The sequence below is a fragment of the Ananas comosus genome, linkage group 15 (genome assembly GCF_001540865.1).
Source record: "Ananas comosus cultivar F153 linkage group 15, ASM154086v1, whole genome shotgun sequence".
NCBI classification, from domain to species: Eukaryota; Viridiplantae; Streptophyta; class Magnoliopsida; order Poales; family Bromeliaceae; genus Ananas; species Ananas comosus.
This window is the reverse complement of record NC_033635.1, coordinates 9785559-9854980: the sequence shown is the minus strand read 5'-3', so window position 1 is coordinate 9854980 and position 69422 is coordinate 9785559. Positions and strand designations below refer to the sequence as shown.

At 35.1% G+C, this 69422-nt stretch overlaps 5 protein-coding genes across 5 annotated transcripts; 2 read left to right on the top strand and 3 right to left on the bottom strand.

Annotated features, from left to right (window-relative positions):
* LOC109721778 (3-ketoacyl-CoA synthase 6-like) lies at positions 14268–18640 on the top strand. Its single transcript, XM_020249558.1, has 3 exons — positions 14268–15133; positions 17062–17636; positions 18176–18640. Exons 1-3 carry the CDS (start codon positions 14417–14419, stop codon positions 18372–18374), a joined length of 1491 nt encoding a protein of 496 aa, XP_020105147.1. The 5' UTR covers positions 14268–14416; the 3' UTR covers positions 18375–18640.
* LOC109721779 (50S ribosomal protein L15, chloroplastic) lies at positions 22410–27187 on the bottom strand. The gene is made up of 4 exons (XM_020249559.1): positions 27021–27187; positions 26614–26950; positions 24316–24467; positions 22410–22960 (listed from the first exon to the last, which is right to left on the bottom strand). The coding sequence occupies exons 1-4, from the start codon at positions 27108–27110 to the stop codon at positions 22733–22735; spliced, it is 807 nt and encodes a 268-aa protein (XP_020105148.1). The 5' UTR covers positions 27111–27187; the 3' UTR covers positions 22410–22732.
* LOC109721777 lies at positions 28642–30648 on the top strand. The gene is made up of 2 exons (XM_020249557.1): positions 28642–29065; positions 29779–30648. The coding sequence occupies exons 1-2, from the start codon at positions 28839–28841 to the stop codon at positions 29960–29962; spliced, it is 411 nt and encodes a 136-aa protein (XP_020105146.1). The 5' UTR covers positions 28642–28838; the 3' UTR covers positions 29963–30648.
* LOC109721775 (sprT-like domain-containing protein Spartan) lies at positions 34869–40677 on the bottom strand. Its single transcript, XM_020249556.1, has 7 exons — positions 40363–40677; positions 38165–38323; positions 38000–38066; positions 37775–37840; positions 37496–37614; positions 36872–36951; positions 34869–35847 (listed from the first exon to the last, which is right to left on the bottom strand). The coding sequence occupies exons 1-7, from the start codon at positions 40554–40556 to the stop codon at positions 35108–35110; spliced, it is 1425 nt and encodes a 474-aa protein (XP_020105145.1). The 5' UTR covers positions 40557–40677; the 3' UTR covers positions 34869–35107.
* Positions 46594–63334, bottom strand: LOC109721417 (protein CASP). Its single transcript, XM_020249047.1, has 19 exons — positions 63075–63334; positions 60539–60649; positions 60272–60450; positions 59959–60108; positions 58647–58735; positions 58382–58491; positions 54883–54977; positions 54268–54320; positions 52734–52899; positions 52499–52591; positions 50990–51118; positions 50637–50756; positions 50205–50285; positions 49339–49446; positions 49113–49256; positions 48923–49024; positions 48743–48822; positions 47534–47626; positions 46594–46985 (listed from the first exon to the last, which is right to left on the bottom strand). The coding sequence occupies exons 1-19, from the start codon at positions 63157–63159 to the stop codon at positions 46919–46921; spliced, it is 2055 nt and encodes a 684-aa protein (XP_020104636.1). The 5' UTR covers positions 63160–63334; the 3' UTR covers positions 46594–46918.

The following is a 69422-nucleotide window of genomic DNA, read 5'->3' as shown; positions in this document are numbered from 1 at the left end:
AAAGGTATGATGGGGGGGGGGGGAGAGGTTGCACGTGGCATCATAGCCACAATTAGCACCAACTAAGTTCAATAATAATAATATATAAAAGAAAGGATACTACAGAGAGAGAGAGAAAGAGTTAAGCTAGAATACTATCGATAGCCAATGGGCTTCGTTGCTACCCATTTATTTTCGATAATAGAGTCTCCAAATCGTCGATCAGCACTGTTGAACATGATCTATACTACTTTAAGTGTTTAGAAATCAAATTTCAAATCTTTTCGACATCATTTGCTTAATAATCAAAGGGTTTAAAATTTTGTAATTTTAATGGTCGATATGAGACATTTTCTCGTTTAACGGCGTAAAGATATTCAAATCAATTGAATTTTTGTTGGAAAATTCTTTAAACTATTTAAAGATAAGATCTTACTCTTGATCTTTGATACATAGACTCCTATCCATTAATCTTTATAGACAGAAATATTCGATGTGTCTAGGCCGTTCTTTTTGTATCAACTCGGATTAGATTAAGATGAAACAATATCGAGAAATATGGGTGAAATTTGATTTGCTAATACACTTTAAGTTGGGTATAGAGTCCATGTTCAACTCTGGTGAACGATCGTCGATTGAGGCTCCGTATCATCGAGATAAATAATGGTGACACGGAGCCCCTTTGCTATCGATGTATTTCTCACTCAACGTCCTATATAGTTATAGTAAGTATATAGTATATTATATAGAGGAGGAGACGAGGACGAGAGGAGAGAGTGAACGAGGATCCGAGTGTGGCGAGACGGCGAATCTAACGAGATTCCCTGGGTAGCTGAGATCGCGAGAGAGAGAGAGGATCCGGGACGAGAGCAGCGGAGAGAGAGAGCGGCTTAGTCTTCCTATCTATCTCTAGTACGGGGGTCCGTACCTATAGTCCGTGTTTTATCTTAGGTTATTCAAACAATGATCCACACCGTTAAAAAGTGAGGTGTGATGTGTATAAGTTTTTTAGAATAAAATTTTATATTTTTACCATATCAGGTTTACTTTTATGAGTTCAGGCAATTTCAACAATTTATCAATTTTCAAATGGCTACTATGCTGAGTTTCGAGTTTAACGGTCGGTAGAAGAATATAAATTTCTTTCAAATTTTTGATAGAAACTAGCTTTAAATACGTAGTCATATTAGGTTAACAATTTTTTTACTGTGAATTCAAAAGTCCTATACTCAAATTTTAAAGATTATTCAATTGTCCTGACCGCTTCCTACTTTTGACATATTTTATCTAGTAAACCGGCTTTGTTGGTTTTTGTCGTGGGGTCCCATCATCGGGTGTCCTGAGGTTGTCGAAAGAAACTAAAATTTTATTTCTAATGAACTTCATATACGCCTAGATCATATTTACGTGTGGATCATTAAGTGAACATCCTTTAGATATGAAAGCGCAAGGACTTAGAGTACGAAGCTCGGTAATATATGATAGTATAGTAGCCTAATGTTTATATTAGTATATATATACTTATATATATATTAATATATAATATATATAGTATATATATCATTATATATATATAGTATATATAAAAAAGCTAGGTTGGATTACTATAATAGTAAAACGTCTTTTTGCTATCAAGTTTTTAACACTGCCGATGAAAAATATGGTAGGCGCATTGATGATATTAGTCAGTTAGAGTTGAGTGGTCCGCCCTAGGGTTGACGTGGTCGTTCACTAGGTTATAGGTATTTAATCCAATGGTGAGAAATAATGCAAAAGAGTTGCATCCAAAGCTAAAAATGGGTAGCAATAAGACGATTTTGCCTACTAAATAGAGCCCAGCTCAACTATATATATATACTATATTATATATAGGTATATGATATTATATATGAGTAGCCTGCTACCTTATACTCATATGAGTTATGAAGCCCCTTCGTATCATAATGGTTTTCGATGTCGGGCTTCTCCGACGGGATCAACGGAATCCACACCGTTAGTATATGATACTAGAGATATTTGAAACTTTTAGAAATAAATTTTGAAACTTTTCGAAACCATATAAGTCCAACAAGGCCGGATATAAATACACGGTCAAATCGAACCGACCGTCTAAAATGAATGCATCGGATCCTTCAATTAAGATTACGGGATTATTTTCGATTATCTAGGCAGATGGATGAATTTTCTATTAAAAATCAAGCTATTCGCATTTTTTACACGTTAACACTGGAGCAAGTATCAGCGATATCGGCCGTAAAATTATCAATTTTGTGAATATTTGATCGTAAGGTAAATATATCAAAAAATTATAAAATTTATGATTGTTCTAGACATTAAATGCTTCTAGGATAACGACTTTAAACAAGGGTGTGGATTTGGCGCATCGGAAGCTTTCTATTATCAAAGAAACATTATGTGTACGAAGCGATCGCTACTCATAATATGTAGTAGTCTGGAGCCTCAATAATATATATATATAATATATATATATATATATATATGTACTATATACATATATATATATATTATATATATATATATATATATAATTAATATAGTATATAATATATTCTCGATCTTTTGCAAGCCCCTTACTGTTGGCATTGACCCTATGCTGCGAACCATCCAACTTTATTATCTCTTATATGAATCCTCAATGTAAAATGATGACGTGGCAAGCTCACATTTTTTTAAATTTACGTTTCTTCTCCATTCTAAATGCTTAACCCTTCACCTCTCCACATTTAATTAAATGTATCATATTCCATCAATACGTTTCTTCTCCATTCTAAATACTCAATCTTTCACCTCTTCACATTTAATTAAATGCATTATATTCCACCAATTAGTGAGTTTTGTAACTCCAATCCACTCCCCTCCACCATTAATCCCCCCATCCATTTTTTTTTGCATGACATGTTATTTTTCATGCAAAAAAGAACATTATCATCTAATCTCTCACCCCACACTCATCTCCTTCTCTCTATCTCATTGTGTTAACAAAGATTATGAGGATGATGAAGAAGAAGAGCATGCGAAGAACGTTGTCTTCTTCAAGAAGTATCGTTCTGTAAAGTCCAGTCGCGGCCCATATAAGTGCTCGCCGGGCCGGTCTACGCCGGAGCCCTCACTCACCATGAACCGCCACCGCCTCGGCTGCCTCCTCGCGCGGCTCGCGCGCGCCCACAACTGGGCCGAGGGGAGCGGCGTCCTAGCCTCCTCTTTGCGGGGACGTTCCGTGGGAGCTCCTTCTCAAGAATCGCAGGAACTTTTTGGTAAATCAAATTGTTTAAGAATTAGAATTTCTGTGGTTGATGTGATGGCAAGGCTGTGTCGGTTTAGATATCGCAGTTTGGTGATGCAGATGAGGTGTTTGTTCATAGGTTACAATGGAAATCCAGAAGTGACTTGGCGCGGGAAGCAACTACCAGCTGAAGATTAAGAAGATGTATAAGATTTGGATGAGTAAAAGAAATGCTCCAAAAAAGTATTAGTTTTTTTAAGATTGATTTTTTTTATTTTATTTTCATCTTATGACCATTTTTTTCGAGTAGACACTGTTGTGAGCAAAATTCCTTTCGTATATTAAAAAGTATGATGTGGAGACTGGAGTCTGAGACCCCACCAAAAATTTTCTTAAGCCAGATACGTTAAGTTATTATTTATGTATTTCATATGCTTCTAGCTATAATTTTATTTTTTTAACAATTGAATTTAGTCATGCAAATTAACTGTGCTTAGCATAGTATAACTTCCTATAAGCTATAAATATAAATTTTATTAAAATTTTAAAACTTTGTTTCTATTATCTACCCGCTGCATCGCGCGGGTTTCTACACTAGTCCAATATAATTTGGAGTTAAAACATATTAATCATCAAAATAATATGTAGTTAACACCTATTTAATTTGCCACATGAGACACACGAAGAGTTGGATGAACCAACCCAAACTGTTTGTTTACCATAATTTAGTTATATATATCAGCGGTACCAAAACATAATAAATTGATGGTAGGTTTAATTAGCTGGGCTGTTGTAATTTGGTAATGTTTGATGTAGATAGTGTCACACTAATTTTAATTAATTAGTTGGAAATTAAACCCATTAAATCAGGAGGAAATATTGTTGCTTGGACCTGGTCCACCATGTCAGCCATGAACCAGCTTGTGGAATTTTTGAGATAGAGCCCTTAAAATGAAACTATGAACTATTTAATTAATGTAATCAATAATCTTTAACTGATCTATATATGAAAGCTCGAGCGGTTTTAAATCCTATTATCTTGGTGTCAATTAGTAGCAGAAAACAGCATTAAGGATTTACTTTCAAAAATTGCATGCAAGAATCGATATTTAAGTATTACATAGAAAAAAAGAGTAGATGAGGATCTGTGGGTCGAGGCATGTTAAGCACTGTTCTAGAAACAAGATTGTCACTTCACGTGTGAGGCTCCGGCAATCATTTCTAACGGTATAATGACCATGAGCTACTCCATCGATTGGCACGTCTCTAAGATAGTGTAATACGAACAAGCAAAGATGACGAGAGACAGCAAAATATAATAAAGCTCACAAGAAGAGTAAAGCCCAAAAACAATATTGTAAAGCAGATTAGAGCATTACAATAGAATTAGGTTATAGAGACATTTTTTTGAATATTTTTGTGTAAGTGTCTTATTTATACTAAATTTTTTTAAAAAAATCTACTAAGGCCTAAATATAAAGCTCAATTCAATCGAAAACAAAAAGTTTTTGTACTCAACCAACCCCACCAGCTCACTCGGCCTGATAACAAACAAAAAAGGAAGTAAAGAAAAATTGATCACCATCTTCCCTTCTCTCCTCCACTACCGTAGCCAACGAGGTAACGTTCCGGTTGCTGGAGTTTGGCCGCGAGGATCTTATAGGGATCGTAGAGGGATACGATCGCCATGTATCCTTCCACCATAGGTTGCTGAAGAAGTGAGTGCCGAACATCAACGCGGCCCAACATATACACTACAACAGAATTAGATTATAGGGACATATGTTTGGGACACTTTTGAGTAAGTGTCTCATTTATGCTAAAACTTAAAAACACATCTACTAATGCCTAAATATAAAGCCCAATCCAACAAAAAATAAAAGATTACTCTACTCAACCCACCACACCTAGTCCATTTGGCCCGATTACAAACAGAAAAGAAAAAAAAAAGAAAAATCAATTACCATCTTTTCTTCTCTCTTCACTCAATCCACTGAAATTCTAGACGAATAGCCTTTACTGTCGTCCTCCTCCGCCACCGCAGCCAACGAGATAGAATTTCGGCGGTTGCTAAATGCTTAAATAAGTGTTGGTAAATTAGCAGCATTCTTTTAGGTTATAGCGACACTCTTTAACTGTCACTATATACCTAGCGACCCCACATATAGCAACACTTTTTAAAAGTGTCGGTAATTTTAGCTAGCAGCACTTTTTTGACATGTACCTACATTTAAAAGTGTCGCTATAAACCGTTTTTGTTGTAGTGATAGCGACCCCACATATAGCATCACTTTTAAAAAGTATCGGTAATTTATTCGCTGCACTTTTTTTGACATAAGCCAATATTTTAAAATATCGCTATACATCATTTTTATTATAATGGAGATGCAAAGAGTAGAAAAGTAGGAGGATAAGATTATGGTGTACCATCCTGAACCCCCCTCTCATATATGGGCAAAGGTGCCTGCATAGGTGGCCAACAAGGACTGCTGCTGTAGGCAGCCAATAGGAGGCATGGGTCCAATGGCTATTTTGATGATCATTCTCAAGTAAGGTAAAAATGCAATAAAATAGATAATTAAGCTAAAACAAAAAAAAATAAAATAAAAGATAAAGTTGAAGTGTGGGTAAACTGAAATGGGTAGCCAAGACCGCGTGCGGCAATCTGTTTCGTGCTCGTCCGTGCATGTGAGTAGTGGATGACGCCTCTCTCTTTATCACCTAAGCAAGTGATTTGAAAAAGATGAAGAATATAAATAAAGTACTACCATAACTCATAATTTTTTTATTTAAAATTTAACTCATGTGTCATAAGTGATGCACCGTTGGAAGCGTTATTTGCTTTGATACTACTTATTGAAACTAGTATTTATGCTGATACCGATTATATAACTTAAAATTTAAAATAAAACAGAAGAGATATTGGAGGAGGAAGAAGATAACTAAACTAATACTTTATTAATAAAAAACAATTAATTACATTCTTGGTAATACTTATGCAACCATATCTACTGTGACTTATTCCTCTAATTAATCCATACCTAACTATATATAACCATCAAATCATAACAGATGATAAATTCAATTTTACTTTGAATAATCACATATCCTAACCATAATTAAATAAAAAATTTAAACTTCTCTATAACTATATTTTAATTAAGTTTGGATTATTATTTCCAACATGCACAAACTCCCAAACAAAGCCTATTTAATTTTGGAACACCCAAGAGGGTCCATAAGCCAAAATAAAGTTTTAAATTACATTTATATTAAATAAACACAAACAACTTTTGTATGAGTATTATTTCAATGGATGGCAGATATCTTGCAATCTATCCAGATAGTTTCGAATGGCAGAAAAAGAAAATTTAAACTACTTACCTTTTAATCTTTTGCAATGTCAATGAATGGCAATGAAATTCAATTTGGAACTATCTTTTCATGTCTAAATCACTATGCTAAAATAAAACATCATTCATGTTTAAATTTATCGGTCCATGATGCACAAGGTGCATGCAACAATTTCTCCTAAAGTGGAGAAGAACTCTTCTTTCATGTCCTTAGAAGGAGAATATTCTCCACATGTTGGTGTAAACATATGCTTCATACACCCCACAAACATTTGATTATAATTAGTTTCCTAAAACTAAAATTTAATCCGTCAAATAATCTACAATATCTAAATAGCATATGTATAAGAAATTATATATTTTAAAAAAACTGGAAGCTAGGCATAAAGTAATGTCAAAGATCTAATAGAGAAAGCATAATTATTTCTTTTATAAGAAATTGGTATCGAAATATCATTGATCATATTTAATTAATAAGTCAAATTCTAATTTTGAATCCTCTACCAATAAATTTTCTAGTGCATTTTATGCACGAAATGAGTAAAGAGAAACATAAAGAGCACTAAATATAATACATTAATAAATATATAATACATTAATAGGCATAATAAAATGATAGTACTAAAATTAAAAAATTATTTGAGAAAATAATAGATAAATAGCTGAGCAAAGAGAAATTGAGATAGAAAAAAGGGCAGGACACAAATTATACTTATTCATTAAACTCCTCCATGTAGGAGTGGAAACGAGCCGAGCTCGAGCGAGCTTACCTCGGCTCAAATTCAGCTTGAAATTAATTTCGGGCCTAAATTTAAGCTCAAGCTTGGATTGAAATTAATTCGAGCCGAGCTCGAGCGAGCCTAATTTCAAGTCGAGCGAGCTCGAGCCCTAAACAAGCCGCTTGAAATTCTCAACTTTATACGATCAATAGTTTAATTTGTATAGAACATTATCTATAATTTGATACAAAAATATGTCTAATAGTTCAAAGTACAAAATAATTATATGAAATATAGTATTATAATATGAAAAAAAAATAATTTATGAGTTGAATATCTAATTTTTTCAACATCACATGTCTTTTCTTCCGCCTTCAATCTCTATATTATTCATTTTTATTTATGCAGTCAAAAATAAGTAAATTATATAGATAAATATTGGATTAAACTATCCAATCATATATAACTAAAATTAAAATTTTATATGAATAATAATTTTTTACTTTAAAAATATTCTGTATATTTTCTCAAGCATACAATTAATAGCAAGGTAGGCAACGGCAGACATATGATGTTACTTGGTAACTTAAAGGGCTTTTTGAATTTTTGACCCTTTGATTAAAAATTGTATGGTCGGGATGATTGCGGTCTCCNTATGAAAATGATATATTTTAAATATCAGGAAATTAAAATAAGAAAGTGTAAAATCATATTTTTCCGCTGATCTCTTTTGGCTCTCATTTGTGGCCATCACATCACCACCGCTGTGTCATTAAATCTCCCGCTTCTTCTGGACCTCCTCTCTTCTTTTCCCTCTTAATTATAAAACAACAACTTTTCCCTCTCTCCCCCTACCAACCTGTCGCCGTGCGCGGTCCCGCACCTCCCAGTAAGAGTTTTCTTTTCTTCTTTTTCTTTTTGGGAAAACTTCAAAAAACCCTATTGTGGTTTCGTAGTTTCTGACTTGCCCTCTTGTGGTTTAAAATGTATCAAATTGTCCCCCTGTGGTTTCGTTTTTATCTTTTCGATAGATTTTTCATTAATATTTTATTAAATTATATACAAAAAACTTCAGATACCCATCTAGATTTATCAAATATTCACTTTAGTACCCTTTAATTTTAACTTTATCATTGATTTAAGAAAAAAAATAATAAAATTAATAAGAAAAAGAGAAAAAAGAAACACAGGGGGCAAATTGATACATTTTAAACCACAGGGGGGCAAAATGAGAAATTACGAAACCACAGGGGGGTTTTTGAAGTTTTTCCTTTCTTTTGTTGCATTTAGTGCCGTCGAAAAAAAAAGAAAAGAAAAAAAATTATAATAACTTCTACAAAATTTAGTATTTATAAGATTCATCCTATCTGCGGCAACGTGAGTATTGCGATAGCTAGGTTAAATTGAACAGATGAATTATTGATGGAAACTTTAATATTATATAATTATTATGATAGAAAAATAATAAAATACGGATGAATCATTCACCACATCTAATTTACTGTTCAAGTTAACCTGCGTCACCATCTATATTCGCATGGCGCTTACGTGGGCGAAAATAAGATCAATTTTATAAACATAAATTTTTATAGCATATTTATTAAAAAAAATAATTGAAATGAGTTGATGCGCCAAAAAAAAAAAAAAAAAAAAAAAAAAAACCATTTAAAAAGAAAGAAGGGGTCGGTTAGCCCGGATCCGGTTACCGCTCATCCATCCCAACTGTCCCAACTCCCAACGCCGAACTCCCGCCCAAAAGCTTCCCCTTTTTTTAATTTATACTTTATTCTCTCTCTCTCTCTCTCTCTCTCTCTCTCTCTCTCTAGTTTGTGCACGGAATTCTTCATGGCTGTTGGACAAACTCATCTATCACACACCTATACATCCGCAGATAGTACTTGTAATAATAATAATAATTATAATAATAATAATGTAAAAATGTATAAAATTTAGAGCAATACTGTTAGGAATCTGACTACTATACTATCGATAGTATCGAGCTCTTGATACTATCGAGTTTTCTGGCATTAAATCTACCCTTTGATCATTTCTATCCGTTAGATTATACTATTTAACCAACCACCCATTCAACTCTAGGGGACCACTATCATCTTAACCGTATATTTTTTTATCCAATGGCCAACAAGGGTTTCATACTATCGATAGTACAGTAGTATAATTCATACTATTGGTACGCTCCAAAATAGGATGCATATTTTATATCTGTTCCATTCAAGTGTCATTAATGCTTTACTTGTCACATCAGCCTTTTTTTAATTTTTTGAACGCTACGTTGGAAGTTGTAAGATCTACACTCCACTTTTGGGATTTACAACTAGAATTCATCTAAAATTTATTTGAACAATTGATTATTTTATTTTGGCTATTCAATCTTTCAAAATTTTAATTTTACTATTCAATTTTTTTTATTAATTTGATTTGAGTTAATCAATTATATTTTGACTTCAAAATTTAAGCTAATTATTTATTTTAATAAATTTATAATTGGAAGAGTTGCATAAAATACTAATTAAATCTGTACAGATAAATATATACAATTTATTTAAAATTATGGATTATTATAATTTGGCCATTCAATATTTCAAGATTTTAATTTTACTATCCAGCCTTTCAATTCATTTGATTTTTTGTCGGTCTACGATATGTTGAATTCAAATTTTGAATGTATTGTTTATTTTTACATATTTAGTTAGTATATTTCATGCCGTTCTTATAATTATAAATTTATTATAGTAACTAATTAGTTTAAATTGTAAATTGAAAGTGTCGTATATTATCTCAAATCAAACAAATTAAAAGGTTGGGTAGCTGATACAAAATGGTCCACAGTTCAATTTTTATACATTTTTACCTGCTAATAACAACAATAATAATAATAATAATAATAATAATAATAATCAATTGTCACTAGTGCAGATAATTAAAGACTTGATGGTTAGTATCCGAGCTTTCAAATTTGAAACCTAGATATTTCACATTTCAAACTAAACTGATTTCTTAAAAAAAACAACCAAAAAAAAAAAGAATGACGCAAACAACATGCCACCTTTCTCTCGAAAAAGATAATGGTAATAATAAAAATAATAAAGGTAAAAACGAATAGAACTTATTTAGTCTATTGACAATTTTAATTTAACTGTATGATCTTTCAAAATTTTAATTTTAGTATAGCCAACCTATTAATTTGTCGGATTTAAATTATTTGATGGCTCTCCCTTTATAAAATTTAAGTTAAGAATTTGTAGTTACATGAATTGCGAAAAATATGCTAATTAAACTTATAGAGATAAACGATGCATTAATATTTTGAAAGTTAAAGAATCGTTAACTCATTGAAATCAAGAAAATAAAAGTAAAAAGATATATAGTTAGAATAAAAAGATAGTTAGATTAATATTGAGATAAGTTTGTACATTTATACCAATAATAGATAAAGTGAAGCAGTTACTTTCACTTAGGTAGCAACTTGTATTTGTGGGCCATTTATTATTTTTCCGAGTCAAAGTAGATCCTTAGAGCGTTCACTTGATTTAATTTCCATGCTATTTTCTTGGTGGTCGATTGGTCCAGCTTTTGTTTCTATTCTCGAAAATAATTAATCATGTAGTGTTAGGGTACGTATGTGAAAAATATAAGGAGAAAAACCAAAAAGAAAAAGAAAACAAAAACGAAAATTGAGATTATGAATTTGATATGGTCTTTCTATCAAAAGAAAATATTGTTAAAAATATTATTCAGATAGTTTTGTTTAATTAAGAAAGATTTTGGGCATGCTCACAGTGAAATAATTTACTTTTATTTATTTTATATATATATATATATAGAGCGGGCTGCTCTATGCTCTCAGGAGACGGAGGCCTCCGTGCTCCTGAGCCGTTTTCGATGATGGAAGTTTTCGAATCGACGATCGAGCTCCCGTTAGACTTGATATAGCGCTTTGAAGTTTCTAGAAAATAATTTTGTGATTTTTCGATCTCATTTACCTAGTGATCGAACGGATTCATCCATAATTTTTAATGGTTGATATCTGTCGTTTTCAAGTTTAACGGTGTTAGAAGTATTCAAATCAGATAAAATTTTGATACAAAATTCTTTATACTATCTACACAAAGAATCAATATTTCTGATCGAAAATTTTAGTGCTATGTCACATTTTTTATAGAATTTTTGATTTTCAGCCGTTAAAATTATTGATTTTGGAATGCTTTTGATTGCTAGGGTTAAATATATCGAAAAATTGTAAAAATTATTTTCTAGAAACTTCAAATACGCTAGATCAAGTTTAACGAAGCCGATCGTCAATTCGGAAACTCCATCATCGAAAACGGCCCTGCTACATATATATATATATATATATATATATATATATATAGAGCAGGGTTGCTGTGCTCTCAGGAGCACAGAGCCCCATTTTCGATGATGGGACTCCCGAATCGACGATTGGCTCCGCTATACTTGATCTAGTATGTTTGAAGTATGTAGAAAATAAATTTTGTAATTTTTCGATATCGTTTACTTAGTGATAGAAAGGATTCAAAATCAACAGCTAAAAATAAAAATCTCATAAAAAGTGGTGATATAGTACTAAAATTTTCGATCAAAGATATTGAATTTGCTGTAGATAGTATAAAGAACTTTCTATCAGAATTTCATCTGATTTGGATACTTCTACGCTGTTAAACTTAAAACGGCAGATATCAACCATTAAAAATTGTTGATTTTGAATCTTTTCTATCACTAAGTAAACGATATCGAAAAATCGCAAAATTTATTTTCTACATATTTCAAATATATATGCTAGATAAAGTCTACCGGAGCCGATCATCGATTCGGGAGTCCCATCATTGAAAACGGCTCAGGAGCACGGAGGGCTCTGTGCTCCTGAGAGCACATTTATGGTGCTTAAATTTGATAATTGGTGATTTGATAATTGGTGAGAAATAGGCTTTGGATAAGTTATTTCAATGATTAAATAATCTTGTTAAGATTCTAATTAAGTTTTGATTCTGGTCATTGTTGAACTTGGTTACCTGCTTTATAATAGCTTATCTGACTCAACCAATTTGTTAAAATTAATAAAAGATTCTATAGTAGCATCTTAATTGGTTTAGTGGTTCAATCAATTCCATATTCTAGGAAAGACATAAAGGTGATGATAAACTTGGAATATAAGCTAGAAAAGTGATGATAGAGTTGAAAGGTAAGATATAAAAATATATATATTTTAAAATAGATTGTGTATAACGCAGTTAGCTAAGTGCTTGATGGTTGATACCCTGTACCTGAAGTTTTGAAGTCTAATTGCTTCATATTTCTTGCTAAGTTTATTTTTATAAGATAAACAAAACAGATAGCTCGCTTGCTATCTTTCTCTCTAATATATATATAATATTATATACTATATATATATATATATATTATATAATATAATATATATATATAATATATTATATATATGACTATATATATTTAAAAGTTCAAATTAAAAAATACATGCTTCTCTTAATAGTATATTATTGAAATAATATTATATATATTATATAATATATATATTATATATATATATATATATATTAATATATTATATAATAATATATATATTATATATATATATATATAAAATGTTAGCATGGCTTTTTGTCTTTAAAAAATCTATTTAAGATGAGGATAAAGGAAGTCTTGCATATGCATTTACCTATTTTAATTTAGTCTTCATAGATATTCTTATAAATAAATAAAAATACATAATTTTTTTTTATCCAGTCTGTTGCACGATAACACCATATACATTTTTTGTCCGAAACCTTCGTATTTTGCGCATACATATAGAGATCAGGAGAATTTCCAACGAGGCCTAAAGAAAAAGTTTCTGATTCTCTGTCACGTATTAATTTTACCTTTAGTTTAAAAATTAAAAAATTATTCGATATTTTTAATACTACAATTCAAAAAAATAAATTAAATTCTAGAAAAGAGAATCATGACTCTTGGACAAAAATAAAATTGATATATAATAGGATAAACTTCAAATACCATCCCTGTGGTTTCGCACTTTCTCACTTTAATGTCCTGTGGGTTAATGTCCTGTGGTTTCATTTTTATCTTTTCGTCAGCTTTTCGTTAAAATTTTGTTAAATTATATATACAAAAAATTTCAGATACTCCATATAAGTTTATTGAATATTCACTTTAGTATCCTTTAGTTTTAACTTTGTCATTAATTTAATAAAAAAAATTAGTTAAATTGATAATAAAAAAATAAAAATAAAACTACAGAGTACTAATTCGATACAGTTTAAAGGGAAAACTTCAAAAACCCCCCCTGTGGTTTCGTGCATTCTCACTTTGCTATCCTGTGGTTTAAAACGTATCAATTTGCCCCCCTGTGGTTTCGTTTTTATCTTTTTGTTATCAATTTTATTATTATATTTTTTTAAATCAGTGACAAAGTTAAAATTAAAGGATACTAAAGTGACTATTCGATAAATATAGATGGTTATCTGAAGTTTTTTGTATATAATTTAACGAAATATTAACGAAAAAGCTTTCGAAAAGATAAAAATGAAACCACAGGGGGGTAAATTGATACGTTTTAAACCACAGGGTAGCAAAGTGAGAATGCACGAAACCACAGGGGGGTTTTTGAAGTTTTCCCCAGTTTAAATAACAGAGTACTAAAGTGTGAAACCGGAGGAGTTGGTAGTTGAAGTTTTTGCGAGAGACTTCTCAAGGAGTTATAGTTGGGAAAAGTTGAGGGAGAATTTAATAAAGAGAGATCCAGAGAGAGGGAAAAAAGCAAAGACAGGGTCAGCATGCAGCAGCAGCAGCAGTAGCACATCCTGGTTGGAGAGGGTTGGCTCCCCTCATTTAAACTACCCATCTGCCCCTCATTCATTACATTACCCTCTCCCCCCCCCAACTCCCCCTTCTCCCTTTAAATTCTCCTCCCCCTCTCCTCCTCTCCCCCCCCCTCACTCATCAACCCCAAACACACATCTTGATCTTTCTTTTCATATTCCTTCTCAGAAAACGACGACGACGACGACGACGACGACGACGAGCAGATAAGATACATACATACATACGTAGAAGACGCGAAGATGCCGTCGGCGCCGCTCCCCGAGTTCCAAAGCTCGGTGAAGCTGAAGTACGTGAAGCTGGGGTACCAGTACCTGGTGAACCACTTCCTGACGTTGCTGCTGGTGCCGGTGATGGCGGCGGTGTCGGTGGAGCTCTTCCAGCGCGGGCCGGGCGAGCTGGCGGCCGTCTGGCGGTCCCTCCGGCTCGACCTGGTGCACCTCCTCTGCTCCGCCTTCGCCGTCGTCTTCGCGGCCGCCGTCTACTTCATGTCCCGCCCCCGCCCCGTCTTCCTCGTCGACTACGCCTGCTACAAGCCCCCGCCCAGCTGCCGCGTCCCCTTCGCCACCTTCATGGAGCACACCCGCCTGATCAGCGACGACCCGAAGAGCGTGCAGTTCCAGACGCGCATCCTGGAGCGGTCCGGCCTCGGCGAGGAGACCTGCCTGCCGCCGGCCAACCACTACATCCCGCCCAACCCCACCATGGAGGCGTCGCGGGCGGAGGCGCAGCTCGTCATCTTCTCCGCCATCGACGACCTGGTGAGGAAGACCGGGCTCAAGCCCAAGGACGTCGACATCCTCGTCGTCAACTGCAGCCTCTTCTCGCCCACGCCGTCACTCTCCGCCATGATCGTCAACAAGTACAAGCTGCGCAGCAACGTCCGCAGCTTCAACTTGTCCGGCATGGGCTGCAGCGCCGGCCTCATCTCCATCGACCTCGCCCGCGACCTACTGCAGGTCAGGTCCACACACATATAATGACATGAAATATTTATTTCTATTCGATAATAAAATATTCTAATTACTTATTATATATTTTTATTTTTAAATGTTTTAAGCTTTATTAATAAAATTACTCAATCGCTAATTTTTCTTTTAAAAAAAGAGAGAGAATTTTGAGTTGTGCTAGTTACAGAGGTTATATCGTGTCGATATTTTATTGGCCCAATAAAATATAAATTAAATTATTTTTGCAGTATATAATTTATTTATTGTAACAATAGTCATTTTTCACGGCTTGCTAATTAGTTAGCAAAATATGTATATATATTATTGGAACTAATAGTATTTACCAACTAAAATAATATTTATAATTGCAAAAGAATATAAATTTATAGTGGTGCTCTCTCTTTCTCAATCTTTAATTAATTATTGTAGTTATCAAGTACAGTAATTAATTAGTTCAGGGGCTTTTGTGAGATGTGTTAAAACTACCAACTTTGTACCCAAGAAAAATCTCATTTAAAATTTTGATCTCTCTCTTATTCAGAAAACGCATAGAAGTTTAAATAAAGTTTATGTTCTTAAAGATTTAGAAGTTTGTTTTAACTTTTTCAGTAGTCAAAGACAGAATTAAAGTTTCTACTCTTCAAACTCACAAACTTATCTTAGTTCAACACGGTACACCGAACTAAATTGGATTCTATATATCAAGTATAATCTCATGATTTTTTTTATATCTTTGTCAACCGCTTTGCTAAAGATAATTGCCAAAGTAGAAATAAGACAAATATATATAGAATTGAGTGTCATTAGTGTTTATGGGTTTTCGTCTCTTCAATTAAGAGATGTACGGCTAGAATGATAACAGTTCTATAGAATTGAGTGGGCAGCTAGTTGAAAAATATAATTTAACAGACGAAAATGGTAAAAAGGGTAGATCCAACATCAAAAAACTTACAAACACCAAGTGCTTTAAAAGCACTATAGCGGGACTCTCTCTCTCTTTCTATATATATATATATAACGAGAGAGAGAGAGAGAGAATGAGAGAGAGCAGGTCTATTGTGCTATTAGAAGCACAGTAACCGATGTGCTCATAAGTTCCTAATCATTCATCAATTTTAGGGTAAGAGAGAGAAGAGAAATTCAGAAAGGGTAGTTCCTAATCATTCATCAATTTTAGGGAGAGAGAGAGAGAAATTGACACATAATTTCTCTTCTCTCTCTTACCTTAATCACTCATCAAAATTAATGAATAGTTAGAAACTTAGAAGTACACCGGCTATTGTGTTCCTAATAGCACAGTAGCGTACTCTCTCCTGGCTTGCTATTAAAAGCACAAGGTACTTGGTAATTATAAGTTCTCTACAGTTAGATCTATCATTTCAATCATTTTCATCTATTAGATCATATTATTTAATTAACCACCCACTCAATTTTAGAGAATCACTATCATTCTGGCTGCACATCACTTAATCCAAAAGCCAAAAACTATAAGTACGAATGACTTGGTACTTTTAAGAGTATAGGAGCTCAATTTTAGATATATATATATATATATATATATATAGAGAGAGAGAGAGAGAGAGAGAGAGAGAGAGAGAATTAGTCTAGAATACTATTAATAGCACCAAATCATTTGTGCTATTAAATTTTCGGTCCTTGGATGAAGCGATGTACGGTTGTGATGATAGTAGTCCCCTAGAGTTAAGTGAATGGTTGGTTAAATAGTATGATCTAATAGATGAAAATGGTCAAAGGGGTAGATTCAATGGTAGAAAACTTGATAGCACTAAATGCTTAGTGTTTTCGATAGTCTTGTAGCCGAACTCTCTCTCTCTCTCTCTATATATATATATATAATGTTTGATTTAATTATAAGATTTTAAGTTTTGCATGGATATGATGTGTGTGGATGGACGGATGCATGCAAATGGGTGCAGGTGCACGCAGGATCGAACGCGCTGGTGGTGTCGACGGAGATCATCACGCCCAACTTCTACAAGGGCAGCCGGCGGGACATGCTGCTGCCGAACTGCCTGTTCCGGATGGGGGCGGCGGCCATCCTGCTGTCGAACCGGCGGCGCGACGCCCGGCGGGCCAAGTACCGGCTGGTGCACGTGGTGCGCACGCACAAGGGCGCCGACGACCGCGCCTACCGCTGCGTGTACGAGGAGGAGGACGACACGGGCCACTCGGGCATCTCGCTGTCCAAGGACCTGATGGCCATCGCCGGCGAGGCGCTCAAGTCGAACATCACCACCATCGGCCCGCTCGTGCTGCCCATGTCGGAGCAGTTGCTCTTCTTCTTCACGCTCGTCGGCCGCAAGCTCATCAACCCCAAGTGGAAGCCCTACATCCCCGACTTCAAGCAGGCCTTCGAGCACTTCTGCATCCACGCCGGCGGCCGCGCCGTCATCGACGAGCTCCAGAAGAACCTCCAGCTCTCCGCCGAGCACGTTGAGCCCTCCCGCATGACCCTCCACCGCTTCGGCAACACCAGCAGCAGCTCCCTCTGGTATCATATGACTTATAAACACACCGTACCATTCTTCTCTATCAGCTTAAGCTTTTCAAGAAAACTAACCGTTGTTTCGCATTAATTATTTAATATAGTATCAAATTAATCAGTGCGTGCATGGTCCTAAATTCGAGTCCTGTCAAACTCCTAGTATACCTACTTTGGAGAATAACGCTTGTTTCGCATTATTTAATATAGTATCAGAGCAGAAAAGATAACATTCTCTATCAATTTAAACTTTTATAAATTTTCAAGAATAAGACTTTGTTTCGCATTTTTAACAAAATCTGCATTACAAATGCAATGCAACAAACAAGCCACAACAAGTTAGATTTAACCTATTATTAATATTTTTTGTTCTTAAATATTTTTTTTAAATTCTTCACGTCTGGGCTCGAGACATGAACTTCAATTTCATTGGCAGAGATTGTACAAACTATAAAAATCTAGAATGAGTCTAATTTTACTAAGCTGCTATCCGTCGGAGGAGAACGGTGTTTTAATATTTTTATTTTCTTGTGTGTTCGAATGCGTAGGTACGAGCTCAACTACATCGAGTCGAAGGGGCGGATGCGGCGGGGGGACCGCATCTGGCAGATCGGGTTCGGGAGCGGGTTCAAGTGCAACAGCGCAGTCTGGAAGTGCATACGCACCGTCAAGACGCCAGTCGACGGGCCGTGGGCAGACTGCATCCACCGCTACCCCGTCGACATCCCGGAAGTCGTCAAGCTCTAGAAACATCCACCATGAAGAAGAGGAAGAAGAAGAAGAAGAAGAAGAGAAGACCACCACCACAAACCACAAAGCAATTTTCATTTCCTACGTACATTAATTAATGCTGCTGCATGTAATCTCCCTGCATGTTGATTAGATAAATGTGGAGTTTGTTTACACAAATTAAAGAAGAGTGGATATTACTGGGACATAGATCGAGCATTGTAATGTAATTTGATTTCAATGTGGAATATTAATTTGATATATACATCATGATGTTTAGAGAATTAAAGAATTAAAGAAACCAAATTGGTGTCATAATAAATGCTTTAAATAGTGGAGTTGGGGTTTCAAGCTCTCAATTAAGAGGGTGGATGAGGTAGTACACTGGAGAGGAGACTACAATTATGGTGTGGGGTTTTGTGTTAAATGTAATACATGTTGGGTAGTTGTTAGTTGAGAGAGAGAGAGAGAGAGAGAGAGAGAGAGAGAGAGAGAGAGAGAGGGGGGATTTGTATGCCATGCACTATTTAAGGTGGAGAGTCTTAATTTTTGCATGTGGGAATGTTAAGAGGATTTATGGGTCCTGATCAATCTTCTACTAGTGATATTAGTCATAAGACAATTAAATACGAGTTCGATAATATGTGTTGTGTTTTAATTGATACAGTTGGTAGATAGCATGATAGAGTAGGTCTAAACAGAAAAGGTATGCATGAATTTATAGTTTCGAAAAAGTTGTCGACGTCAGCATTTATTTAAGCATCTAAGTCACCACATGAATCATTCTAACTCCCACTCACAATTATGTAAGTAAAGATCGGCCTTTCGATTTCACTGGGCTAGGAGCAAAGTAAAAGTTCGTGCAACTCAGTAGATTTCTCGTCCTCACACGCAACTTTCGGTTTCCGATTAGTTTCTGAATCTCTATGAGGTTTGTATATGAATTTAGATTAGTTTCTGAATCTCTATGAGGTTTGTATATGAATTTAGGGCATGTTTGGTTTGAAAAAACTAAAAAGTTTGGTGCAAGTTAAGTGCACGGCGGATGAGTTAACTTTTTCTAAACTAAATTTACATGCAATTATTTTTCTTACTTGCAGAAATTTGACTTATTTCGAAACTAACATTGCACCATTTTGCATAAAAGATTACGTCAATTACCTCCACACTTTATTATTATCTCAAATAAATGCAGGAATTTGGGATCAATATATAATCGTTAAATTCAACTATAAATCATTGTAAAATTAAAATTTGCAGATAAAGCTATCTCTAAGTAATGCAATTCAATCATAAAAATTAAATAAATTGTTTAATAAACAAACAAGTTTGATAGTATTGGTAAAATTGAATAAAAGTTATCTTCTTTTTTTTTTTGAGTTGCAAATTAGATATTTGTTGAGATGCATAATTATGTGATATGCCAACTCCTTTAGTTAAGTCTTAAAACCGAAATTGCCAAATTTTAAATTTTTTGAGATTTATTTGAGATGATGACAAAGTATAGGATGATAATTCAATGCAATTTTAAATACGGGAGGATAATTGAGATTGGGGCTAAAGTACAAGAGGATTTTTTTTATATACTTTAGCAGTTTTTATCACTTTTTTTACAAAAAAAAAATAGTTGTCATGTAAGCATATAACTGACTTTCATGCTAATGATCTGAACAAAAACAAAGTCGCCTTACATCTATGTATCACGAACACTTTTATTAGTGTCATATGTATAACGTGAACACGTCATGACTGTGCGTTCGGCGCAGATTTATAATACATCCTATTAAAAAATATTTTTTTATTTTTTATTTTTACTTTTCTTATACATATATAATATAAGATAAGATAATAAATATTTTGAATTTTTGATAAATGCATATAAATTTTTTGGACAATATAAATAGATTGTACAGGTTAAAAAATTTCTTTTCTTAAAATATACGAAGTAATATGAGAATTTTATTACTTTTCATTTGTATGAAAAATATAACAATATTTTTACAAAATTAATATTTTATATATAATAAATATATTTATTATATTAATAATATTATAATTTATTAAGATGTTCATATCGTGTCTGTATTCTAATATTTTGAAAACTTTCGAATCGTCATATTCAAATCATATCATATTTCGTATTTTGTATCAGTGTCGGTGACGCCTACCCTCACACCAAATTACGAGATTGGTGAAACTACACTTTCATTGTTTTTCCCACTTACAGAAGCTGTGAAAGTCATGACTTACACGGAAATGGACTTTTCATTCCTTTTTGAGTTCTACCAAACCAAGCACGCTCTTAATTATTCACGTAAATAATTACTAGGGGTGGAGACGAGCCGGCTTGAGCGAGCTTACCTCAGCTCAAGCTTGATTTGAATCTAAATTTAAGCTCAAGTTCGCTCCGAAATTAATTCAAGCCGAGCTTGAGCGAACCTAACTTCGAGTCCAGCGAGCTCGAGTCCTAAACGAGCCGCTTAAAATTCTTACCATCATGCAATCTATAATTTAATTTTTATAAAATTTATCTAAAATTTAATATAAAAGATATCTAATAGTACAATATACAAAATAAATGCATGAAAGATAATATTTTGATATTAAACAAAAAATTAGGGAAGCTACTCTAAGAGCAAGTGAAAAAGATAGAGAGAGAGAGAGAGAGAATGATTAGAGTAAGGTTTTGCTCATTTGGTTTTGTAAGGCCAATAACCTAAATTCTATATAAATATAATTAAATACATAATATATAGGGATAATTTCATCAATATCCCTCTTGAAGACCATTATATCATAAACACCCCTCTGAAGTTGAAAATGCCATCAATACCCCTCTAAAGATCAAAACCACTAACGAATGCCCTTTAGTTAAAAAATTCATAAAAAATATCATCCATTATTTTTTTACATACTATTTTTGCTCCTAATATCAATTTAACAAAGTATAAAAATTTAACAAAGTATAGAAATTTTTTATTCGGCATATTCTCTTGGTTTATTCAAGAAATTTGTAGATTTGGACGGTAAAAAGTACGATTAAATATCTAGAATAAAATATTATATTCGGCATTCAATTTTTTTTTTTAGAATAAGACAAATCACTTTGTTGATGAAATATATTATCCTACCAAATCATGATTAGCAAGACCTTTCAAAAACTAAAAATCAAACTTTCCGCTTACAATTATACTAGAAAATTTTTATACTATCAAGAATACTATATTCTGCCTTCAATCCATTTTTTCCGAAATTAAATATATCACCTCGTACATAAAATATACTATCTTATCCAATTATGACTATAAAGACCTTTTAATAAACAAAAGTTAAACTATTTGCTTCCAATCTCATAAGAAAAATCTTAGGTCAAATAAGCTTATTTTTGACTAGCTAATTCCAATGTCCAAATAGGGCTTTAAAAGTATCTAATATTAAGACTACATCTGAACCATTTCTTATTAAATTAATATTGTGGCAAACACAGTGTGGGAGCTAGTACTAACTAAGATTTATCAGTTCTAGGATATTGTGAGTTGATACATACGATCGATGTTTGGGGTAACATGGATAATTTATTACTAGTATTCCACAACAATCTCGTTCATGAACCATTTGGTAAACGAAATTAACATAGAGTTATCTTTTAAAGGTCCCACATATTAAGATGTTGGCATCCTTGAAAGTTCAATGCGGTATCTTCCTATCCAACCTCACTGTAGTCTCACTCTCTCTCTACTAATTTTCCAAGCTAACAGCCCCTAGTAAAATGGAGTAGAACCTAAAATTATAGATCTTTTAACAATACAGTACAAATGATTCAATTCTATTCTTATTTACTTTCAGAAGTAGGCATAGCAATATTAAAAGCCATTATAGTGTAGCCACTTCTGTTGTTGAAGAGAAATATGACCCAGTCCACAAAATATTTCAAGAATTTCGATGATTCTGATCAAGTTTCCTTCACTAGAAACTGGAAATTTCCGCAAGGGTTTAAGGTTTAGAGTTCAGGGTTTTAGGATTTAACATTTAAGCTTCTATTGCAACCTCACATCTCACAACCAAATTTCTTGATTTCTAGTGGTAAGGCATGGGAAGTGATTGAATTTTCACATGAAATATGCAATCCTAAGCCTAGCTCAACCTCTAGCTCATCCCCTCTCATTGAATACTAACCAAGAGAAAAGAAAAATTGCATAAACAATTAAATTGAGAACAAAGAGAAATGAAAAATTGCATAAAATAGACATACTAGAAAAAGAAAGGAAACCAAAACCAAAAAAAAAAAAAAAAAAACTGTACCACCAAGGAAAAGAACAGCTTACCCAGATGGCATCTGATACAATAAATTGAAAGATCAGATGGTATGGAGGAGATTATGCGGAAGCTGAATCAGCACCAGCTGCTGCTGACGCAGCTTTTTTCTTAGCGAAATACTCCTCGGCACGCGCGAGGTTCTTGGCAACCGATGGCTTAACCCACTTCTTCCTTCCTGGCAAAACAGTGATAGTGCAACCTGCGGCCTCGAGCTTCTCTCTCGCTGTTGCAGAAAGGGCTCTCGCCTTTATGTCCAACTTAACAGATAAGTCACCGTCCCCCAAGATCTATGAACAGGCACATAAATGGGATCAGACTATAGATCTAGATATACCACTGCATTGTGAGATGATTTGACAGTTCTAACTTTAGTATGTGAAGAAGAAAACAGCAATGCCATAGAACCTAACTGAAATTTCTCACCCAGTTGCGAATTCGAAGTTCGACAAGGGCTCCCACTATATAAATAAACCAGTTCGCTTCAACTAAGTTTCTTATAAGATGGATGAGATCATAGGAGAAATGAAGCAAATGCTTGTTCTTACATCAGCATTGCATGTGCAGAAGCAATTGCATTTAGATTAGTGAAGTACAAATCACCCCTGGCCAATTTAGAAATGGCCTATACAAGAAGGGGTCTACATTAATTTTTTCATTTATTTAGTTATAATAACATAGTGTAGTTCAACAATAACCTCTCTTAAATTATCTTCACCAGTTAAACCATCTTCGATTGGTTTCTTTGTAAGAATTTGAGAATTTTTAATTTAAGCATTATATTTGAGCATTCAATGATAAAATTAGAGCACTTCAGTATTCAGGACAGCAAACTAGTTGTTTTAGAAATATCTGAATTATGTTGCAATTCTAACCTCTTTAAACCTACAAAAAAGCTGATCTATAATTGCCACAACATCAAAACATCTAGAAATGCAGATTTCAAGGAAATTCCCAAGTTTTCCCATTACAAGAACCTAAAAACTCTATTTTCTTCAATATAATTTTTCTTGCTTTCATCTTATCATTGAAAACTTCTGGTTGATGTTGCTTTGCTATCTTATAACCTTTCTCTTGCTTATTAGCCAACAAGCCATTTGGCATTCAAATAATCCATGTACCTCATATGACGATCATCTCAAATTATTTTAACAAGTGAAACATATGGCATCCTAAAACATCATTGGCCCATTTGAAGGTGACACTGCCAAGTGTTACTTTTTGCTGAAACATTTCTAATTTCCTCTCTATACAACTTGTTAATGTGGTGACTTCGCATACAATACAAGCTACATACTAGACCACATAGACAAATACTACAACAGAGAAACTATCTCAATTTATTCAACTAAAAATTTTAAGCAATAGACTAACGTATTATTTTGATCAATCTATGTTATCCTAACTTACTATGTAACCCAAGAAGGTTTCAAAAGTGAGCAGTAATAAATAATCAGCAAGAACCTTTTTTTAAGTAGAATGAAGAACTCAACAAGAAAGTCACTACTAATTAGCTAAAACTGGTCGGGATGTAAAATGATACCCGGCTATACCTGATCTTTGTGAGTTCTTAGCTCTTCCCAATTCAAGGAAATGAAGATTTAGTGACTGCAATTCTAGAAAATTAGAGAGAGTGTCCTCGTACCTTCAAAGGTAGTCTTCTTTCCCTGCCAGATGGGTTGATCAAGCCTCTTGCTTTCAAAGACTCCAGTGATATCTCATCACCGTCTTGAAATCCAGCACTTGCAATATCTTTAAGATTAACAGGAACATACTTTGGTAACCCAGCATGCATTCCTGGTAACATAGTTGAAAAATAAAAAATTATTAGATATAGCTAATCTAACAAGAACACACCATGTTATATGTGTTGGATTCATTACAATTTTAGCCCCTAAAATGTTGGCCTCAATTTCAATTTCATTTTTCATTGTTTCAATCATAACGATTTAGTCCTGAAGTTAGTTTTGTATAACAGCTAACTTTTCCAGTTTCTAGTTAAGGATAGCCAGTTATACTTGATCAACTTTTAAAACTTCTGCCACAATGATCCTAACTTTTCCATGGATGTCTCAAAACTTAAGTTTGAGCAATGTCACTCTGCAAGAACTCTTGATAAGAGTGACAAACTTTCTCAGAAGATGTTCTCACTTTCATATTTGCATCTTTGCCCCACATGATATCAAGTTGGGATCACTTGGCTCAAAAATTAGCTTGTCTGGAGAGGATGTATATTTTCAATTATTTATTCAGCCAGATGCTTCGATTACAAGGAGAGGTGATTTTTGCATCCAAAGAACTTTGGGTTTTTTTGCTGATGATACAGAACATATTGCTGGTTATTGCACTAAAGTATAATGGAGGTATCATAAATGCTCTAACCGGGTCCTGCTTTTGTCATTTGCACTTTTCTAATGATTAACTGAATTGAAATTACACCCATTCAGGTAAAACCTGCTCAACTTGTTTAACATGAGATAGGAGAAAAAAAATACTTTCACAATATAATTTATTGTTTTTTCTTGAAATTTTTTGGCATAACAACATAACAAACAGATTCTGAACTTCAGTTACTATATAAAGAATATGCAGTCATGATACTATCCAACATCAAAATGTTGTGGGATACGACTGCCCCTACCATGCAGAAAGAACCAAAAATTAGACATTAGATTTTCAATTTATTCATCATGAATGAATTCAAATTAAGAGAAACAAAGTTAATTTCCTTCTTAGTAAGTTCATTCTTAGTAAGTTCAAGAAACACAGGAAGATGGATATTTCTACCATGATTGGACCATAACTTGGCTACTAGAAATGAGAAAGTGCCCATTTAAAGAAGCCTCTGTTTAAAGAATTTCAGCAACAAACCAGTACCACAAGAAATTGAATTCCCAAATACATTTTTCTATTTATATTACACAACCCTGTAACATTGGATAGCTTCAAAGTGTATTTTCGACTTCAAAGTCAGTCGGTTACTGCTGCAAAATGTGCATAGTAGTATACTGTCCGGTCCAATTTCAGAGGCTTTTTTACATTACTCATCGCAAACGAGCTAAAGGTAAACAATATACTAAGGCTTCCTCAACTAAAGGCTTTTTCGAAATATGCCTCTCAACTTCATTATTTTCAGGTAAAACCGTAGAGAAGTTACTTGAATTATGGACCATTTTGAATTTACTACCCGACCTTTTAAAACTTCGATTTTACTGTTCAATATATCAATTTATTTGATTTGAGTAAGTCAACGGCATTTGGACTTTAAAATTTAAGCTAATTTTTTACTTTAATGAATTTATAGTTGCAAAAATTGCATGAAGCACACTAACTAAACCGGTAAAGATAAACGACGCATTCAAATTTTAAAGTCAAAGTACCGTTGGCCGATTCAAATCAAACAAAATAAAAGATTGGATAGTAAAATCAAAATCTTGAAAAGTCGGATAGTCGATTCAAAATGGTCCATAGTTCAAGCAAGTTCTGTATGTTTTGACCTTATTTTCAATTGACACCCCTTAACCTTAATTCTTTCCAATTAGTTAAAATTGAGGACTTTATCACAGCATAATCTGCCGAAAGACAAACAACACATTCAATTTTTGAAGTTAAAGTACCGTTGATCTGCTCAAATCAAACAAATTAAAAAATTGGGCAGTAAAATCAAAATTTTGAAAGGTTCGACAGTGAATCGTCCATGGTTCAAGTAAGTTCTATACATTTCTACCTTATTTTCAATTGACACCCCTAAACCTTAACTCTTTCCCAATTAGTTAAAATTGGGGACTTTGTTACAGCTTAATTTGCCGAATAATGATTAAAAGTTTTCTTCTGAGGTTTCCACTAGTCATCACAAAGCACTAGAATTGCAAGCAAGAAGTGAAGCAAGTATGAGTAATGAGAAGAAAGAGAGAGAGAGAGAGAGAGAGAGAGAGTAAAGCACCGCCGGCGATGCCGCGGAGCTTGGGGATGCGGCGGTAGAGGGGCATCTGGCCGCCCTCGAAGCCCTTGCGGACGCCGGGGCCGGAGCGGGACTTCTGGCCGCGCATGCCGAAGCCGCAGCTGTTGCCCTGCCCCGCCGCGATCCCCCGCCCCTTCCGCTTCCCCTTCCGCCGCGACCCCGGCTGCGGCCCCAAGTTGTTCAATCGAAATCGCTCCGTCGCCACCGCCGACGCCGACGCCGACGCCGCATAATCCGCGGCGGAGGCTCTGCAGCAGAAGAGCGAGGGGGTCTTGGTTTGCCTCCGCAGGAAGAGCGGGCATAGGGTTCGTACGTTGCCCTGCGAGTAGAGAGAGAGAGTAAGAAGAGGGGTTAACCATGGAGCCTAGAGAGAGAAGGAGAGAGGGGACCTTGAAGGGAGAAGGGGGGAGCCGGAGGAGGAGGGGAGAGGGAGAAGAGGAGGAGGAGAGGGAGAGGGAGAGGGAGAGGAGAGCGTTCATGGCGAGAGAGGAGCGGGGGAGGAGGAAGACGAAGTGGATAAAGGAGAGTGCGTGAGCGTGGAGGAGAGAGATAGGGGAGTTAGTGGGGGGTGTGTGTGAATGTGTGATAATGGGTCGGGTTTTNTTTTTTTTTTTTTTTTTTTGTTAAATGGAGGATCCGAACCAAATTTTGATGGGAATGTTTTCGCTAAATTCAGAAGAGCTCTTCCTCTATACGCTGTTAAAATTGGAACAAAAATATTTTAGTTCTGTTATAGGAGCCGAATTCTCTGATCCTTGACCCGATCAAAGATCTCTCTCGGAAAGAGTGTAGGGATGCGGAACGGCCGTGACTAGTGACCCTCGAAGTTTGCGCCCTTCAACTGGATCAAGCGATTTGACTGATAAGGATCGAATCAGCCGAGTTCGAAAACTTCTACTGTGCGAGTTCGAAGACAATTACTATGGACTAGGTTCGGCTGGGTGAGCCGAATGTACGGAAAACAAAGGCTTTTAGGCCGGCTGATGAGTCGAATACCTTTATATCAACTTATGAAAAAGTACAAAGGGTTGAGTATGCCTGAAGGCATACAGACTCGGTTGCTCTAACTTAACTCTACTCCTAGAAAAAACAGTAAGTGCTGGAAAGTAAAAGATTACAAGTAAACTACTCCTAGAGAATGCGAGGAAATTGCAGAGGAAAAAAAGATGATCTTCTGTTCACGGGAAAAAGACCTGTTTTCAGGGCATTATTTGACTATTTATAGCTCGCCCCTGTGGATCAGTTATTTCTCATCCATGATCGACCACTATTCCTATTTTTCCGGACCATTCCAGCCGATTGGAACAGCTTGTAACCGCTTGCGGTTACTGTAACTCCCCTCAGTTACATGCGGTAATGGTTCATGCTTCTTCCGATGCTCCCGGTGCACATCAAAATTCCTACCCTTAAGAAATAAGGTTAAGCAAAGCATCGGTGTACCACATGGCCGCGCCTTATTAGCCCAACAAGATCAAAATAAATTTTTAATTAAATGGCCTAACAAATTGTCTTAATAAGAATTCATTGAGGAGCTTCTCAACTAGGGATGTCGAGAGGTCGGATTCTGAACAAATTTTCAAAAAAAAAATGAACCTAAAGCCGACTACCAAATTCGAAATCCGAACCCGAATCCAAATCTGATGGATTTTAAAAATCTATATTCAAACCAGAACCCGACAAAAAATTCAAAATCCAAGTTCGAGCCCGAACCCAAAAGTCTGACCCGAAATAATTATTTCTCTTTACAATATTTCAAAATTTATTATATTAAATCTAAATTTTTAAAATACAAAGTCAAATATAACATCAAATATTTATATATATTATATAGAATGTAAAATAATTTTGGGTTCGGGTTCGAGTTCCAATCAGGTAGAATAAAAAACTATACCCTAATCCAAACCCATCGGTTTTCGTTTTTGATATTTATTTTTGAAACTATCTATATCTATCTTTAAATGGTGAATCCCGAGCAGGTTTAGAGGCTTTTCCGCATTTGAAGGGGAGTTGTTTACCTACTCCTCTGATACGTCTAATCACGAGAACCTCTCTCATCCTACTCTTTTTCACCCGATCACTCCTTCTCAATCTACTCTTTCTTAATCTACTCCTTCCTACTCCTTCTCACCCGATCACTCCCGCTCTCACTCATTAATTTGTTGGGTCTTCATCGGCACGGCTCTGCTACAGGTGGAATAGTCGGCGGCATGGCGGGCGGGATGGCGTTTTGTATGATCGCTGTTCTCGGTCCGCAGCCGGATGGCGGTATCTTCCCTCCCCTCTGCGCCTTTCGAACGGCCAGCAGCGTTTGGTTGGTTTTTTGTAGCTTGCGCCTTTCCGAGGATCCGTTCCCGAGGCCCTGCTTCGCGTACGGCCCCGTGGCCTTCTATCTTTCGATGGCTTGGGCGGTACGGTGGTACAGGCATTCGGTGAGGTATTTGATCTCTCATTCTTCTTTGTTGGCTTGAATCGTAGCGCACCATACGTTCGCCCATGCTGCCTCTTCATCTGGATGCGATGATCCGAGGAAGGAGGCGGTTAGGTTACTCGATCCCCCATCCTTCTTCTGTGCTTGGCAGCCAACTCTGCCGTACGGCACCCCCCTGGGGAACAGAGTGATTGGTTACATAATCCCTTGTCCTTCTGCTGCGGCTAGCAGCCTGCCTGGCCGTACGCCCTCCCTCCCTTCCCCTGCGGGCTTTGCTCGACTGCTTATAAATACAGGGATTATTCTGGAGTTTTGTGGCCTTTCATATGCTTTTCCTCTTCTATTTTCTTCCTGTATCCTCTATTTCTGAGCTGTTTATTTTTCTTTATAATTTCGGCTCTACTGGCCATTTGCTCGCCGAACAAATCCTTCACTGTTGTAGGTTCTCTCTCGGAGGGCTAAGAAAGGTGGGGTTTTTGTTCGGTGGACCTTTCACTATTGTGGGTTCTCTCTTGGAGGGCTAAGAAAATTGCAGCTTTTGTTCGGTGAAGCCTTTGTTTTTATGGGTTCTAGTTGGTTTCCTGCCATTGTGAGCTATCGTAACTGAAAGTTGATTTCTGCATACTTTCTTTGTTTTTTTTATTTGCTCTATTTTTTAGCTATTTCTCTGTTTTATTGATTTATTTCCCCTTGTGTTTTGTTTTTTTGTACTATTTCAGTGCAGTTATGGCATCGGTAGTTGTTACAGTTTGTTTTTGTGGATTGCTTCGCGATGTGTGCCAAAAGTATTCGCTACCGGCGCCAAGGCATGGCATTCCAGTTGAAAATGATAGATTGATTAGTGTTTATGTTGAAGTTGAGATTCCTAGAGGTGAATCTGTTGCCGAGACCATTAGATATTAGGGCAGTCCATTCTCAGATGTTGACCAATCTGAGGAGGATGCTGCTCGGCGTGTTGTCGCAAAATTGCGTGACGAGTATACTTTTGAGATTAAGGATGCAAATTTGGAGGATAAAAAGTTTTACGAGAATTTGTATGCTCAGCTTTCGGTGGACCATACTGTGATCCGCGAAAAATATAAGCGTCTAAAAACTGACTACAATTTGTTAAAGGGTTATTATAGTGAGCTTATGTATGAGAATGAGCTCTTTGTTGGCGAGAGGCGTGAGCTCATGGGAAACATAGAAAAGTGTTCTAAGATGCTTCGGCAGCCTAGCATTCATGGCGTTGGCCCTACGAGCAATGAGGGGGGGGGTGTCTGATGAAGACCCGGCGACGCCATCGGGTTATAGGGTTTGACGTTGTTTCGTTGTTGCTTTGCTTTGGCAATCCTCAGAGGTTTTGGGTTTGTCCTTAGAAAAAATCTCCTACAGTTGCATAGTATTTTGGTTTAGTTTTTAGGAGGGCTTTTGTGGAAGAACATTGTGAAGTTTATGTTGTAAGTTTTTGTGTGGTGGAAAAAAAGATTCTTTCTGTACTACTTAATTATGTACTTGTCTTTTTGGGTTTGTTTTTTATGTACTTGTCATTTTGGGTTTCTTTTTTAAAGACTCTAGGAGATGGGAGATTAAGCAGTGTTCCATTCAGTTTTGGCCATTTTTTCGATTTCCTATGTCATTATTCTCTTCCCTACCGCTTTTTTCTTGCTCAAATATGATTTTATGCTATATATAAGCTATTGATTTTAAGTCTGGTTTTATACAATAAGCAATGATGAAAAAAAATATGGCGTCCTTGAAATGGATGGCTTCCTTTTCCTCCTCCTTGCTTTTATAGTATTTTCCGAAAAGATGATCGGGTGCTAAAATGTCATTGTAGATTGGATGGCCCTTCTGCAACTATTGCATGCAAGCAATTCATTGGTGCATTGCAAATTGGATGGTCGTTGGGCAACCATTGCATGCAAACAATTTAGTGGTGCATTATTTTCTTTTTTTTTGTGAGGGAGGAAAGATGGTGGTTGCTTCTTGCGGCAAAATTATCTGAGCTTATCATTTATTTTTATTATAAAAAAATTGAACAGTTTTTTTACCCTATTGGTTACTACTATATTGGATGCTGACATGTGGGTGCCGCTTGTTGCGAAGTCCATCTTGATGGTCTTTTCGCTTAAGTCGTCGGTAATTACGTAGGAGTTACCTGCCACAACATGCGTGGCAAAGGTGACTACTGCGGCAGTGTCTAGCTGCTGCTGCTGCGTGAGTATCTAACGCCGCAGCCAGTTCCGATCCTATTACTGCTGCATCTGAGAGATGGTTGAGAGCTAAGCTTCGCCGCTCTCTCTACAGGCCATGCTGCTTTTCTGCTTTATTCTCTCTTTGCTGCTAAGATTATGCTATGATGCAAAAGAAGAGGGGACTTTTTGCATTCTGTCAGCAGCAGGATCAAATTGAGTTGCTTCTTTAGGCAAAATTATCTGAGCTTGTCGTTTTTACCCTATTGGTAACTACTACATATGTTTAGCTTTTCGACGCAACTTGTGATGTTTTCGAGTATGACTAAACCCTGAACCCTAAATCGAACCACATTAGATGTCGAGTTGTGGCCGCCGTTTGCTGCAAAGTCTGTCTCGATGGTTTTTTCGGATAAGTCGTAGGTAATTATGCAGGAGTTACCTGCTGCAACATGTGCGGCGACGGTGGCTATTGCGGTGGCGTCCGGCTACTACTACTGCGTGAGCAACTAGCATTGCAAGCAGTTATGGTCCCATTTACAAAGATCAGTCAATGTGATTGACTCGCATATCAACTATGACGCGTCACTTTTCAAGTATTCACTGATTCTGAAACTCTTTTAGAGTAATCCAGATTCAAGAATGTCACATCAATTTTTCACATAAGTATTATAAAATTTTTAAAAAAATATTAGAAATTCAAAAGAGTTGTCTAAATTTGATAGGTAGGTGTAAGATTGGAATCCAACTATGAGTGTACAAGTAGTATTTCTCAACTTTTAGAGCTCAAAACATTGTAATGCAGTTAATTAATCGCTGTCCTATGTTGAATATTCAGTGACGTGCATGTACATAATCACCTTCCCAAAAAAATCAAAAATTTTATTGCAGTTATCTTTGCTGATGAAGAACTAAAGTAAGGTCTTTTCATGCTTTTCTTTTAGATTGATCTTTTGTGTAAAGACAGTTTTAAGTCCCCCTCTATTGTAATTATAACGTACATAAAATTCTTTGACTATTATTTTGTTGTCTCTTTTGTTATCTCTTCATTAATCGCTTGATGCATAGTATATATCTATTATACACATGAATGAGGTTGTTAAGGCTAATTCTGTGTCATTTATAATTACTAGATTGATAAAATTGTGTTTTCTAGAAAAGTATAATTATTCCAACTATGTTTAGAGTTTTCTTTTCTATTGAACAAGCTGCTCATTGCATCATGAGATCAGAGTTTGAGCTTCAAAGAGAGTTCAGCATCTCATTTCTGTAATTCTTATTAAAAAACAATTATGAACGACTAAAAATTAAAAGAAATATTCAATTATCCACAATTACTATCTCTTTCGTCGAAATTTTGGCTTCAGGCTTGATTTTCTTCGATTATTCGACAAATTCCAACTTGTTTATGAGATGTGAGATGCATCCTTCAGTGGAATCTGTCTGGTACCAGGATGCAACGAATTGCTTGCAGCATGTGAGGAATTTGTTGCTACTTTCTTTTTCTAGAAGAGAGGGTCTGATTTGAAACTTATTTGGGGTTTAATTCTATTTCCTTTGCTTGTGATTACAGAATGGTGGCTTTTTTGAAGATAGGGCTTTTTTGGTTTGGGTTTGTTCTATTATTTGCGCATAGTACTATTGTTGGATAATTTTTTATAGGCATTTTCAAGTTGCTATTTTTTGAATTTGTAGAAAGCTTCGATGGTTTCCTGCATGCAAGAACTGTTTGATGTGATTTATATTACATAGCCATTCGGCGTAGAAACGCAAATATTTTTGCAAATCTGCTCCGAGTTCACAATTCATAAGGTACATAGGGTGTTTCTTGAGTTGATTTTGTCTTTATTATCTTGTAGGCTTCTCCAAACAACTGATGTGGTTACTTCTACCTCTTATTCTTATTTCTTGCGCCTTTGCTCCAATGCAATTAATGCTGAATTCGATTTATCGTGACTGCTTTTGGTCATCATGTTGGTATTGCCACAGTTTCTACTTCTCTTGCTTTTGTGTTTATGGCAATGAGAGGTTTTGGCGATCAGACGCATGAGGGGAGTAGGTAAACAACTCCCCTTCAAATGCGGAGAAGCCTCGAAGCCTGCTCAGGATTCACCATTCAAAGATAGCTATAGATGCTTTTTTCATGTTTTCTTTCTTTGTTTGGGCTGTGATGATTCTGCTCCTTCTGCGGTAGGACACTCCCATTGATAATTAGTACGCGACTATGGATGGGCTACTGTGTGGCCAACCAGTTGGCCCTACGAGCAACAGGGGGGGTAGGGGGTTCTGATGAAGACCCAGCGTCGTTACTGTTCTTTGACAGTCCTCACACGTTTTGGGTTTGTCCTTAGAAAATCTCCTGCAATTGCATAATATTATAGTTTTGTTTTTAGAAAGACTTTTGTAGAGGAACTTTGTGAAGTTTTTATTGTAAGCTTTTTTGTTGGTGAGAAAAAAGAGTTCTTTCTGTACTACTTAATTATGTACTTGTCTTTTTGGGTTTGTTTTTTAAAGTCTAGGAGATTAACCAGTGTTGTATTCAGTTTTGGCCCTTTTTTGATTTTGCTATCTCATTATTCTCCTCTCTACTACATTTGATTTTATGTGTATACTTTGTTGAATGTCACTTTTGTGCTACCTTAGGTTTATTGATTATCTAGGAATTAATAAATATGGGTTCATATTTAGTTCTTAATATTGTGAAAACAATCTGACTTATATTAACGTTTATTGTTAATATTTATACAGGTTCTTATTCTACTATATTATATGCAAATTGATTTACCGATTTATTAACTATGTAAAATTTTCTATCCATCATATTATGTTTATTTTCTACCCGTTGTGAGTATATTTTTAATTTCGTGTATTGTATGTTTTCATATGTTCATAAAATTATACATGTCTAAAAAATATATATTCTGAATCTGAAAAATAATTAAAATATTATCTTTCCGCGGCATCGTGCGGGTCTTTACCTAGTATTTATTTATTATCGGATAAATTCACTCCATTCAAATTTCGGTTCGATAAATTTCTTTTGCATTCTAGTATTATTCTTGCGAGATGCAATTTCAGATATACACAGATTTTAGCTTCAGGTAAAAATATATAAAACTTAAGTCGGCTATCCAACCTTTTAAAACTTTGATTTTACTCTCTAATCGCTTAATTTGTTTGATTTGAATCAGTTGATGATACTTTGACTCTAAAAATATGAATACGTTGTTTATCGTACAAATTTACTTAGTATACTTTACATAATTCTCACAACTATAAATTTATTAAAATAAATAATTAGCTTAAATTTTAAAAGTTAAAATATTATTGACCTATTCAAATCAAATAAATTGAAATTTTGGATAACTGATTCAAAATGGTTTATATTTAAATAAGTTGTATACGTTTTCAATATCTACTTTCGCAAACACATTTGGCAAGACTATTGTTTTTCAATACTCCAAAATAGGTACACAAATACCTTTTTTAAATGTGAACATTACTTTCCACAAAACAACAAAAAGATTACATGATCTTCACCTGGGCATGGAAACTTAAATCTTTTCATTAGAGGAAGGATTCAGAGTAGAAACATATCGAAACTATCGCGCAAATGCATCAAGAATCAAGACACATATTTCCAACTACTAATACACATCAACATTAAGATTAAACTCATCAGTTTAACATAATGTGGTCATGGCAGGGCCCTGTGCAAATACCCAAAAAGAGGAGGGGAAAAGAAACAACTAAGAAAAATAAAAAAGAGACATGAGACAGCAAATACTATGGTGAAACTTGATATTAAACTAATGCTATTACAATTGTACAAAAGCTGTCTCAAACAAAGCAAAAACCACAAGAATCCGCATGCTCAGCCATCAGAGATATCCACGATCTCGCCTCTAACCGGTGAATTTATCGGCGACGAACATTCACCTTCACCTTGATTCTCGATATCATTCCCTTGACTTTTGGTGGGCGGTTCTTCATGCGCTGTATTACTATTTAAAGGCACTTCTTCGTTACCAACGAGAAGATCACCAACTGTCGGTTTACTATCATTTTCGGGTTTCTCATCTCTTGACACATCCTTATGGGAAGGCGACGCATTACCTTCAACCTCCGAGTAGTTATTACCTGCTCTATTCTTGAGAGAAATCAGCATTTTTTGCTTTCTTCTCCTTTCTGTCCGCTTATTCACTAAAGGCTCCTCGTCTTCTTCTTCGTCTTCGTAGGCAAACACATTTAGCCATTGGATTATAACCGCATAGTCGCTCTTGGACTTACTTAGCTTCCTTCTCTTCATGGCGGTATACTCGCTATTCTTCTTCGATGAAGTTCTTGTTCGTTTGGAGATCTCTTGAGACTGACCTTTTGACTCGATGGCCTTGTTTGACTCTTTAAGATTTTTCTGAGAATTGTCTTTAACAGAATTATTCTTATTATTATTATCATTATTATTGCCCGAGCTTCCGAGCCCGTCACCAGAAGATTGTAAGGAACTCGTCGACGTAGTTTTCTTTGCGTCAATTCTATCATTTGATCCTCCAGCTTTAGATGATTTTTGCATTAACAGTTCTTCACAAGTGGATTCATGAAGCAAATGATCAGCTGCAGCATATAAAGAAATTGTTAGGAAACGTATTTTCCAAAAGAATAGTAAGTCCAGATCTTCCAATTTAATTAGAAACTAAATTTTGGCAATTCACAGCACTTTTTGGCTGGTAGAATAGGAGGTTAAGGCCGTTTTTGTTTTTGTTGTTGTTTTTGTTTTTTTGGTAAATGAAAATTCTACATGTCTTGATGAATTGGTGGATGGACTTCCTTACTCATGTCATCTTTGGCTGGCTTGCAATGCAATCCGTCCGGATAACAAAAGGCATGTTAAGAAAAAAAGAAAAAAAAAAAAAAAAAAAAAAAGCGAAAAAAAAAAAAAAAGTAATTCCCAAGTTTTTGTTTCTTGTTTCCACGCAAACCGCTACATGCGGAGACTACACCAACTCCACTATCCACCNAAAAAAAAAAGAGCGAAAAAAAAAAAAAAAGTAATTCCCAAGTTTTTGTTTCTTGTTTCCACGCAAACCGCTACATGCGGAGACTACACCAACTCCACTATCCACCCTCACTCTCCATTGCACAGAATTTGCGTTTAAGAAAATGAATAAGAGAGCAGTAATACCAAACAAGGCCTAAATATCACCCTGGTAACTGGGAACTAAATGTTCCAACAAACCCATGGAATTGCGTTTTCCCACATATGCCTGCATTTGCTTTTTCAAACAGCTATCCTTAATTCCTTATATAACTTATTATGATGCTATAAAACCAAAAAAATATTAGATTGACTTTGCTGTCATTTATCCTGGGTTAGCAGGATAACCAAGGGAAGCCAAAAATTATCCTAATCAAATTCATCCACAAGGTCCAAAACTTTGTTTCCGATCCCTCAGTATTCAAGAACATAATAAGAACGGCTAATTAAAATGAAGGAAAATCTTAAAGCGTAAGTACACTACATTGATTATGTTAGTAATGAATTAAGAAAATTGTTCAAGTTGTATTCCGTGTCCTAGAGACGACTCCTAATAGAGACTAAAGAAATTGAGATAAAAGCTTTGCAAATAGATCGATTCACCTTTTGAACTTGTTCTCTTCTCTTCACATCCTGCTGGTTTCTGTACCTTAACGTAACAACCAGAGCATAACTTTTTATGTCTGCAAATGGAAGAAAAGCAGTAAGAAAACGTGAAATGACATGAAAAAACAAAAGTTATATGAAATGCCGTTCACATAGACCATCGAAAAGCAAAAAGAAGGAAAAAGTAGCTTGATGTATAGGACATGCTCGCTGCAGCAGCATTTCAAGTTCGAGCTTTAGCTTTTAGGGCGCATATTTTAGCTTCCCACTACGGAAAGTGTTTTGTTAGCCAAACACCTAATCTATGTCTCTTCTTCTTTTTGAAGCTTTTTACTTCTAGAAATAAAGCTACTCCAAAAACCAGGCCAAATGCGGACTAACCAACAGGCACATGTAGGCATATCACAGCTACACACTTGTAGAGCTGTGGGTTTTCATACAGCATGTATATACCGGTATCAGCTGCATATTGAGCCTACTCGTTACATGCACAAGTAGGTACAAACGACCAACTCCAGTAGGTTTAGCCTTCTGTAACTTTTACATATCTATTTTGGAATTAATAACCAACACAAGAAGATATCCGCAAGAAAGCAGAACTAGCAACAGCAATTACCATACCTATGCCAGTGGCAAGATGAATCATCGCAAAATCCATCAGGGCCCACGTTTTTAGGGCAACCACTAACTGAAGGTTCCCTATGAATGGTTGACTTGACCAAAATTCCACACTTTTCACACTGTCAAAAATGACAAACAATCAATTTAAAGTAACTATTTTATTAGTATATAAATCCCTTATTCACATAATGGGCTTTATTTCTAACTTTCGAACCGTCAACCAGTGAAACTTAGACTCCCACACGTAAAATAAGACTTATTTTCAGTCCAGAGGCTTACTCTGTAGCTCTCGACTTCCTTGTGGAGCTCATGATAGATAGTGATGTTGTAGCCATCAACTGGTCTCTGAATAAAAGTAAAGTATCAATTACAAGTGACCAAGGGAAAGGAGATAAATGCATGCTCCCTGCCCTGGCATGGAAAATAATGTTCTATCCCACATTTTCATTCAAAACATAAAAAAAAAAAAAAATCATCCCCTTTACTCCTATTTGCTCGTTTTACCTGAGGGTCTGTTACTGTGCTGGAGTTGATTGAATTCATCATGGCCTTGAAACTTGGACCATGGTCACTGCTTAATAACAGTTCAATTTAGGGATAATGATAGAAAGGCATCAGTAGTTTATATCAGTATGCATATTTAATTAAGCTCACTGATTGACCAAGTACCTATGGTCCTTTATATCATAATGAAAACACATATATGCATGAATCATCTCATGAAGCAAAGTATTCTTGAGATTGGCAGTAGGCCGATTTCCTAACAAGGGCTTAGAGAGGACTATCTCACAGCCACCTCCTGGATAATAGTGACAAGTACTTGTGCCGCTGCATCAAGAAAACAAAAGATCAGAAGTTCATCACAAGATTTCTTTAAATAGAGTCTACTAGTTCAATATCATAGCTTAAAATTGATTTCATGTTGCATATATTTGTATACCAATAATAATCTAAATTTGTAGTGTCGTTTCACTCTTCCCGAGTTCAGGAAATAAAACTTGTACCTTTGATTCATCTTGCAGGGCAGTCAAATAGAAGAAGAAACCTACTGGCTTTCTTGGTAAACATAGTTCGGGTTATTTAGTATGATGTTGTATTCGATGCACGAAATAAATATGGGCCAAATGAAACCAACAGCAGGCAAATCAAGCAGCTTCAGCATATATGTAACTACTCTTATTATTTACATCAAGAAGCGTAACAGAATTATATCCCAAAATGTAAGGGTACGATATGAAAATCTAATGTGAGGCACGGTAGCATTTGATCCTTTTTGTTTCAACGGGAATAATCTCTCATCATACTCCAAGAGGTGCATTGGGCATATCACCAAGCAATTTCATTTAGCATGTTTCTAGCTAAACACCTATATGAAGAATTCTATATCAAATCAAGACTTTACTTTTCGATAGAAATATAACTGCATTTTTTTATCATTCGCAACTTTCATTGTTGCTACAACTACATCATGTAAGTCAAGTAGATAAACAAGCGCAATACGCGAACAAGACCCCTCAAAATTAAATGTACAAGGACTGCAATATTAAAAGCGCTTCATCTACCTAAATCATGTGCTCTGCATATAAATTCCATAAGAATTTCAGATTTTTTACTTTCTTTAACGTAAAATTGTTGTTCAATTGTTCGATGAAATTCATCTTGCCTGGTACCCTTCAACCTAGGAATGACTTTAGCTAACTTTGTACTATCACTTTGTGTTTGTTTCATGTAATCACCTGACAAGCACTTACTGGGCGCAAAATTTGCCTAAACTGACCAAAATGATTACTCGGATTTACTCGGCCATGAACTTAGCGATTCAATTGACGCGAGTTAGTGAGAACTCAGACACTGCTAAAATGTAACTAATTAACCAGGTGATCATCCATTACTTTTCACTGATAACAAATCAACAAAGCGAGATTTGAGTAAACAAAGAAGACAGTAGTATTTGAAAAAGAAAGAAAACCTAAATTGGAACATCTCTAGCATTCTGGCTGAAGATTACAAGCATCAAACATGCCTAATCTAAGTAGCTCATGCAATACAACTAATCACCACTCAAAAATGCATAAATTGGCCTACAAATAAGCCAAAAGCCAACATCAAAAACCAAAACTTCGGAACAATGCATGGGCAAATCCACAATCCCTTGCATTCCAACTCAAGCTTATTTGTATCAAACATGCCAAATCTAAGTAGGCCATGCACTACAACTAATGATTAATCAAAAAAGTTAAAAAAAATTGCCTGCAAATTAAGCAGAAACCAACATCAAAAAACCAAACTTCAACACCAAAAAATTATTTTAAAAAAAAAGAAAATCTAAATGGCAACAATGCAAGGACAAATCCACAATCCATGGCATTCCAACTCAAGCTTACATGTATCAAAAATACCAAATGTAAGTAGCTCGTGCACTGCAAATAACTGCAACTCAAAAAATGCAAACTTTGACACTAAATTAAGCATAAGGCACCATAAAAAAAAACCTAAATTTCCCCCAAATAACAAAAATAAAATCCACACGCCAACAACGCTTACTCACATCATACAATGATCTGAGACCCTAGAAACCCTAGAAACATGCCAACTCTAAGTAGCTCATGCGCGGCAACTAATTGCAACTCAAAAATGCAAACTTTGACAACAAACTAAGCATAAGACACCATCAAAAACCCAAATTTCAGTTTTTTTTCTTTTTTTCTAAAAAAAAAAGCAAAATGGGCACAATGCATGGCACAATCCACACGCCAACAATGCTGAATTAAACCAAACAATGATCGGAGAAACCCTAACGATTCCGACGAAACCTAGAAACCCTAGAAACCCTAGGGAGCGGGGGAGAGAGAGAGAAAATGGGGGACCTGGGCAAAGGGGAGGAGGACCAGGACACGGCGCAGGCGCCGAGGGAGTCGTGGAAGTAGAGGGCGTTGTAGTGGCAGAAGAGCACGTGCACGTCCACGTGCGCGCCGCCCCGATCCACCGACCTCGCCGGGCCCGAACCCGGCCCGGTCCGGTCCACCGCCCTCGCCGCCGGAACCGGCCCGGCCCGGTCCATTCTCGCCGGTTTTGTCGGCGGCGGAGAAGGAAGCCGAGGAGGACGAAGACGACGACGACGACGACGAGGAGAGGAGAGGGTTTTGGTGTTAACCCTGTTTTGTGATTGGTAATGAGCAAAAATATATTTATATATATAAAAAGAAAAAAAAAAATGGGGCCTTGTGAATTGAGTTGTAGAGAAAATTTAGAAGGGAAAACATTATTTTTCCCATTTAGAAAAGAATAAATTACACGTTTTGTTCCCACACTATCACTATCAGGCGGGAAACATCATGGTTCTCAAACTTTAATTTATTATTTTTTTATTTAAATTTTTAAAATTATTATAATTAAGTCATACGATATAATTTAGTTAATTAAATATTAACGTGTCATTGGTATACAAAAGTGATATGATATTTTTCATTATTGATGCATCATTCAATATAAAACTATTATATTACTTCTATACTAGTAATAAATTAATATTTAGTTAACTAAATTAAATTATAAAATTTAAATATNAAATTTGAGAACCAAAATATTACATGAGTCAGAGGCTATTGGTTCAATTAGTATGTCATTGCTAGTTAAATCGACAACGTTATGCTAATGTGATAAATATTTAATTATTATTTTTGATTTTATATATATATATATATATATATAGAGAGAGAGAGAGAGAGAGAGAGAGAAAGAGAGTAAGGCTACTGTACTCTTTTAAGTATTAGGCCCTTCGTACTCATAAGTTGTTTTCGATGATGGGACTTTCGAATCGACGATCCACCCCATTAAATATGATTTAGAGTATTTGAAACTTCTAAAAAATAAATTTTGTAATTTTTCGAAATCATAATAAAGTCCATCGAGCGGGTATAAAATGAACGGTTGAAATCGAACGATGTCATAAAAATAGATGATCGAATCCTTCAGTTTAAGATCGGAGTTATTGATCTTTATCTAGGTAGTGAATAGAATTTTCTATTAAGAATTCAACCGATTCCAATTCTTTTATACCGTTAAACTAGCAAGTATCCTATACAGGTCATTAAAAATTGTCAATTTTATAACCTTTTGATCGTAAGGTAAATAATGTCGAAAAATTATAAAATTTGATTTCTAGAAATTTTAAATACTCTAGATAAACGTTTGACGGTATGAATCATCGATTTGAAAACTCTATCGTCAAAAATAACTTATGAGTACGAGAACGATCGTACTTATAAGAGTATAGTAGCCGAACTATATATATATAGAGTCCGGCTATGGGGCGTGTAAAAGTACCAAGTACTTAGTTCTTGTGAATTTTTTACCATTACATCTACGCTTTTAATCATTTTCACCCGCTAGCTTATACTATTCAACCAACTAACCACTCAACCCTAGGGGGCCATCCTAACCGCACATTCCTTAATCCAAGGGTCGAAAACTTACGAGCACCAATGACTTTGTACTTTTAAAAGCATAGGAGCTTATTTCTCTCTCTCTCTCTCTCTCTATATATATATATATATATGTTACTATTCTAACATCTTATTTAATATAAAATACTAATTTCAAATTTCACTTTCTATAACACTAATTTGTATTAATAGAAAATAAAATCAATTAAGTGATTTTAAACCATTAAATTTTAATATGACTTGATTAAAAAACTTCGGCCGTTTGAACAGTTCCAAGTGATTTTTTAACTCATTTGGTTTAAAAAATGGCTTTTTTTGCAAATGGCCTCCTGAAAAAATTTTATTTTCAAAATAGCCCTGTCAAAATCTAATTTGCAAAAATGGCCTTGGCCCCGGCCCTGCCACGCAGGCGCCACGTCAGCACCACGCGGGCAGGGCTGGGCCAGTGTGTTAAGTTGAACACGGTGAACCATTCACCGTGTTCAAACACGGTGAATGATTCATTCACCGTGTTTCACACGGTGTATTTATTTTCCTTTTCTTCTCTCTTTCGGGATGTCAACGGGTCGGGTTCGATATAGGTATGGATTTTTAAAACCCGCCGGGCTAGAATTCGTGTTCGGATTTTGATTTGATTTTCGAATTCGATTTCGGATTTTTAAAAACCCGATTCAAACCCGACCCAAACCCGACCCGTTGACATCCCTAAAAGAGAAAAAAAATGAATATAAATATACCGTGTGAAACAAGGTGAATCATTCACCATGTTTGAACACTGTGAATGGTTCACCGTGTTCAACTTAACACACTGGCCCCAGTCCTGCCGCGTGGCGCTGATGTGGCGCCTGCGTGGCAAAGCTAGAGGCATTTTTACAAATTAAATTTTAACGGAGATATTTTCAAAATAAAAATTTATCCGGGGGCTAAATTGAAAAAAGAGCCCTTTAGAAAATTGAATGGAATTGCTTTACAGACCAGATCAAGGTTGGTTGATTTTTCAACGATTTTTTGTTTTTTTTTTTTTTCCGACAAATCAAACATTGCCACGGAGCAGTGGCAGATCAACAGATGAATATATATGGTATTGAAAGACCAAAAGAAAACGAAATTGGACCATCTTTACTTAAACCAGAAATAGAGGCATAGACTATTCCTGGCTACTTGTAGGAGACTGAGAATGTAAGCCATAATAAATAAAAGGAAAACTTCAAAAAACCCCATGTGGTTTCATACTTTCTCATTTTAGTACCCTATAGTTTAAAGTGTATCAATTTGATGCCATGTGGTTTCATTTTCTCTTTTTATTATCAATTTTACTATTTTTTTTCTTAAATCAGTGACAAAGTTAAAATTAAAGGATACTAAAATGAATATTCGATAAATTTAGATGAGTACTGAAGTTTTTTGTATATAATTTAATGAAATATTAACGAAAAAAATTGTCGAAAAGATAAAATTGAAACCATAGGGCACCAAATTGATACACTTTAAACCACAGGGCACTAAAGTGAGAAAGTACGAAACCTGGCGGGGGTGGTTGGTAGTTTTTCCTAAATAAGAAAAGGAAAAATTTTAAATATCACCGTTGTGGTTTCGCACTTTTTTACTTTAGTACTTTGTGGTTTAAAATGTATCAATTTAGTACAATGTGGTTTCACACTTTCTCACCTTAGTACCCTGTGGTTTAAAGTGCATCAATTTAGCACCCTGTGATTTCACTTTTATCTTTTCTTCGGCTTCTCTGTTAATATTTTCGTTAAATTATTATATACAAAAAACTTTAGATACCCACCTAGATTTATCGAATATTTACTTTAGTATCCTTTAGTTTTAACTTTGTCACTTTTCTTTCTCCGTTAATATTTTGTTAAATTATATACAAAAAATTTTAGATACCCTATCTAGGTTTATCGAATATTCACTTTAGTACCTTGAATTTTAACTTTGTCACTAATTTAACAAAACAAATTAATAAAATGGATAATTTAAAAAAAAAAAAACCATAGGGTACTAACTTGATACACTTTAAACCACAAGGTACTAAAGTGAGAAAGTGTAAAACCACAGGAGCTATCTTGATACACTTTAAACTTTTGTTCAAGCTTTGTATACACATATTTTGTTTAATAAAATTTAATATTTTAACAAACATAAATATAATTTTAATAAAAAAATTATAGCAAAATAAATAAAGAAACAGGATAAAAAAAAAACACTTTGATTTCCCTTTTTGCATAAAAAATTCACTTATTTTGGGCTTTTGCAAAATCGGGCCATCTTTTTCGTTTTTGCAGATTCGGTCCGTTTTTTCAGCAAACTGACCAAAATACCCTTATACATTTTTCTCTTTCCTCTTTCTCTCTCCTCTTTTTTTTTTCTCGTTCTTTTTTCTTTCTTTTCCATGGACGCCGCCCGCGCCGTGCTGGAGCGGAGCGACCCGGAGTGGCGCCCGGCCGACGCCGTCGACGCATCCGGCATCTGCCTGCTGCACTCAGCCATCGCGCAGGGCCGGCCGGACCTCGTCCAGCTGCTGCTGGAGTTCGGCGCCGACGTCGACCTCCGAGACCACCCGGGATTCACCGTGCTCGAGTCCGAGGAGGTCAAGCGCGTCGGACTCCGAGCCCGACCGCTCGACCCCGATGCCCCGCTCAAGCCGGGGAAGCTCTACTTCCTCGTCGACCTCCCCCGCGCCGACCCCGAGCCCGACCACCGCCGCGCCGGCGCTGGCGCCACGCATTCCTACTAGGCGCCGGCGCCGCGCGTTCCTACGCGTTCCTACTAGTTGCCCGGTGACGACGACGACAACGACGCCCCCCCGGCCCCGAGCCACCGCACCTTGAAGCCCCATCGCCCATCGTCTCCGCTGCGCCTCGTGGCCTCCCGATCCGTCTCCCCCTACGTCCCCCACCGCCGATCCGACGCCTCCGTCGAAGAAGAAGAAGAAGAAGAAGAGAAAGAGGAAAAAAAAAAAGCTAATGGTGCAATCTAGAAGAAGAAGAAGAAAAAGAAGAGAAAGAGGGAAAAAAAAATAGTGTAAAATTTTTTTAAATGATGCAATCTGGCCCTAATGGTGCAATCTGGACCATTACACCATTACACTATTTTACACCATTACACCATTACACCATTATAATGTTGCACCATTACACCATTACACCATTTGCACTATTACACCATTACACCATTACACTATTTTGCACCATTACACCATTACACGATTACAATTTTGCACCATTACACTATTATTCCATTTTGCACCATTACACCATTTTCCACCCCTTTTTTTAACACTTCTTCTCCTTCTTCTTCCTCTGCTGCTTCTCTCTCTGCCTCTCTCTCTCTTTTTTTTTTCTTTTAACTCCTTTGCTGCTTCTTCTTCCTCTGCTGCTTCTCTCTCTGCCTCCGCCCTCGCCGCCGCCCCTCCTCCAGCCGTGCTGGCCCGCCCCGGGCGCGTGGAGCTTCCTTAGCTCCTCCGAGCTCCGCGCCCATGGCGTCGTCGACGGTGGAGACGAGCGACAGGGTGAAGCTCCACGCGCGGGTCTTCAAGCCCGCGGATCCCGTGCCGCCGGCCAGCCCGCCCCGGGCCTCCGCCCTCGCCCCCGCCCCTCCCCCCGCCGTGCCGCCGCTGCCGCATCCACCGGCCCTCGCCGGACGCGTCGACGGCGTCGGCCGGGCGCCACTCCGGGTCGCTCCGCTCCAGCACGGCGCGGGCGGTGTCCATGGAGCCCTCGGCGACGAGGCGGCGAGCACGGGCGAGCACGGCCGGGGACGACGACGTCTCTGGGAAAAGAAAGAAAAAAGGAACGAGAAAAAAAAAAGAAGAAGAGAGAAAAATATATAAGGGTATTTTGGTCAGTTTGCTGAAAAAGCGGACCGAATCTACAAAAACGAAAAAGGTAGCCTGATTTTGCAAAAGCCCAAAATAAGTGGATTTTTTATGCAAATTGGTCTATATTTTAATATTTCCCTCATTTCTGAGAGGTGAATACAGTCAGAATTTTAAGAAATCATATTTGCCCTATTTTTTAATTTTTTTCTGATGCGAATTCAGATAAGAATATATGTCGAATGCTAACTTTTAGCATCCGTGTTCCTTTCCTACTGAATCCGATGTCGAGTTTGATCAGAGTTTATCCTAATCACTTTCACCCCTAAGCAGCACATTTTTCACCCTTCTTCTGTTGCTTTCCTTTGTTTAATTAGGATCTCCTTCCTTTTATGTGTGCTAAATATTTTCTCACCCAAATTTACAACTATAAATATAAAATTTTCCTGCGAATTTTTCCATGCGAAACTATTGCCCACGCTGGGCGTACACGTACCATGCACAGTACTAAATATTCAATAATTAAGATGTGATTTTTATCATCTAAAATATCTATATGTCTTTCAAAAATATATTTCCAATGTATTGAGAATCCCAACAATCAAGTGTAGAAAAAAAAGAAAAAACGTTTCAAAATCAATCATTATCAATCATTTTCACCACGCAGGTTTTTTTAAATATCTAATTATGAGACATCTATCTTAGAGTTTTAATAGTGCGGTGTACGAAATATACTTATACATGTATTTATACACACCATATATACACTCAATATAGGCGCTTACTTATCCATGTTGGTAATTTTATAAAATTTAAACCAAAAAAGATATTTTGAAATATTTCTACCATTCTGCGTGTGGGTGATACTTTGGTATATCTTCAATACAAAGTTTCACTTCTCTGTATTAACGTCTCCACTATACAGTACACAACAAATCCACAAGGAAAAAAAAAAAGGAAACGAAACTTTGATGTGTAATGTAAAGCCACATGTAAGATTCTTTTGTTCTCGCTTTTGTACATAAACTGTTCTTTTTAAGGATCAGTACATATGTGATTCTTCCGAATGTAAAACCTGATGCTATCCACATACAGCTTCCCGAACGAAAATCTCAGCTTGCGACTTCTCGTTTTCGCTCGCAATTAATCAAGTTATAGCAAATGGGCGAGAGTGTGATTCCCGGCATCGAGTAGCACTTCGTCCTGCGCGGGCGACGTGCTGCAAATGCGATATGTGGTTAAAATCAACAGAGAATTTTGTAATATAGCGGTGTGTATAATCAGATAAGAGATTTTGAAGTTCATCGGCGGCCACATTTCTTTTAAAGTTCAACTGTGCAAATTTTACGTATACTTCACTTCTAGTCCCTACACTTTAATTAGTGTGCACTGCAATATTTATGAAAGTATAGGGACTACAGTGTTTAAGTGAAAAGTACAGGGACCAAGTACCGATATGGAGATAGTGCAAGGAGTATATACACATTTTACACGTTTATAAATGCAAATTGTCCCTCCAAAATTGTAAGTATCGTATTCATACTTTTCCAAACATTTGTAACTGTTGTTCAAAACTCTGCATAAATCATTCAAACTGTACATCACGGTCCTGTTATGGAGGGGCAGTTTGGTACTATAATATGGGGGGAAAAAAAAAGACTTAAAGAGTTGTAAAAATTAAAATAACGAGTTACTGTTATGTAAATTCATAAAAAGATGAATTTCTTTGCAAAACAAGCAAAGTATTTCCAAAGGAAGATTAATTACCTTTGGTAGCTTAAAGCAGACATTCTGTAGAGGCATGTGAACACAAGAAGATGCAGCCCAATGGAATAAAAGAAAATGAACGTCCGAGCATACCTGAGTCAGGATAACGCAGATTTAGCATTTGTTTTCCTTTGTCAATCTTAAGTATAATACAAACAATAATGGGGTCGGAAGAAAGTGGAAGATTAGCTCCTGACATCCTATAAACTTCTTAATCTAGGTTACTTCTGCTTTTACTCACAAACCAGTAGAAAAGGCGGCACATTGGTACTAGAACAGACATGCCACTCATATGAAGATGATATCATGTTCTCTGTCTGTGTTTCAAGGGACACATGATAATTCAATAATTTTGAGGGTTACGCTGAGAATTGCCCATTAAAACAAATGGGTTCTTCACATTATGCATTACAAAAAGGTTCAGCAAAATATTCTCTTTATCTAGGGGTGAAAGAAATAGAATAATAAGAAGACCCACGATACAAATTGCTTGTTTAGTCCTAAGATTTTCCAATGAATGGCTCAACATAAGTTCTAAACTCGAGGAAAAAGGCAACATAAGCACTGTATATTGTTCTTACCTTCAAAGTCAGTCTAAATCAAAGACTCAAAATTCAAACCTACAATCGCAGCCAAATGTCAGCTGGATGTGCATCCTATGTTTGGTAAAAGCATATACCTAAATAACATTAAAAACTTAAGAACAGAAGATAGTATTACAACAACAACAACAACAACAAATCTAATTGCATCCAAATGTTTTAAAAATAAGCATGGTATTAAGGTGCACCTTTGTACATTAGCACATTCAGCTCACCCTTACATGGGTATAAGGTATGGTATAATGGAGTGTTTTTGCATGTACAAGGAGTATAATTAATGTTTCGCCAAATATTGTGAGACTAACCCAAAAAACTGCATAAAATATTAAAATAATAATGGGAATTGAAGAATTTCCTTTGGAATCAGTAATAGTTGTCAGAGAAATAATTAGTATGTATCACCTAAATGTGCAAGAACAAAGTTAATCGAAGGGAAAAAAGGGATAATTTATCATGAACACTAAAATAGAGGGATTTAACATATAAATGACATCTATCTACAGAGAAAAGCTAGTTTAACTAAAAGAACAACTGGAGTTCTGCATTACCAAAACAATCAGTTAATATGAAATTCAAGTTGAATGAAAGCAAGACAGCAAAAACATACTTGTTACCAAGAAGAAAACGACCACTACTAAGAGTTATTTTATCTCTTAAACCAAGCTCCTTGTATCGCTGATCCCTTTCCTGAAGCCAATAGTCAATAATTATCTACATTAATATTCAGGAACGAAAAGAGTTATAAATAATAATAACAACAAAGCTGTCAAAGAAAGTAATCTTCTACCTTCTTAGAGAAAGCGGCAAATGGATTTATATCGTCCTCATACATCTTCTTGTACTTCGATTCAACATCCGAACTGAAGCCACTTTCAAGATCCTCTGCATACTGCATAGGTCGGAGAGACAAGGTTCATCATCATACGATATGTAGAATGATAGAATCAAATTAATAGAGGAGAAAGAGTATATAAGACCTTCTTTGGCCCTCTTGAAACAAGTTTCTCATTGTTATAGTCCTGGACATATCGGATTTTGCCATAGAGCTTCACATTATCAGCTTTAGTTTTTTCCAGTTCAACAGCTAGCATCTGCAACTTCTCCTTCAATTGCCTCACTTCCTAGTGCACCAAAGATTTACGATGAAAACAGAAACTAAAGGATAAATTAAATAGAAACATGTGCTGTGTGGATAGAACGTACCTCCTCTGTCTCTCGTAAGCGTGTACGGAAACGATCACGCTGGTTGCATATTACTTTAAGCATTGAACTTTGGTCTTGATCAGAAGAGATGTGCCTTTGATCTGTTCCCTGATACAAAATACAGATAAAAAAAATCAAACAGCAATGACAAATCATCAAAATAGACCATTTATTGTTTTTCTTTTGAAAGTAGGAAGTGATTGTAATTTGTAAATCGGGATGCCTATGTAGGGAACAGATAAAAAATGCATCTCTTCATTAAGCAGTTATTTCCTAACTCATATGCCCGCTTGAAACATGCAACCGAAGAGATACAAACTATAAACTTCAGAAGATCGTATTTTACTAGCAAAGCACAACACTAACATCCACTGCCTAAGAGCCCATATATTCTGTATATTTATCAAATGATGCTAAGATAATTATGCACAGTTGACAGATAATATACAATTCACCAGAAGAGAAACATGTAGCATTGCTCAGAAATGGATACGGGATATAGATGCGACACTACAAAATATGATAATACGGCATTGTCTACTAATCTTAGAATACAATATGTGGAAGATACATAAATAAAAATTGTCCCTATATAATCATTCCATTTAGAATTAAATTTATATGTATGACAAATAGTTTGGATGATTAACTAATATAAAGAAATGAAGTATCCTGCGATCAGTAATTTGGTATTCAATAAGGACACTACAGCTAAATGAAGTATAGATGCATCATTGTAACAAACAAAAATTAAGTAAATCTTCCAATTCAATATATGCAAAAAGAATGAAAAGAAGAAAGAAAGCATAACAAAGTCATAATAGGAGTACCCAAGGCTAATAACATAAGAAAATACGAGATGGTACCTCAGAAACTTCACTTGTGCCCATCTCTTGAAGATCCCAATCATTTAGAAGTAGGCCTTTCTTTTCAACTGAACTGTAACCCTGCACAAGAAAAGGAAATTTGGAGTTGTATAATCTGATGATAAAGTAGAATCTTTAACTGGTACAAAATTATTTGATCGTTGACATATTTATTCTATAAAAAGAAAAAACTATCAATTACTTGGACAATGTACAAACGAAATTGGAAATTACTCCTAAGTTAATTTCCCAGTAATTTGTACCTTATTAAATATGCCCAAAGAAAATAAGGCTCAAAGAGTCAACATGAGAATTAGACTTTTGTCGTTGAATTTGACTTTTAGAAGAATAAAATTAGACTGCCACCAAGTATGTCCAAATAAGAAAAGTGCAAGTATGTTGTATCTCTTGGAAAATAATGTACACACAAACCTTCAGTATGTCGTCCTCAAGTTTTGCAATCAACTTTTGCTGTTCATCAACTTTGGTAGTTAACTCGGCGATCGTCTTCTCAGCTGATTCCAACAAACTTGTTTTCTCAGAAATTTTAACCTTCATGACAAGTGAAAAATTTTGTGCATAATTAACACTCAGACCAAATAGCAATGCATTGTTACATTCAGTACGTAGATAAGTTACAAGTTAATCCAACAGATCGATACAATTTGATTAATGTATAAATTCAAAGGCAGGATAGCCTGTAACAAATTAAATTGAGAATAAGTATGAGCACATTCATGTATCAAAAGTATGAGCACATTCATGTATGAAAGTAGACTTTTAACCTTCAATTGTGTTAGTTCATGCTCCATTTTCTTGTTCTTGTCAAGCAACAGAGACTCCAGCTTACTCATTTCTTCCCCGCTGGTAGCTAGTTCCCAATCTTCAGCCTCTATTGAGTTGTATCCAACAGCCTACAAAAGAAGCACCAGTAATTACAAAACAATAAGGTGAAAACAGTTGTTGGAAGGTAGTACCCTCCAATAGAGGAAGAAGGGTGAGTTCTTAAAATGGTTTATAACACTTAGCTTGCAAACATCAAAGAAAACAAGCCCAAAGAGCTCGAACAATGCGTTCTTTGAGCTTCAGTAATAATAATTCAGGAATGTCACGCAAAACGGATAAAATAAAACAAGTTAAAAGAATAAATAGGCAGTCCAGCTTTGCCAATCAGTGGAAAATAAAAAGCTCTTTCTTGAGAGAGAATAGGTGAAATACTGGTCATAATCATAAATTACGAAAGCATACAAATAACAGGTTCAACAATGATATCAATTGTATTTAGGTGTATTCATTTGCCTTTTTTTTGGAGGTAGATTGGTCACTTTACTTTGATACAAGACCGATAGATGGTGTAGCGGCACCCTAGCTAGGATGACTAAAGGTTCCTATAAAAAAATAAGTGAGAGAAATGGTTGACTGTACATTCAGCAACAATTTGTTGGTTAACAGTTTAGTCCTTGTCAAGAAGAACAAGAACTGAATTATAAATTGCTTGACCATAACAGAGTTAATCATTGATAATAAAAAGAAGTGGGTATTCCGATTCACAATGTATTATCAAAACTCTTGATCTACCAAGAACTGTTGATTGTTGGATCAGTAGACACAAAGCATCACAGGGATTATCAGAAAAGGGTAATTGGAATAATTGTTAAGTTATCACCTTATAAAACTCGTAAAATTCTATGATTTTGCAAACAAACAGAAGTACATCAGGAGGTCTAGCAAGTGAGAAGTGAGGCAAACCTTAAATATTTGCATTAGTTATTGAACTAAGATTTGATGGAATAACTTTGTATTTCCCGTTGGTTTGTGCATATTCTGATTCATTTAAACCACTAATCTAACATATGGTATGTAAAAGCAGTATCCTCATACGTGGTTTTTCGTCATTTGGCATAATATGAAGTCATTACAAACTTTAAATACCATTAGGATTTCACATTGAACTTCATTTAAACTACTTTAACTAGGTTTTTCTAGTTTGACGAACTATTAAGAGTTGACAGACTTAGAATACGGCAATGAACTTCTATACTTACAGTAAAAGTTTGTGACAAGACTTGCTGCAAAAATATCAGCAACAAGTAGGCACAATCAGCAAAAGATTATAGCTTATGTCAACAATATTGAATCAATCCCTAATATGAGATAGAAAGTGAGTGGTTGAGGGTATATTATGATTAAAACAGAAGAATAGCAACAAACCAGGTTCCTACAACTTCATCATATAAGAGAACTCAAAGCATAAGAGTCAGGAAACATATTAGAAAGCAACTGAGTAAAAGAACCTGCAAAACTTTGACTTTTTTACGTAGATCGTCAACCAGTTTTGCGGTGGGTCTTTCCTGAAGCTCTTTCCTCATCTCCGCTATAGTAGTATCCTGCCAAATTATCAACATAGTGGCATGTAATCATAGTCACTACGAAGTAAACAGCTAACAGTTTGAAGATTCCCCCCTCAAAGAAACTATACAAAAATATAAGAAAACTTGACGCTATTAAAAGCAGGAAGTGATTCAAAACCTTCTCATTCAGTAATGCATTCAACTTCTTGATTTCATTCACATGCTGCTCTCTCTCATTTGATAAAGTAGTTTCCATATTGCGAAGTTCCATGTTCAACTCGGATATAATCTTCTCCTTTGCATTAAGAGAACTTTCAAGTATACTACTCGATTCCAAGTCATCACTGCAAGCGAGTCCTCGATAAGAACAAGAAAATATAACTCGAAAATGATTTGTACAACAGTAAAAGTAACTAATAGATACACATAGAAACAACTTAAATATTGATTACAATCAGCCCACATGGATTCTATGAAAAATTATACATTCTATAGTCCAAGTGCCAACTTACTAGTTTTGGCCAGAACTAACTTATTTCTGATGTAGACATACTTTATTGGTTTTGGATTTTAGCTGAAAAAGTATGTATATTTCTTGTCTAATTGAACCACATCAACATCATCACAGTAAAATTTCATAAATAAGGCCATGACTTTTGCACAGAAGGAAGTCACCTTTAAATGGGAAAAGAGCTAAACAAACAATTCACGCATAAAAAATCTTACATTCTTTGTACCCTTATTTAAACTCAATATTACATTCACTAATGCTACATGTATAGCCTCTAAAGATGCAAGAAAACGTTCCTATGAATCAAGTTTCATCACTCTAACGAAATTAAACTAAAGTAGAGAAGTTGATATCTTATATAAAGTTAGTCATAGTGTCAATTGATAATATTTCATTTCTAGCTTAAGTCAACATGCCAAGAGTCCACATGGTTGATGGAGACAGATGAAAACCAATAATTGAAACATAGATCAAACAGAAAAGCCGCTTGAAAAATTGTACTGCAATATATTTTAAAAACCCTAATAAACCACCGAATAGGCCAAGCACTAAGAGATGCTATCTAACACCTCTATGGGTAGGGGCTGAATCCAAATCTAAGAATGACCGTATATGGGTTGAGAGTTTGCTATCCAATTAGGATTCTGATTAGGCTTCAAATTTGAGTTAGAAATTTCATGGGATTTGGATTTGGATTCAGGTACTTTATTTCCCTTCAGATTCAGATTTGGATATCAATATCCGACTTCGCAAGTAGTTTTTATATGATTCTTGTATACAACAATCCGTGAAGTATGAATTCCCCATTAACTTTTTAGATTTCTCAATTTCTTTCTATATTTTCTTGATTTCGACAAATTTTGTGAAGTTTATATATGTAGTTACAAGTTTTTTGCTTTAAGTTCTATGTATTTATTTAATACATCTGTATCTGTTAAATAGCTGCCCCGTATCCAATTTGCATCGCTATCTGTTTTTAACAGGTATGCAGTTGCATTTTAGAATACGTCCAATATCCAAAAACATTAACATATAATTGTACAAATATGGATACGGATATCAATGTGGGTTAATCACTATTTGATCCATATGATCCATTTTCATCCCTACTTTATGGTACAAAATGAAAAGGAAAAAGGATGTCAAAGGGGAAAAAAAGCATAGATCGAATGAAAATATACTGTAGGGCTGAAGAATCAACCTGTTCTTACTTTCCACTTCAGTTGTTGACTGCAGTTGAGAGCGCAACTGACCCTGCATAAAAAGGTTGCATTTCAGAATAGAAGTTAAAGATGGAAAAAGATTGTGCTGCGCCACAGCTAAAAATTACAGCAAACACAAAAAATCAAGCCCTGGGTTGTACTTAGACAAGGATATGAAAATTGTACAGGTTTAACACATGTATCTTTTCAGAGTTTGGAAATTGCTCGCCTTTCTTGGCAGAGTTTATATAATCAAATATATCCATCCAAAGCTAAAATGTTGCAGCTTGCAAACTTGTCCATGTCAGTTGGATAGCATCAACAGACTGCTGAATTTCAGTGTTCCGACCATTATGCCCTTGAAAAATGCCTTTTTATGATACTTACAAAGACTTAGCATTCAGGGATCGCATGAAAGTTACTAGAGAGGTGGCAAAAGCATTTTGAAGAATTAAAAATATCTAGACACAGCACAAGCCTAGCTGAAAGAAGAAAAAAGAATAAAAAACAAATCCATAAGATCAAAGGGCCACATATTGCAAAAATATTATCCATGTTGCGAGTCACAAAAGCTAACATTATATCCATTAAAGATCTAGAAGACTGAAATATACCTTTTCTCTCTCTATACTATTTAGACGGGCCTGGGCACGTTCAACCTCATCCATAAGGAGGAGAACCTCGGCTTCCTTCGCAGCTCTTTCTTCCTCTAAATCCATTAAATGTGTTTGATAAGATTTCTTATCATGGTTATCAGAATAGAACCTTACCAGTCAAATCACGACAATTGCATGTAAAAACCTGACTAAGGGTGTATTTCGTTCCTCGTAAAGCTAGGCCGAAAACGGATTTCGGCTCCAAAAATATTCTTCTGCTTGTTTGGTTGCATTAAAAAAAAAATTTCCCATACAATAGTTCTACGGATTTTTCGGAAAACTTAAGTTTTCGTTCACCTCTTCTTTCGAGCGAAAAGCAAAAACATTGGGTTTGGACCTCATGGACTCTCTAATACACACACACACACATAGATATTTGTTTGTTTATTTATTGATTTATCTATTTATTATATATTTTAAGTATATATAATTATATATTGCATTACAAACTTATCATATAATATTATTATAAATGTATTTGATTTACAAATATAAATTATAATAATAATATATATATTATATAGTATGGAAATTATTATATATAAATAAAATATAATTTATATATATATAATAGAATAAAAATATATATAATAGTTTCTCATCACCCTTTCCATTCAACCAAACAAGTGTGGCCGAAAAACTAATTTTCTTTCCAACAAATCAAACACTAAAGAGTGTAAAACTCCTTTTCACCGAAAACTTTTTTCCAGTGAAATCTATTTTTCACAGTTTTAAGTGGAACCAAACATCCCCTAATCNAAAAAAAAAAAAGTGCAAACTGCTACAAACTGAGCAGTTGAAAGAACCATGCGAACCGCACAGTTGAACAGATTTTCTTAACAAACTCATCATATTATTTTATTGTTATTTACACTTTTAAGAATATGCTTCTATATTTAATGAGGACATAAATATGAAACAAATATATACAACAATAAAACATTCTTCAATTATTATTTTTCCATTACTAATTCACACTCCATAAATACGATTAGGCATATACCTATATGATTTTAGATATGAATTATTCGTTATTCAACACAAATGTTCAACCATTGAACCAATCATTGAACCAGTTGAACCTCAAGTGTTCATGCTGCAAAACAAGCCTAAATCGATGTTGATCGGATTACACCGATTTAGTTCGTCATTTTTTAACTTCGCTTAGATTAGGTAAGCATATCTTTTAGTTAGTTAAATGAAGATTTTTAGTTATCCACTTATTTGATTTTATCTGTATTTATTTTCAAATTTTTATTGTTCAGTTAATCTTTAGATAAAACTATTTTAGTTGGTCATTTAGGATAAGATCAAATCCGAAATTGGTTATGTGTATCTAGGACTAAGGATAGTGTAAATAAGATGTAGATCTTTATTGTATGAAGAGAGATGATATTAATAAATTAGTAAAAGATTTCGAACTTTGGTGCACGAGCAATCTTTTTTTCCTTCGTGAATGTGTCGTCCTGGAGTGAGTCCAGTCCCGAAGTGAATTCGGTTTAGAAGTGAGTCCTAATTATCTTTTATATTTTTTCCTTTTTTTTATTTTTTCTATTTTTTCTTTAATTTTCATTTTTTTTTAGTTTCGAAAATTACAAAAAATAAAAAATATATTCGAAATATATATTTTAAAAATTTCCAAAATTCTAAAAAGCTTTCAAATTTAAAAACTTTTGGAGCCCTCTAAAACATAGGACCCTATATCCCGTTCTACATCAGATTTGGTATCAAAACTTTAGACTATTTGACGATTCTATTTCGTCAAAAGTTTTGGACTTGTGGAAAAAAACAGAGTGAGAATTTTATAAAAAAAGTTATAAAAAAAGAGTTGAGTGCAAAAAAAAAAGTGAAAAAAAGTGTGGAGAAAAAAATGAAATAAAGGTAGAAAAAAATTATGGATGCAAAAGAATGTCTTAAAAAAGTTTTTCAAAAGCATGGTAGAAGAAAAGGAATTCACATTGAGTCATTGAAAGAAATATGTGAGATGACAAAAGTCGAGTTTTATAAATGGTTGTACGATCAGAGCTCATATTTTGAGAAAAAAGAAATGATATTCGAATGGAAACACTAGATGACTTGAGATGGTGGTATAAACAAAGGCAAATATCTCATCTTGATTTTAACATAATATTTTTAGAGGAAGAAGAAAGAAGGTTGAAAGATATTAAAGATGGTGCTAAAATTACTGAAGATGATTTTCAATGGATGGATAAGGTCAGAGATAAATATCGATGGATCCAACTAAAAGTTCAACTGGAAACCCTAATTACTCTACAGAGTACGCCACCTATAGCACATTTGGGAGTCGACAATTCTGATCTAGTTCCATTCACACCATCCGATTGCAAAAAAGTTCTAGATTTAACCGAATTAGAATTTGAGCATTCGCAATTAAATCATGAAGCGAAGGTAGATGAGCGTATTGAAAGGAAAGATTACAGATCGAGTTACCCTCATTGCCCCAGCAATATGAGTCCTCCGTACCAAAACTGTAGATTACAACGAAACCACCTTTCTCATTAATATCAAACCTTATGAAGTCTCATGAACTTATTAGTCATTCTTCCTACATCAAGACCAAGCCGAAAACTTAGATGATACCGGTTGTTCGACATGCAGGCATTGGGTTGCATCACTCTATTCTGCACACTTGGTTGTTTTCTATCACCTTGCAAATCCAACTGATCACGAAGACGAGATCGTGCGCATTGGAAGTGAATGATGCAGAACAGGCCTAAGTTCATCGGATTAAACCGATTTACTTTGTCATTTTTAACTTCGATAAGATTAGTTGAGCATATCTTTTAGTTAGTTAAATGAGAATTTTTAGTTATCCTCTTATTTGGTTTTATTTGTATTTATTTTTAGATATTTATTGTTTAGTTAATCTTAGATAAAGCTATTTTAGTTGGTCATTTAGGATAAGATCAAATCCGAAGTTAGTTATGTGTATCTAAGGCTAAGGATAGTATAAACAAGATGTAGATCTTTATTGTATGAAGAGGAAGAGGATATTAAGAAATTAGTAAAAGATTTCAAAGCTTTGGTGCACAAGCAATCTTTTTTCCTTCGTGAATGTGTCGCCCTAGAGTGAGTTCAGTCCCAAAATGAGTTCGTTTCAGGAGTGAGTCTTGATTATCTTTTCTATTTTTTTCTTTTTCTTTTTTTTTCTTTTTCTATTTTCTTTAATTTTCTTTTTTTTAATTTTGAAAATTTCAAAACAAATCAAAAATATATTCAAAATATATATTAAAAAATTCCAAAATTCTGAAAAGCTTTCAAAAGTATAAATTTTTGGAGCCCTCTAAAACGTAGAACCCTATATCCCCTCCTACGTCAGTTCATCTCCACAATTTGATGTTCAGTTCATTTCTGATAACATTACTTCTTAGTTCTCATGGAAAACAAATATGTTGAACAGTGTGAAGAAACAGAAGAGACTGATCTTGTAATCTACCTGATTGAGTACGAAGCTCAAACAACTGACTTTGCGCAGACTCGTGTAGCTTTTGCATATTCTTCACACTTTCCGTAGCTTGCCGTAGTTGCTCTTGTAATGAACGCTCTCTGCCACCAAAGAAAAACAAGTAAAAAATCACCAGTGAGTGGTGATAATTCTTGAAAATAAACTCCATGGTTCAATATTTTTGTAGATAAGTAAACTAAAGCATGTAAACACCCATAAAAGTAAGTTAATAAATAGTCCGCGCTGTTAAAAGTACCTCTCCTTTAGGGCCTCAAGTGTCTTCTGATTTTCCTCAGCTAAGCTTCGTTGTTTCATTTCAACAATTTCTCTCACTTTCTCCTCCATCTGATTTCGTTAGAGATCCAAAAAAGCTAAGTGCAGATTCAGTCATAAACATATTTCTGATAAATGTAAGAATATCCAAAACATGTGATTTAATTCAATGAATTACAACAGCAATCACAAGATAACCAACTAACAAATTCACTAGAGAAGTGATTGTTAACATTCAAACATTATAAGCTAGTATTCACATCTTTTCACTTTATAATAGGTAATACAATCACACTGTGAGGCTGTTTTATCTAAACAATGAAATTAAAGTTAGAGATCTCAGCGATCAGGAAAAGTTTATCTCAGAGAAGGATATACTATCTGACAATGATAAAACAACATATGTAAATTAATTAGCTTGTTTAGACCATAATTAGGATTTAAGTTCAAAGGCTCACCTTATATCCAGCTCATTTACAGCCCTAAACAGACAAGAGAATCATTAATACTGACCAAGCTTCAGTTTTCCTATTCTTAATTTTGTTTCTAAGGAAGACCAATCCTATCATAATATTCCATTTTTCTGTTGGATTACACAAACTTTACCTAACTTGCACAGATTTATAGTGCCTCACAAAATATTTGGCTGGTCTAAAAATAGTCACTACAAGAAAGGTGCTGCGATTTCCAAAAATGACTAAATAAAAGCATCATCCAAGGTGCTGTTTCAGTGACTTAGAAGTCGAGTTTTTCTTCCTTGATCAAGCTGAAGCAAATAGTACTCCCTTAATTAAAGATTAAGCGTTTGCTCGGCTGGGTGTCTGCAACAGCTTCAATTCTAATAAGCAGGAGTCAGGTGTTGGCAAACAAAAAATCAAGAGCTTTTCATGCAGCAGGAAGTTCTGGACCCAAATTATGCAGAAGCACCAAGCTGAAGCTTGAAGCTTCTTCTACTAGCAACACCAAAAGCTATTAATAAGTTTCTAATGAAAATGATATTACTGCTTCTTTGATGCAAATAATTCTTCCGTAGAAGCTGCTCTCGGCCAAAAAGGCCTAGAACGTTTTTTATTGTCGATCTTGTTCTCAGACACATCTTGAACAAAAGATGAAGAGGAAAGAATGTCTCTATTTCCTTGCTCAAGATTGACTTCCAAGTACCCAAATAAGGCTAAGTTGCTGAATTTCAAGATTTAACTTATATCCTTGAGTTTTCTCACTCTACATAGATTCAGCACAGGAGCAAGAAAGAAACAAATGGTTTGGGACAGAAAAAATAAGTAGTGACAACCAACCTGTTGTTCTAGTTGGCGGGTTCTCTCCTCAAGTCTTCTTATCGTGGCTTGTTGATTCTTTAGGTGAGTAGCTTCAGCCCGATACTCTTCAAGCTCAAGTTTCATCTTTCTATTCTCCGTCTCAAGTTCAGATAATTTTTGCTCTTGGTCCTATATTAAAAACAATCAAACAGGATGGTCCTATATTAAAAACAATAAGTAGGAGAAAGCTTACAACAGTAGAAACACTGAGAAGAGTTAGTTCATCATGCACTCAAACTCTAGAGTAGTCCATGATAAGGCAAACACAAAGTTCATATAATTTGGAACTTACAGCAGTGGACACAAGAGCTGGATAAGGATCTGGAGCTTCATAAAGCTTTTGGTAGATGTTAAGAAATGAATTTTCCCCAAATTTCGCTCTTTTTGTAAGGTTATCAACTTCTTCTTGATAACCCTTTAGTAAGGAATTAAATAAACCAAGCTTCTCATCCGGAGATGCTTTCTTGAAATCTGTAAACAGGGTTATTTCAGATCATACGTGTTATTATGAAATTGCAGTATAAGCAATTTGTGTATAGAAGTAAGACACGTTGCTCACCACGAGTACTTTCAGCAAGTTTTCGCCTGTTTTTCTGACTAGTTTCCTGGTTTTCAGCAATCTTTAGCCCCTGTTCATCAAGAACACTTCTTTCTTTTTCCAAATCAAAATCTGATGTACATTAAAAAGAATGGAAGTCAGTATCACTTGCATTCAACAGAACAATTTAATCAGGAAACAAAAACGGCTTCAACGAACATCCATATAATAGTGATATAAAGAAAAACATAAAGTTCTACATAGAATCAGAACAAGGATTTAAGCCCTGGAAATTTAGATAGAGCCAGTCTCAAATAAGTAGTTAACGAGGGAATAACAAAGATGATGAAAATATGCCTAACAACGTATAAATAATTATTTAATAAAATGATGATTCAAGCAAGTATGTATAGTTAGAGTAGAGTGGTTAAAATGAATAAGAGCTTCTATCATCTTTCGAGAATCTGATAGATCTTAACTTAAAAAAATCTACCGAACTGGTAAATGAGAAAAACACACTTGCTGCAAAGGGTTTATGTTTTACAAGCTAGAAGAGATTAGCTGTATGATAAAAATCGTTAAATAGATGTGACAAGCTAACAAAGAAGAACTGCTAGTCTGTGGTAGGTCGGTAAAAAACCATTTACAAATATGGTTTTACTTGTTGACCTTCCAATCAGGCTTTGCATAATGAAACTCACATCAAGCTTTTGAAAGGTGGTTTCACTGAGGGAACACAAGAATGTAGCTTGAAGTAATTAGCGATACTAACAATCCATTTTTGGCAACTAGCAACATGGCTGAGGAATGGGAGTCAAGCCAAACCAGTATAGTACTTAAATCAGTGGTTAATGGCAATGAATAATTGAAATTCTATCCGAAACTGAACCTTATTGTGGCATTTCTAACTGAAACTTAAAGGAATAGTCTATGTACGGAGGAAGAAATAAGTAACCAAGAGTTTTTGGGTTCAACTACTCCTTTTTGGGACTCTTAACACGAGCCCAACACCAAACCCAAAAGATCCGGCCACCAAATTTTATATATGTACATTAACATATAGAGGCTCTAAATCTAACGATTGTAGCTCAAGATATACACACCCTCTTGAGCAATTAGATCTTATTCCAATGCCTCTAGATCAAAGTACTAATCATGGTGCTTTTAAATTAAGATGTGCATATAACAATGTTAAATTATATGAAACAACCATCGTTTTCCAAAAGCTTAAGCTATCAGAGAACGGTGTTTTCCATATTTATATTCAACACTCTCTTGCATATCTAAGCTCAAAACTTCTTGATAGGCCCAAGATGTGGATTTTATTAAATGGGAGAAAAATTAAATAATCTGGCAGATTCGAACTCAGGACCTCCTACTCTGATACCTTGTTAAATTATATAAAACAGTCGTTGTTCTCCAAAAGCTTAAGTTGTCAGAGAATGGTGTTTTTAATATATATATTCAACAAACAAGATTTTGATTTCTATTTGATGTGTTATTTTTAATTTATAGAGTTGTTAAGATTAATTATTCAGTTTCTGCTTTTCAGTTTTCCATTAGGTTTTGTTTTAGTTTTGGGGTTTTTCAAAACTGGTCGTTTTCTGGTGCGGGCAAGTTCAGGTTTGAGTTCTTGTTGGATTGACTTCCCGATTAAAATTCGAAAACCCAGTTGGTCTCATGATCCCACCTTAACCAAGTTAATCTATTCTTCACTCGTCTCCCCTTCAAGTTGCCCGACCCTTCAATTTCTTGTTGTGCAACTAAGCCTAGCAAGCAAGATAAACTACCTAGTCAGCTAAAGTAAAATAAGGGTGCGCTGAAATGATGTCCGTTTGCACATTATAAGTATTGAATGGTGAAACCAATGTTTAAGAACCCATTGGCAGCACAAGGGATCATAGGCCAAATTAGGAAAGCAACAAAAGTAAGCGAAAAAGAATTACAAGTAGAGACAGTTTTAGATAAAAGATCACAGCTAAAAATATAACAGAAGAGTGAATAAATTAACATGTGTTTTCTTAATTAAATTAAAGCTATTTTTCTATAAGATTTACTATAGCTCATCATAATTACACGAACTCATGAATTGCTACTTCATTCTTAAGGTTTCATCTCCTACCTGTTACCCATTCCGCAGCTTTGCCTTACCATTCCTGTGGCACGATCACCACTTCATTCTTAAGATCAAATACATAGCTCCCACAGTAAATGCACTTTATAACCTTAAAAGCCCCTTTAAGAACAAAATGTACCTTGCGAGCACAAATAACTACAGAGATACTGATCCAGTCTCCATCTAATAATAATAATAATGTCACGAATTCGTTAGATATTATTCCTAACCACATCAGACTCTCTAATTTTTCAACTCGGAAACGAGATCTATGCACCAGCGCATTATTCGTTAGATATTATTCCTAACATCTGAGACTTATTTGGGAACAGATCTACAATGTCTAGGCAAATTCGCACGGTATAATCAAATTAAACCTAAGAAACACCAAATCAGCAAAAAAATCGTAGGATTGATGCCATCGATGCGATGCGATGTGACCTTTCCAGAAGCTGCAGAGGACGGCTAGAGGCGAGGGCAACGTCGCCTTGTCGCGCTCCGACCCCGGGGGTTGCGTCGACTCCATGGGAGAATTTTGGGAGGAGGAGGAGGAGGAGGAGGAGGAGGAGATGGAGATGGAGATCGATCGAGGCTTTCGCTCTTCTTCTCCGTCGTCTTCGTCGTCGTCGTCTCCTTCGATCTCGTTTCGCGTCTCCCTAGTGTTCGATCACGGTTCGCCCAATGGAAAAATGTGAAGTGTAAAAATATACCGAGACCCCTCAACTATACACCGTTCTGATAATGGTCCTCTCACTAGTCCTCCATATGGAGTAGATAGGGGTGGAAACGAGCCGAGCCCGAGCGAGCTTACCTCGGCTCAAATTCGACTTGAAATTAATTTCGAATCTAAATTTAAGCTCAAGCTTGGATTGAAATTAATTCGAGCCGAGCTCGAGCGAGCCTAATTTCGAGTCGAGCGAGCTCGAGCCCTAAACGAGCCGCTTGAAATTCTCAACATCATACGATCAATAGTTTAATTTGTATAGAACATTATCTATAATTTGATATAAAAATATGTCTAATAGTTCAAAGTATAAAATAATTATATAAAATATAGTATTATAATATGAAAAAAAAAAATTTATGAGTTGAATATCTAATCTTTTCAGTCTCACATGTCTTTTCTTCCGCCTTCAATCTCCATATATATTTATTTTCATTTATGCAGTCAAAAATAAATAAATTATATATATAGATAAATATTGGATTAAACTATCCAATCATATATAACTAAAATTAAAATTTTACATGAATAAAATTTTTTACTTTAAAAATATTCTGTATATATTCTCAAGCATACAATTAATAGCAAGATAGGCAACGCCAGGCATATGCTGCTATTTGGTAACTTGAAGGGCTTCCGGCTTGGCCACATAGGGTGAGAGACAGAAAAAGAGAAAAAGAGAAATATATTGAAAATTTAGAGCTATATGAAAGAAAGAAAGAAAGAAAAAATGTATAAATTTAATAAAATTTTGCTCTTTTATTTATCTATTCGGTTTGTTTTTATGGGCCAACAATATTAGCCCAATTTTAACTAAATTCAGATTATTCATTCAACCTATATATAATTAAAATATATTATATTTATATATTTTTTAATATATATATATATATAGAGAGCTAGGCTACTATACTATCTATAGTACCGAGCTCCGGTACTATAGTGTTGGTTTTCGATCTTAGGGCGTTCAAATCAACGATCCACACCGTTAAAACTGATCTAGCTAAAAATATAGAGGATTTGATGTTTTCGAATTTTTGAACCTTTGATTAAGAATTGTATGGTTGGGATGATTGCGATCCCCCCTAAGATTAAATAATATCCCTAAGATTGAGTGGTCCCTACAAGTTAATAATGGTATTAATTAAAAGAAATGATTAGTTGATCTAAAATCAAAAAATCGAAAGCACCAGATCCTTTATACTTTCGATAGCATAGTATATATATATATATATATATATATATTCGACCTTTTCGAGCTTTTCGAGCCTAATTCGAACGAGCCGAGTAATACTCAAGCTCGGCTTGAAATGAATTTCGAGCCTTTTTTTTTGTTCAAGCTCGGCTCATTTAATTTCGAGTTGAGCTCGAGCGAGCCAAATATCGAGTCGAACGCGAGTCGAACGCGAGCCGGCTCGCTCATTTGCCAGCCCTAGGAGTAGATGCCCCAAACCCTGCAACATTTTTTACGAACTTTAAAAACTTCATTTCTACCTACCGTCCCTAAATGCCCCTCTGCAACATTTTTTTATGAACTTTAAAAACTTTATTTCTACTTACCGTTCCAGAGCAAGTGGCAAAGAGCTTGATGGTTGATATCCGAGACCCAAGTTCGAATCCTAGTTAATTCACATTTTCAGCTAAGTTTATTTCTAGATGAAATAAGTATCTCTCAAAAAAAAAAAAACACTTGTATTTCTAGACCAATCAGAATAGCATTAAAATAGTAAATGATTTATCGTATTTAAAACTGATTTGCCAAAAGAAAGATTATTTCGCTAAATATTTTTTTAGTAGTATTATTTAGCCAATTATAATATTCTTTAATAACGTGTAGAAAGTAGAAACTAAATTTTATAAATTTTAAAATTCATTATCAAGTTCATTGAATGGTCGAAAGGGTCGAAAAATGAACGATGAAAAATGAACAATCTTGTGAAAATAGATGTTAGACTTTTTTTATTCATAATCGAAGTTATCAAACGCTATCTAAATTGTATAAAAAAATTTCTATCAAAAATTCAAGTTGTTTGAATTGTTTTCCACCGTTAAACAAGCAAACAGCTCATAGAGGCCATCAAAAAGTATTGATTTTGTGATTCTTTGATCATTATGTGAATAATTTTTAGAGTATGAAATTTAGTTTCTAAACACTTTAAATACTCAAGAATCAAGATCAACTTTAAGGGCGTGTTTGGTTCGCTTCCTTTTCATCTTGGAATCGGAATCGGAATCGGAATGGATAAATCTGTTTGTGGGTATTTGGTACGCGGGAGTTCCATTCCGATTCCGATTCCCGAGTGGAATGGAAATTCCCCAATCACCTCTTTTTTCAATCCGGCTTAGGAGGCCGGATTGAAAGTTGAATCCGGACGGAATAGATATTTATTTGGATTAAATTTATTTTTTCAACTTTTTTAATTAAAATATGAGTTAAAATTTAAAAATTAAATATATATAATTAAATTTTAATTAAACTTAAATTAAAATTAAAATTTAATCAAGTATATTCGAAATCTACTATGAATTTGAATTTAATTAAATTTTAATTTATATAAAATGTTATTCAAATTTTATTTCAACTTAAATTAAATTAATGGATTCAAATTAAAATTTAAATTATAATTTTAAATTTGAATTTGAATAAATCAAATTTAGTGTCATATTTTTGAATTATCCACTTCACTTTAAAGTTTAATTTTTTTTTTAAAAAAATAGATATAAAATTTTGACATTATTTCAAAATTTTGATGTAAATTTTTAATATTTAATTTTTATTTTAAATTTAAATTAATATATTATAAAGATAATGTTAGTATATTAATTTGATTACATTTTTTATATCCACCTGAACCAAACACCGACAATGAGAATGATTTATTCCGATTCCGATTCAGGTGATGAACCAAACAAAATTAGATAATGAGTCATTCCGATTCCGATTCTAGCTTATTTTGATTCCGATTCCGATTTCGATTCCGACTTCGAACCAAACACACCCTAATAGTTTCGATCATCGATTTGAAATCTCTATCGTTTAAAACTACTTAGGAGGACGAAAACCTCTGTCCTCCTAAAAGCATAGTAGTTGGATTTACTATTTTGACCCTAATTATGATCGACAACAACGATCAATTTTGATGGTATAATTAAATTTTTGCGCTTTTCAATAATAAACTGTGATCATTTGATCTGTTTTGATTTCTTTGATCAGTTATAGAATATCTTTGAGTGATAATTTTATATGGGGATAATACAAATAAGGGTAAAATAAGTATTTTAAGTAAAATATAATATCTTCTGATTAGTCGAGAAATATATTTTAAAATTTTAAGAGTTTTTTTATTTTAAAATTTTAAATAAAATAAGTATTTTTTTTATTTCTCAAAAAAATTTTAAGAGTTTTCTAAAGATGCAACGTTGCTGGTACATTCCAAATTTAATAATTTTAGTCGTCTCGACTTTTTTTTTTTTTTTGACGGACAACTCTCAATCTCTTTTTTTTTCGTTTAAGTTCTATACTTAGATTAAAAATTTTGTCAATAATAACTCTCTTATTAACAAACCTTTGTCAATAATAACTCTCTTATTAACAAACCATTAATTAACCAAATTTTATTTTTCAACAAATGACTCAAATAATTAAATTTGGAGAGTCACAAATGAATTTGATGAAATTTTCAAATTATTTGGAAAGAAACCATCCAATTCTAAAAATTTAGAAGTCGAGGGATTAAATCAAAAAAATAGTTGAATGGGCTATTTTAGAATGGTTTTAGTTGGGAGATCTCTGTAAACTTAGCATTTTAATAAACAAAAAAATTCAAGCAATGTAATTCTCTCAGCAAGCATTATTGCAAATCAAAGTAGCACACTAAAATGAAGCACAATTAAAAAATCAGAAATACAACTAACTCGCAGATACATGTCAATCGGAGTTTTTGGCCTACGAAGCCTATAAAGCCTTTTATATAAAAATAGATATTCAACATTTTTATTTATAAAAATAAGGCGATAAAAGCAGTGAATTATTTACAACTTTCTAAAAGCGGTGAATTCACCGCTTGTATCCTAATTTATATATTTTCTACATCCAAACTTCAAAAATGTATAATATTAAATACTAAAAATAGCTTTAATCCTTTCAAGAAAACGGTGAATTATTTATCATATTTAAAAATCGGCAATTCATTCACCAAATAGTTTTAGTTTTATAAATAAGATTTTTTTAGGACTATTTTTATAATTATAATATTTTTTAAGACTATTAATAAAAAAAAATTCATGTCAATCCAAACAACAGTAGGTATACAACTAATTTTTCGTGTGCATGAAAAATAGTGTAATAAGAATTGCAGTCTCAGTTTCAGTTGGACTTTCATTCAACCAATCAAGTAAAATCACTCTTAAAATAACAAAAAGTTGGAAGGAATAAAATCGAGGTGACCTCCAAATCTTGTGGTTCTTTCCGTTATCGGAATACACTACTAGTGAGACTATACTTCAATATCAAATTTGTAATCAAAACTTCAGAAAAAGTGAAAAGAAAATTGATAACAGAAATATCATAGAGCCATCAAATGCCCCAATTAATGTCCTAAGTAAGACGAAAGAGCGCAGAAAATTATAAGCGTTGAAGGACGAAATTAAGTACGAATGACCAAAGGCACGACTATTCCAGGCTGTTAGATGGGAAAAGTGATATGACTGCTCGGGGTGGTGAATCTCAACTATTGAAACCACGATGTTTGATCTCGGTCGCTGATAAGAGCAAACGTCAGTTGCCTGAAACGGTTGCTCGAGAGACTCCCGGGGAGGGGGGCATTGTTGGCACCATAAAATTAGCGCCACGTGGTAGAGCAGTTCGAGCTGCAATAACAAAGTGACCGGAGCAAAATATAAAGCGATACGTAATACACTCAGAGCTGAGAGAAGCATGCCTAAAACGGAAGTGCCGTTTAGGCTGAGTGCAGTTAACAACATAGACGAAGAGGTTCGTGGCTAGCAAAAGATCGACCAAAGCATAACCCAGGAAAATAGGAATGTAACATACCGAAACTACAGTAAAGTAATCTGGACTTTAGCCAAATTGACTAAAGTTGTCACGCCCCGAGACCCAGCGTAGGCCCGCCCGGCACATGCCGAGACCTGCCATATGCCTGCACATATAAGGCGTCTACAACAAAACGAATAAATGAGCAAGAAGTTGAAAGTATCTAGAGATATCAGAACAAATACACAGCTAGGTTCTAACATCAGGTAGAGTCAAAAGAAAACAATACTACTAAAGCATAAAGTAAACTAATACATCATGACTCTCAAGATACAAAAGTAGGGTGGTCTCAATAACAAGGTACAAAACTCTCACAACCTCTCCAAGAGAAAACAGAAGAGAGATAGACCACCTATCGCCAAATCCCTCGATAGCTAGCTCGAGGCGAAACCTTTCCCACGATCCCGAGCCCCTCCCGAAGTGGAAGGCTCTGAAAGAAAACATAAAACAGGGGGCATGAGAACTATAATTTATAGTTCCCAGTGGGCAATTACTGACCTGCACCAACTGCACCACTAGGCCCAAAATAGAGCAGATAAAGATAACAGAAATTAACTGCGGTAAATGAAGCATAATAAAAAGATGCTACTCTACTGTGCCACAAGTATGTAGAATGTCAACATGGAGTACATCTACTCTACATGATCCAGTATGCCAATACTTAAACAAGTATGCTATGATGCAACAAGTAATACAATGAAGTATGATATATGTCCTAAAGCCAACTACATATCTAGTATGTACTATCATGGCAACCAAGTATACTACTGCCATAAGCGATACCGTCAAGTACACTATGTATCTCAATGTCCAACCCTATGCCGTAGCATGTCAAGGAATCCAACTACTATGACCTGTCTAGTAGTGATTATCAACTTGTTGTTTAATATTCTGGTTCAATCTCAGTTAGGACCTACACAGGTGAGGTCTGGCTTGTGCCGCCTAAGTGCCAGTGGTAGCTCCAGCATTCCCACTCTAGGAATGAGTCTATCCCTCCAGGCCCCGTAGGCTA

Excerpts from the sequence above, each read along its gene's own strand:
- LOC109721778 (XM_020249558.1), top strand. The coding sequence starts at position 14,417 with ATGCCGTCGGCGCCGCTCCCCGAGTTCCAAAGCTCGGTGAAGCTGAAG. Across the intron at positions 15,134-17,061 it reads TCGCCCGCGACCTACTGCAG|GTGCACGCAGGATCGAACGC; the intron begins GTCAGGTCCACA and ends AAATGGGTGCAG. Across the intron at positions 17,637-18,175 it reads ACCAGCAGCAGCTCCCTCTG|GTACGAGCTCAACTACATCG; the intron begins GTATCATATGAC and ends TCGAATGCGTAG.
- LOC109721779 (XM_020249559.1), bottom strand. The coding sequence starts at position 27,110 with ATGAACGCTCTCCTCTCCCTCTCCCTCTCCCTCTCCTCCTCCTCTTCT. Across the intron at positions 26,951-27,020 it reads TCCCCCCTTCTCCCTTCAAG|GGCAACGTACGAACCCTATG; the intron begins GTCCCCTCTCTC and ends CTCTACTCGCAG. Across the intron at positions 24,468-26,613 it reads GCTCCGCGGCATCGCCGGCG|GAATGCATGCTGGGTTACCA; the intron begins GTGCTTTACTCT and ends CTATGTTACCAG.
- LOC109721777 (XM_020249557.1), top strand. The coding sequence starts at position 28,839 with ATGGCGGGCGGGATGGCGTTTTGTATGATCGCTGTTCTCGGTCCGCAG. Across the intron at positions 29,066-29,778 it reads TGGTACAGGCATTCGGTGAG|TGCAGTTATGGCATCGGTAG; the intron begins GTATTTGATCTC and ends GTACTATTTCAG.
- LOC109721775 (XM_020249556.1), bottom strand. The coding sequence starts at position 40,556 with ATGGACCGGGCCGGGCCGGTTCCGGCGGCGAGGGCGGTGGACCGGACC. Across the intron at positions 37,615-37,774 it reads AGGAAGTCGAGAGCTACAGA|TGTGAAAAGTGTGGAATTTT; the intron begins GTAAGCCTCTGG and ends CATTTTTGACAG. Across the intron at positions 35,848-36,871 it reads GAAGAGAACAAGTTCAAAAG|CTGATCATTTGCTTCATGAA; the intron begins GTGAATCGATCT and ends TATATGCTGCAG.
- LOC109721417 (XM_020249047.1), bottom strand. The coding sequence starts at position 63,159 with ATGGAGTCGACGCAACCCCCGGGGTCGGAGCGCGACAAGGCGACGTTG. Across the intron at positions 60,109-60,271 it reads CAGCTCTTGTGTCCACTGCT|GACCAAGAGCAAAAATTATC; the intron begins GTAAGTTCCAAA and ends TTTTTAATATAG. Across the intron at positions 52,592-52,733 it reads ATGCATTACTGAATGAGAAG|GATACTACTATAGCGGAGAT; the intron begins GTTTTGAATCAC and ends ATAATTTGGCAG.